Here is a 72,089-nt window from a genome sequence, read left to right on the forward strand (position 1 = left end):
CAACCTACAGAGGGCTGAATTCAAAGACACCATAATTTAATTGTAAAAAAAAACATGCTGCAGCAGGTTAGTCCAAAACTTTGAAAAAATTGTATTGTAGCAACTCAAAATGGTAGTAGTTTAAGTGGCTCCCACGTGTCTGAATGCATGCCTGAAAACATGAGGGCATGCTCCCAACAAGACCATGCATGGCATCTTAGGGTGTCTCCTCCCAGATATGGACCAAGGCATCACCTCATGCCTCCTGCCACCTCAGTAGTTACACTGACCCTGGACAAATGCTAAACTAGTAAAAAAAAAAAAAAAAGGGTCAGAAAAGATGTAAAAGACATAAAACAATTTTCTGTTTTCCTATTGTTGCCCCTCTAGTTCACGTGCTGTTAATTTCATCAACACCAAACTAGCTGAAACTGCTACTTGACTGACAAGATCAATATTCCACATGTTTAATTGACTTGATGCTATACTGTTAAAAGTGTTCCTCTATGTGTTTTTGACCAGTGTATCTAGCCAACTGTGCATTACATTTTCACATTTATGTGCTCTACTGTATAACTGGGATTAGTTTCTACATTTAGATTTACATTTAGTCATTTAGCAGACGCTTTTATCCAAAGAGACTTACAAGTGAGGAACAAGGCAAGCAAACAAAATCTAAGTCAAGAAGAAACAACATCAAAGAAAGTGCAAATTAATATGAAAAATGTGTACTGCATTAACTAACAACATCTATACATCCATCCAGTAGCCAAACCACTTGTCCTCTTAAGGGTAGTGGCAGTGTCGGATTCTATCCCAGCTGTCATTGGGCAAGTGGCAGGGTCTATCACTGGGCTAACATACAGAGTGAGACAAACATTCACACTCACATTCACACCCATGGGCAGTTTAGAGTCATCAATTAGACTAACATGCATGTTTTAGGACAGTGGGAAGAAGCTGGAGAGAACCCATGCAGACACAGGGGAACATGCAAACTCCACACAGAAAGATATCTGGTCGACCTGTGGATTTGAAACCAGGTCCTTCTTGCTGATACAATGACTAACTACATTAACTAACAGCAATAATAAATAAATGAATGAATATTATGGCCTCCTCGCATGTAATTGCACCTGTCCCCACAAACTAAATGCTATGATCACCGTATTTAAAAATGATTTAGTAGCTGTGGCACATTTTACTGAGAGGTCAGGTTGGGCCTTCCAGATGCAGTTAGTTAAAAAAGACTTATACAGTTAATGATTTACCTGTTGCATCAAGTGTTTCTAAAACTATTTAACATGAAAAATTATAATATGGGTAAATGTGCTATAGTGTAAATACATTTTATTTGAACTAATGCAACAATGAGTTATAGTGCTTAAAGCATGCAAAGTAAAAAACATAACTGTGAAAGTCATTTCAAGAGACGCATATATGACTTCCTGTTTCACATGATGAAACTGTGCTGGTGCTGATGTTCATGCTGCAAGTTTGCAAATGCATCCTTCCTTACAATCCAATAATCTAAATGTGTGTAATGGCCGCTGTGCAGAATGATCATAAAAACATAAATTTGCAAAGCTTATCATATTTAGATGTATTTCATGTTGAATTAATCCTCAAAAACAGAAGACACAGTTCCTACTTTTACTGTGGGATTATACAGAAGTCGATCGTATCAGTCCTCCTACACCACATGCACTGAAATGTCACACAATTGGTTTTTGTTCGGCTTTGCTCATCTGATATTTTTCACACTTCGTGTATCGTGATCGAGCTCATTTGGTGGAATGAGGAAGCTTCTTTTTTTTTTTTTTTTGATTTATTTCCACACCACTCAGAAATGATTAAAACAAGGACTGTTTGTGTAGGTTGCTCTCAAAGCCGTTTTGTTTTTTCAATTTCTGTTTTTCTAACCAGACTCTCTTAAAAAACACATTTTATAAAGGATTTATAAATTATACAAAGGCCTAAAGCATCGGAGTTAGAATCATCACTTGTGTCACAAAAGCTGTAGTGCATAGTTGTACTTCCCTTTGTGTTATAGTTTCAATATACTGTTTACATTTGTAAGTTGTTATTTGATTGCACCATTTAAAATAAAATTTAAACTCTTTTGTTATTGCATCAGAGGGTTTTATTCATGTTTGAACCTTAGACGTTTGGCAGCAAACATAACCAGTGAGTTGGAATAGCAATACAGGACCGCTACTGCTATAAAAGCTATGTGTGCTGTAGGTTTAGTAGCAGTACAGTATATAACGAGGAGATTTATTTACAAAAGATATGAGGGTTATATCTGATTATTCAATAACATTTACTGCAGCCTTCACAATCACATGGCTATGCATTGTTGAAAAAAATTCCAAAGTCTCAAAACATCAAGTCTCAAACAATGTGTATAATGTACATTTGGGCTACATGTATTACACATTTGATTATACTGTAAGTACATTACGATGTACATGTGTTTTGTTTCTTGTTTTCTTCTGGTACTGGAAGTGGGCACTTAAATCTCCTTAAATAAAGAGGCAGGTTAGTACAGAGGGGGTTTCCTTTTGTAGCCTATTTGTTCAAAACTACAAAGATGTTGTAAGGGCGCCCTCTGCTGCTGCTCTTTCATTTTTATAGACAGCTGCCTCCCATGTTTTGGTACCTCTGTAAAATTGCAGTTTATACTTTTATCATACCATTGTGCATACTTTTAAGTGGAAAAGGGATCTATTTATGACGCCTGTGTAAAATAGTTGAATTCCAGCCAATCTTGAGACTCCTCCTTGTTTTCTGTGCGTAGGAGTCGTGATAATTATTGCCAGTATTTGATGCTGATAAATCATTTTGGAGAATATAATTAAGAATAAGAATTAAGAATTGCTTTATAGCAATTTGATTACTGCTGTAAAGGTAAAAATTGAAAAAGTTAAAAAGCTAAACATCAGAAAGATGATATCAAGCTGCTATGGAGAAACGCTGGCCTCATAATGTAGTCGATTGTATTTCTTTCTTACAGTTACTTTAAAGTGGATTTTGTCTAAAGGCATAAATCAAATAAATGGTATTTAAGAACATTTTGATCCTCTATGGTCTGTCTTTGTGGCGTGTGTCTTCTTCCTTCTATCAAAACATTTTTTACCTTGTGCTGTGTGGTATGAGGGAATTCATGTATGATGTACAGACATCTATTTATAACACAGAGAGCATGTGTGCCCATACACAGAGGCAAAGTTATTGGCTGAGATCCTCAGATGACTCTTTGTGCTTGTGCAAATACCCACATATTTGCATCTGCTCTGTGAAAAACATACAAGCACTCAAAAATACAGATATGCATTTTTCCTACATTGGAAACCTTTTTACAATGTAGGTGCACACATGCACGCTCATATGTGTACAAGAAAAAGGTATTTGCATGCATACATACACTGATAAAAAAAAAAAAAAAGGATTACTTTTGGCTGCTGGCACCCACACAGGCACACTCATTTCATTTCAAGCAACTCAAACACATTTCCAAGTATTGTCAGCTAAAAGGGGACGCAAGGCGCTTTTCTGTGTGAGAGCTCTCCTGAGGGTAGAGCACACCCACAAAAAAGCAACAGTTCCTTGAAATGGTAAAAAGGTTTTAACACCTTTAAACAATGTGTAAACCGTGACCCAGGGAACTGTCTGTGAGCCTATGCCTGCAACAACGAGGTTGAAGCAGTTAAGAACAGGCAGGCAAATGATGGCAAAGCAATAAGTTAACAGAACCTGCCACCTCTGTTGTTTATTACCTCAGAAAGAAACGGAACAGCATTTCATGAGAATCAGAGGTGGGAGGAAGATAGCTTAGTTTGCATTTGCTTTTTAATGTGGTCATTTGCACCTAGCTCCATCGAGACTGAAAGTGCGTTACTGCAACCTCTGAAAGGAAGTAGGCGAGGCCTCTTTTGGCAGCTACAAAATAAACTTAGCAAGCGTTACTATCTTGACGTTGTACTGTATGTACAAAGGATTATGCACTGGTGAAGAGAAGAGAGAGAGAGAGAGGGAGAGACGCTTCCATGGACTTTACTGTACTATACTTCAGAACTCAACATTAAGAGGATATATTGGGATTGGTACTCGCTGGTGGACAAGCTTTGGAACTACTAGACTTTATCAAAATAAACCCAGAGGAAGTGATACTGAGGTGCTGAGGTGTCACACCCATTTTGCTTCTTGGATACTAGATCACTTAGATTCATTGCTGTGACAATGCCTGTGATCGTACTTGAGGCCAGAGACTTCACTAGTCCCCTTTTTTTGGTGAGGACATTGGAAGTCTTATCCAGTTGTACCACCTTTAGTCTTGTGGCCTCGCTGGAATCTTCAGAGTTGAACAAAAATTCTTCTCACAGCCAACACGTCAACACATTCAGGATCTTCTGCATGTTTACCTGGTGCTTCTTCTTCACCCTTACGCTCCTTATCCACATACTCAGTGTCATCCAGTTTCATAGTCTCCTCCCAATTTCTTGGAAAAACCTGACTGTGACGGTGGCCGTGTTAGGCGCACTGATGTGCCTGAGCACCTCCTTCATTTTTCCTTGGATGGTCATGAATCAGCTCAAAATGTCTCCACGTCCTGTGATAGCTACAGTGGCTGCCTGTCTCACCTTTCTAGCCTACAGCGCAGAGTCCTACATCCTTCGCACCCAAACCCATGAGCAGAGAGGCTACATGGGCAGCATGCCGGGTTTTCTCAAGATACTCCAACTGTGGGGAAGCTGTCAGACGATACCGCTCATTGTGGAGACGTCCCATCTACATCCTAAAGAAGCTCTCTGGCAGCAATGGGTATCCGGTGTGTCATACAGTGTTTGTATCTTTATGTCTCTCATCATTCTAGTGGTGATATTAGGTGACTTTGCTGGACGATGTCTCCTACCATTTGACAAATTTTTGGCTGGCTTCAGCATGACTGGGGTGTTGTTCTACATAGTGGCTACAGTGATTTGTTTTACCAAGATACTGCAGGCGAAGGGGCCCAGACAATCTCACAACAGTGTAGACCTGGTTATCGTGGAAACTGTGCTTGTCAGCGTTACACTGTTATCTTACACTGTGGACCTTGCCTTCTCCATTAAACTGTTGTGTGACAGGAGTCATACATGACAAAACATGCTGTGTTGAATGTACTCCATGTGAAGTTCATCTGTAACTATATCAATATATATCTGGAGAAACTGCCAGCTCTAATTGCTTTGGCAAGTATGTAAAGTCAAACTGAACTGAGGCTTATGTTGTTAATCATTGCTGTGTATTCAAATGATCTCTCTAGATTTCTGCTTGCTACCTTTTAATACACATGCAAGTTGTTTACATATTAAGCAAAAAAAGTAAAAAAAAAAAGTAAAAGATCACCACACTGTGATGATCTGGTGAGTTTTACAGATATTACTGGTTTTAATGCCATGTTAATGCTACATTTAAGGTTCAGTTCACTGTAACACAAAAACCACACAACCCTGGATTGTGTGAGTTATATGCATGCATCATCCTTAATGGAAAGAATTAATGTGCTGCAGTCACCAATAGTATTTTACAAAAACTTTAAAATATAAACAATTTTCCAACACATAATTTTTTATATGTTGCCTACAACAGACACAAATAGAAGAAAATGTACACTATGGTGCAGACGAATAATAAAAAGATTTGTCTCCTGACTGAACAACGACGAGCATTTCTATCAGTGGCGCAACCAGAAAATTTTCGTAGGGGTGGATGGATGGGGCCAGTGAAAATCTTTTGGCGGCACATGAAATCATTAAGTTATGTAAGTGTTTCGTAAACAGTTTAATTACACTAATATTGCATTATATAACTTACGTATAAGTTATGTTTTCGACTGCCAAAAGATAGATATGGACATGGAGCACTGAATAGAAAGGACTTACAGACAAATAGTACGTGCAGCTGTTATTTATAGATTCTAATAAACAACATGTTTAAAGGAAGGGAGGGATCAATGCAGTAAGAAAATAATAATAGAATTAATAATAATAATAATAAAAATACAATTATGTGCAACTTAAGGTGTTACGCAATATGTGGTATTTAAATTCATTCAATACTCAAAATCTTAATCCCAAAGCACTGTAATAATGTGAATATGTTTTTATTTAGATATTTTTCTGTGTTGTCTTCTTTTGAGCTCGTGCTTGTGTTTGTTTCCTCTGTTGCTGTGAACACAGGAATTCCCCCACTGTGATGATGATGATGATCACTGATTATTAAAGGTCTATCTCATCTTATCTTACAACGATTACATAGGGGGAGTTCACCTTAAATATCACAGTATATCAGTGTAGTGTCACAACATAGAAAATATACGTGTTTTGATTAAATAAAACCAACTATCCCCCTATCATAAATACATTTCTGGCTTTCGTAACAAGTCCAAGTGCTGAAAGATCTACTGTTAAACCAGTGAGTTGTTGCCTCCAAACGGGGATTCCCTGATCCAACATGGCGGCCGAGGTGACGCATTGGCACCAATGGACAGAATCTGGCGTTAGCCTGCCGTCGTGTTTGTAGCACACGGAGAGAAGGTACTGGCAACAGGAAAGCCAGAGGGGAAATTAGTATCAAACTTCATGAGGTGACTGAGTTAATGTTTACGTTGGCAAAATGTGGTTTCTCTTCAATTGAATTCAACTTACAGCTGCACTGTTTATTCCGCTTCTTCCTCTGCATGCCTTTTGGTGCATTACCGCCCCCACAGGTGGAGGTTGGAATTGCCGTTCCTCATTGTGATCGAGCACCTCAGTTAAAATTGGTAGGAACAGGGCTGTATATTTATTTTACTCGTGATTTATTTGTTTACTTATGATTTTGTTATTTTCTAATACGTTTTGCATTAGCGTCTTGATTGGAGATTACTGTATAGTTTGTATGAAATGAATATCATTTATTAAAGGGAGAGAAGCTTCTTTGGGGGGCCACGGCCCTCCTGCCCCCTCCTTGGGGGCGCCATTGATTCGTAGTCTAATGCTTCCCTACATACACTTAATCATCTACTGTAATACAGTGGCCATTTACTAACACTAGATGGCAACACTTTCATTAGCACCAGAACAGACTGGATATTTAGTTTTTAATGCAGAATATACCAAATGTTTTCCTAAAACACAAAATGTACGATTTTTAATCACACACATCCAGCTTTAACATGAATACTTCAGTAGGACACAATAACTGTTTACAGTTGTCCCTTGTTTACAGGGACAACCCACACACTACGCTGATTACGCTATATAAACAGGAAATTACACTTGAAAAACTTACTTTTAAAAATGATTGCAGATTGTTTTACACGGAAACAATTATTAAAAACCATTAAAATAGCTATTCAATTTATTAAAAGCCCCTAACCTCACGTGATTCATTTGACGATCTATAAATTGTATAATATAAAATGAAATGTGTTGTTTTTTTGTATTGTTCTTTTCTCTGGCACTGATAATCCAGAAAACTACATGCTACACTACATTTCCTTTATTTACATTTGACACTCACACACATCTGCACTGTGCATCTGTTTCTAGGCCTCTTGAGCTGCTCTATCGAAAAATCGATCGCCAACCGTCGACAGTGCAGCACAGCCAATCATCCTGCTGCTCGGTTTCGATTACTCTGGCCTTGGTGGACTCCAGCGTTTTTTTCTTTAAGGAACTGAGTGTCGTTAGCTTGTCAGTTGGCAACAGGCTGCGAGAGTCGACGGGCTGTTGGAGCAACTTGGTACGTGAAGGAGGAAACTGATAACACAAACTGTACCGCACCTACCGTCGAGAAAACTCTTTGTACTCTTTGGGGATTTGTAAAAAAAAAAAAAAATGAAGCACTTTTCACACGGTAAGCTGTATTTGGCTTCTCCTCGTTGTGAAACATGTTGCGGCTCTAGTGAGCTGACCTCGACCACGGACCGTCAAACCAGTTTGTCATATAATTAGAAGAAAACTAGACACTTTCTTTCTAACACTCACTCACTTACAGTTTACAATGAAGTCATATAGAAGCTAATAAGTGCTAAAAGGGTGGTTCAGTTAACGCTGTTATCTTACCTTACCTGCACCACAAGACAGGCTGGTTTCACTAGTCCTTGTTAAGTTTGCTATTAACGCTCGACAAGTCTTTATTAAGACCACGTTAGTGTTAATAGCCGATGTAACTCCTAAGAACCGCACTCATATGTTACCTATTAGTGCTTTTTATTGTTTGCCATATGGTTAAGTCACAGTCCACAACCATTGTACACAAAGGCTACCAATGTAATCACCAAGCAGCAAGTACACTCCCTTTTTATATTGTCAGTCATTATGTTTGTGTTTTCATATCAGTAATGTTTTTTCCCTATCTCTTGCTGATGAAGTGTTCCTCAGAAGCCCCCTGAGCATCACGGACATGTGAAACTTGACTCTGCATTAGGCAGATGCAAGTCCCAGGCTGGATTGAATGGCACTGAGGATACAAGGTAAGCACTTTACCAGTAAATTTGAACTCTTTATTGATCCATTTCCTGAGCTACAAATGACCTCAATGAGGGCAAAGTCCAGATAGAGACAGAGAAAGAGCGAGAGAGAGAGAGATTATGGGTAAACATAGCTCAGGAAAATGAAGAAATAGAAATTCACAGAAATTGCTGTGTGGGATTCAAAGCAAACCTTTTTATCAAATAGTGTTACAGAAAAAGCAATACCCTCCCATTTAATCTTTAACACAGACATACAGGAAATCACAAAATACTGTGTTTGTCATATTACGTGGGAATCATCAAGAACAGGTTTGCCATCTTTGTAAATCACCTGCAGGGATGATGGTACAAGAAATTTAACAGATTCATGAGCTCCCATTACAAACCTGACTGCTGAATGCCCTTTAGAAACACCACAGATCTCAAGGCCTTGAATTAGACAAGGGACTATTTTTGTAGTTCTCCGATCTACAAATGTAGGCCAAGGCTTCCCTCTGAAGTGTGGACCTGAATTTGCACTTTAGGGTCTCCAAATAAAGGTCCTGAAGTGTGGATGTGGATTAAGTCAATAGCAGCAAGTTGTCTTACAGGTTTCTTTGCCCACACTCACCTCAAGATATATTTGAAATTGTTGAATATTGTAACTTGTTATGCACGTTTGCAAAGCATAGTGATTCCTTCCCCTTTAATCAGTGTTTGACTGATGGTGGTCTTTATGTCTCTATGGTGCACAGGCTTTGACATCTTGGGGTCTGAGTTAATGATGATGATTTATTGAGAGCAAAATCTGCTGTAGGAATATGCATCCCCGTATCTCCAGGCCTTGGCCCAGGCCTTATATGCTAGTATGGTTTCTTCTGCTACGGGGTTTGTGAAATTAATTCCTTATGTTCCGTTATTCTTTAAAAATGCATCATAATAATGATGTCTCAGGTTCCACTCTCTTATGGTCCTAGTCCTTGCATACCTACAGTATTCTTGCAGACCTTTATTGTTTATCAGTACACAGTTTCCCTTTTGCTTAATTTCAACAGTTGTTGGCTATGAGAAGTAGCAAAATGTCAGTTGTGAGTTTGTGAATGCTTAAATTCTTTTTTGATCAGGATAATGTTTTTCAGCATAAATAATATTCTAAAAGCCCTTCTCAGCTTTTCTCAGAAAGAAACATTTATGATTATAACTTCGCTTTTACACTCAACCCGTAAACTGTAACGGAAATAACATGCTCATTGTTAAAAAATTGTGATTTAGTGCAAGATGGAATTGATTACTAATTCACCACTTTAATTATTATTTAGATATAATGTAGACGTATAAATATGCCACACCATAATGATAACTTAGACCATAAGGCCTTCTTCTACATACATTTAGCTACTGCATACATACATGTAACTGGCAATAGTTAGTAAATCCAATTTGTATGCCAACAAATTCATACGAATAAAAGAGTGGATGATCAAATGCAGAGAGCCATTGTGTGTACCAGGCCTTGTTGAAATATACGTTTTTATCACTATCCATAAATTCCGTGGAAAAACTGAACCCAATACTATCTGGCCTACTAATTAAACGTGGTAGAGCATATGCCCACAAACAGATCCATAAACTTTCACTGTGTGACATTCAGTCAAGCGTGAATGCATTTTTGATCTCTGAACATTAACTGTGTTCTGGATCGTTATTTGATTCTAATCAAATACAATCAAAACTCTCAAAATCACTGGTTTTATCCTTTAGCCGTACCTGGCATGTGTCAGAAGAACAAATACCGTGTGAGCTTAGCTGCCATGTTGGAAAGGTTGAGTGAGAAAGGAAGGTGTCATTTTGTTAGAGGAAGGAAAAACAAAAAACATGGGTCTAGCTCCTGTGAGAGACAGAAGGAGGTTTAGGGTTTGAGCAGCAGGTGTAGTGAAGGGAGATGTCACACTCTGGTGTTTCTCGGCAGCATATCAAAATGATTTGGAGAGAACCAGAACTTCATTTACTGTCTGGGAGTGTGTTAAAAATAAATGTGTGCTTTGCTCTGTGCTGAACATTAACTGTTCAGAATCTGAATGGATTTCACTTTTTCAAGAGCTTTCACTGACAGGTCAAACACTAACTGGTTTGACTTGTGCACGTGTTTTGTACACCTTTTTTTTTTTTTTTACACACTAAAACAAATAGGGGCAGTGCTTTTTTATCATTTCACCTGTGTTGTTTTTCTCAAATGGAGTGTGTCATACTCATCTTTCACTAAGACATGGGACATAGCAGGGCAGCTCATCATTCTCTGTATAGGAATTGGCTGATACTCCTGTTGACTGTACACCTGCTCACAGCCTTGACTCATTTTGTGGCCTTCCAAGTTCGCAACATGTCAAACCTATTTTTGTACAACTGAAATTTGGTAAAAGCTTTAACCACCTGTATATCTCTTGAGAACAGATCATTTTGGTAAACACAATAATTGCACTGCTTTGTACCTTCTTTCAGTGATCACACTTTAGGTAAAAACTTTTCCTTTTTTTTTTTAAACAGTAATCAATTATAGTGCAGTACAATCACCCTTTACAGTTTTATTTCAGCTGACCAAGAGAGCATGGCTACTTAATTAAAAAAAAAAAAAAAAGAGGACTTTTAGATATTGCTCAAGCATTATAAAATATTCTTTCCAGCATGATCTATTTTTATCTTTTATCATTGCCTACAAAATGAAAAAGTTCAGTTTGCCTTCTGTCATATACTTACTCTGCTCGGCTTGACTGTCATAGTTTTCAGGCTCTTTTCTCAGGGCTTATTTAGATTAAAGTTACTTCAAACTGAGCCTCATCTTCTAACAACATGATTCTTTGATTTAATTAATAAGTGCTGGTTATGGCCTTGCTTCAGGGTTCCCCCCCACTGCTCACTCAACCATCTTGTCATCCTCCCATAGACATGTTTCCTATGCAACATGGACACTGAGCATTTAGGTTAATAGAAGTTGTTTTTATGTATTTATCTATTTTTATTGAAATGATAGGCACATTAATGTTACAACTCCCAGCCTTAGTTCTAATCAGAACAATTTCAGTGGCTTTGTTGGACATGTGATTGTTTCAGAATTTCACATAGGGGTGTGTTTTTGTTAGTTTTAACTATTTGTAGACCTGTATAGGTTATTGTGATCACTAAGATAGTGCACACAGTCAGCATTTTTTGTTGAAGTGTTAACACATATAAAATTGTATTTGTTTGGACATAAACAGTCAAAGTTGAAGACTCTTTTAAGGCTTTTGTTATGTATCCAAGCACTGTTTCCCCTGAGCTTCCTACTCATTCATGCAGGTTTCAGACAACATGAATCTTGTTGCAGATGGCTGACTCACCTTTTCAGCCACTGAATTAAAGACCATTACTGGGACATCAGCCGAAAGTGTCAGTCTGTCAAACGCAAGAGATTGCTGGCCAGTCTCAGGTGCTGTCTTCATTGTGTGCTGACAGTACCATTCATCTCACTGTCGTCATAGTAATCACTTGTTACTGGAGGCAAAAGACAGAAGCGAGGTGGGAGGTGGAAATAGGCATAAATATAGCCTGTCTATAAATATTACTTCAGAGTTTTTGACTTGAAAGCGAGACATTATTCACAATTTTACAGTACGTCACAGGCAACATTTTGTGGGAGAGCAAAAACGCAGGAAAATTGTCTGCGCATCAGTGAGTTCAGTTTTAATTTGAGCCCTGAGGAATAGTACAGCCATTTTTTATAAGATTAAAGCCATTCCTTCAGAAAAGCAGTCTTTCGCCATGATCTGCAGATTAGCCTGGAATACAGTAACATAAAACAGGCCATTTTTGTTTCCCATGAGCAGCTCTCACCTTTCACAACAATGTAGCTTTGTCTTTGCAGTTTGGCTGAGAAATGTTTCTCCAATTCCTTTCACATCACATCAACACTGATAATTGTGAATGTACAATTACAGCATTCCACACTACATTAACTTTGTGCTGCCTAGGATTCATTGCTAAATGGGATTTCTGATTGTTTTGTTAACAATTTCAGAGATATATTTGTGAAATGCAGATAGTAAGCAGAACACAATGACGGTTTTATATGTCCCTAAACCAAGGTCCCTATGATTGCTCTACCTCCTGATCCAAAGCTACCCCAGTCTGTACTTATGAAGCAGTTTTTCATTAGTGTTGTACCACACAGGCCAGCTGTTGTGTACACACATTGACTGGTATAAAACTCTAGTTACCTGAGGCAGATATGGCAGATAGTCAAATGCGTGCTAAATGTCTTTAGAAATGGCAACAGGCCGCAACCCTGATTATACAGAGAAAAAGAATTTGCAATCACGTAAACAATGGTAGTCTATGTGATTGTTTTTCATTTTGTATTTGTGGAAATCACTTAATGTGGTATGTTGACATTTGGCCAGGACTGATAACTATTTGGGGAAACAGAAGAGCCTTTGTGGAAGCAAAGACAGAAAGTTGGTCTCTGGGATTTAACCAGATGTGGCTAGCTGCGCATCTGGCTATTCCAAAGGCTTGGAAACAGATCATGGCTTGGCTTCCTGGTTAGAAAGCTTAGTCGCACTGCTGTTCTGGAGGCTACAGTTAGCTTTCTTTAATGGGACAAGTACCATTTTCCAGTTGTTATTTTATTTGTGCAGGTGAAGCCACAAAAACAACTTTTCATTACAATCCCGTCATATTGGACCGCTAACATATCTTGGAATACCATGTACATGTCCCTTTCTGTGCACAGCTTTAAAGGCAGAACACAGCAGTTAGCAGAGCTGATAATAGCATAAAGTCTGGTAATTACCAGCTAACAGAACTGCTGGTCTCAAAGACAAGTTGTTGCTTAGTTGACATCCTTGATATCAGTAATTTTTTCAGTTAAATTGAAAAAATGCTTCTCTACATAACACAATGATGACATCAAACATGTAACGATTTTCCTATTTTACTTACTCTTGTAATATCATCCAGCACAGTAGCATAGTATGGGTTTTTCTTAACTTATAAGGAAATCTGGACATGTGGGTAACAGCTACAAGTCCTAACGGCTACAGTTATTCACTAGTAACTGAAGTGAGGCTATTACTTAAAATATAAATTAATTAACTTTCAGAGTAAGTAACTAAGACATTCCTTTAGTTTAACACTGAAAAAACATGTGCACCCTGTAACAGTCTGACTTAATTATTCTCTGTAACTGGTACTTGATCTGTGTCACAGTTTTGTCACTGCAGCAGCCAAGAAGTTCATTCAAAAATAATGAGGGCTTGTTGACAAGGTTAAGCAGTTAAGAGAAGATTGCATTATTTAACATGAACAATGTCTGGACCGGTGAACTGACATGGTTGGAAATGGGCTGAAACTTACAGCTTATCAGCAGTTAGAAGCACAGTGGTTCTTTATGTGCTCTGTAAGTAGAAGGAAGTAGTAGTGTATTATGTTGGCAGCTGTGTAAATCCAGGGTCACTGTGCTATAAAAACCTACTGTTACAGTCATTCTATCTGTCTTTGTGCCTCTGTTTCTATATACTTCTTACTTAATTGATTTTTACTTCCCTATTTTGGTGGATGCTTTGTCACATGCTCTTCATGAGATGATGTGACCTATAACAGCTTAGCCATTGCAGGGATTAATTGAGCAATCCAAATACCCTGATGGCCCTAGAAAACAAATGTTAACTCTTTCATATTTGTAACAGCTATGGTAACAAAAGTTAGTAGGTGTGTCTGTCAGAAACTTGTTCAGAACTCTAACAGAATATTTGGGGAAGGGGGGGATCTTAGATTTCTATCTAATCTGTAGTTAGGAAAAACAGCTGTCAACTAAATTATGTATTAAAATGTTTGTGTTTTGTAGACCTACTTTGCATTTTACATCTGTCACAGTAGTTGCTGTTTGATTAGTTGATTAATTGAATATCCAGCACTTTCTAACTCACTCTCTGAAATCTAAGATCGCCAGGTTTTCTTTAAGAATTTTTATTCTGCCTGTATTGTTCTTAATTTGTAAGTCACCTTAGATATAAACATCTGCCAAATGTAAAGAAGTACTACCAAAATGTACTATTTATGTCACTGTGTGATATGACTATATTTAAGATTTCAGCTGATGGTTGGATAAAAAAAACTTTATTTTGTTTACCAGCCTAAGACTACATGTGTAGGTTCATGCAGAAATATCTCATTACACAAAAATTATTGTCATCATTTTTTCCCAGCCATTGTTTTATGTTTTTTCGTCATTCCCGAGTATTGTCATAGGACAAAACCTTGAATTCAGAAAATATTTTTTTTATGGAGATCATAATTTCAGAATTGTACACCGCACACTGTTTAATAGTTTAATGAGTCCTACTGTCATGAGACCCATTCACACATTAACAGCTGTAAAATTTAATTTCAAGGAAGAAGAAGCAGCAACACAGATATTTTTACAACAATGAGAACTAGAGTATTGCTAGTATGGGTTTTTACTGAGATGAACTAAGATAAACGCAGCACACTGGTCCTCCGAAAACAATAACATAATCATACTTTGTCAATATATGTTGGTTTTAGTGCTCTAGTTGGTGGAAGAAGGCTGGGAAATGGTTGATACACATAATAATCTCACTGCCTAACAATTCAGTCCCTGCCGGTCTTACCAGTTTGCCAGCATTCTTGACAACAGTATTGGTTCTGTTGTCCTGCTATTGTTTCTTTGTCTCCAGAACCTGCACTCTGAAAGGACTGAAATGCATTTACCAGCTTACCACAGCCTCACACAGCAATACACACACATACTCACACACTCTCTCACACCTTAGTCTCAGTTAATGTTGTTCAGACTCATTCAGCACTACCGTACTGTTCATCTTACTTGTCTGCATTGTATACGGTATTCCTACAGCAATGAAGACAGCGGGAATGTGAACATATTAGAAAGATGGTGCCATTTTACATACCAGTTGTGATAGATTACAACATTTTAAGCTTGAGGTGCCTCAAGTATAATAAGATAAAGCTGAAACAGTAAATGGAACCCGTTTCACTAGAAATGTATGTTAAACTTTAATTTCTCCCACACAATAGAGCATATCCCTTATGTGCAGATATTATATATCTGTGAATTATGAATTGACTGGAGCTGTTGTAGATCTGTTAACAGCTACTGTAACTGCAATGTTGACTGGACATTTAATATGAACACTGGGTTGTGAGACACTTTGCAAGTCATCAGCTAAAGTGTTAGTGGAAGCACAGGGAAAGGCATTACTACTGCACCTAAACAGCAGGATTTGAAGTGAGACTTCTTCTAATCCCTTCCTAGGCAACCTGGATAAGGTATAGTGGTGTGGGATTTCATTATGTTTTCCACAGGGGAAAGTGTGAGGCATGTTTGCAAGTGTTTTTAAGATATTTATCTCTTGTAGTACCCTCTTAAATCGTGTGATGTCATTTGAAACAGTAGTTTATGACATTTGAGATGCTTTTAGAGGCTGGCATGTGGTGTTATTTTTGCAGAAAGAAATGGACAGAATGACTTGCAAAAACACACTTACTTTACTGAGCTGTAAGCCTGTTGAGCCAGTTTGGCTGATATTTTAGGCCCTCATGCATTTACAGTAGATGGCACAATGTGACACACAATGTAAGACACAAATGTGAGGACTACTTTTGCTTATGTAGCCAGAACATTTACTCCTTGAAACAAAGAATAAGAAAAGACAGACATATCTGTGAACCTCTGGAAACCTTTCCACAATCACTCTCACTCTCTACAATCATTGTCTGTTGTTGTAAACGGTCAAGGCTAGTTTTGTTTCCCAGGTTGCAGAATCTCTTCCCATAGTTTAGCATAGCAACAGCAGCTCTGTTTATTATGATAAATAAGCTGGACGAGCTGTTGACTGGCATTTGCTTTCCTGCAAGTTCAAGACTCTTTGGTGGTTTGTCATCCAGAGTGGATTTAGTTTAGACAGAATTAGGGAGTTCAGGAAAAGTGACCAATTGTTTTTGTCTTGGGGGGGAAAAAACATCACGAGCGTTGTACGTATATTGGTATACATAATGTTTTACTCACATTGTTGAGAAACCTGATTACACATTCTGTGTCCACTAGGACATTAAATTAAATTAATTTTACAGGGATAACTTAGTGTAGATATAGTGTAGTACATTGTATAATTTGTCATTTCTGAAGGTATGACTGTTAATAGCTCTTACAAATGTCCCTTGAGAACCCTTAAGAACCTATAGCTGCTAGATGGGGGTGCACTAATTTTACACAAATCCTACTGTTGCCAGGTCCTATAGATTCCTATAGTCCCCCCAAAATGTGACTTATTTTGATTTGGTTATTCCTGTACAGTCTAGTGGATAGTGAATCCAGTAAGTATTCCCCCTTGTGAGAAACAAATTAAATGCTGTGAGAAGGAAATAACAAAACCATGGGTCTCACTGTGTAGCATGAATTAGTGTGTCATCACTTGTGTTGCAAGGAAGATGCCTGAGTGACATGTCATATGGTATGAGAGAGGGTTACTTCCTTACTGGCAGTCACATCTGTGGTTGTAGGCTAGGCGATTGTGGGACACCGAGTCGTGCTATAAAAGTGTTCTTTTTTTTCTTTTTTTTTAAAGCCCAGTGTTTTTTGCCATAAACATTAGACATGACATTGCATTTATTCCAAGAAAATCTACTGAAACAAGAATTAAACTTGGTAAATGTTACTTCTTATTTCTTCTTTTAGCAGACACACTTATCCTCACTACATTTAGCTACTTCTGCTTTAGTTAGGAACTTTCTACATTATCACATTGAGAAATGTGGGAATGGATGTGAATTTATATAAATAAAATAGTGATTAAGGCAAGAAGTCATCCCACAAAGGCGATAACATGACATCCGGCTCCACTGTTGTTGAAATCCCTCTGTGGTTTACATGTTTGTTTTTCAAAGTATTAGCAGGAATATTATTGTTATATTGAAAGATTACAGAATTCAGGATCCTGTCTTGTTTGCAGTTTCTTGTATTTATTTTCTTTATTACTGTAAATTTTGGCTGTGTGTTCATGTTATCTCAATTTGTTGCTCTGAGTTTTCTAATATTGGAATGATGGAATATCAGGTGAAGTTGTAGCATGTATTACAGAAAGGTTGCTAAAGAATTTTATCATAACTGACAAATGAAACTCTAAAATGCTTAGAGGTTGTCTATGGCCTTTTTGAATGACTGTGGTAATATGTATGGATATCTGTAGTATTTGAAATAGCTCTGCTTGTCTTTTCTCATTATCAGTGTGTGACTTGATACAGCAGAAGTGAGCTGTGAACTTGTCCCTAATGAGTGCAAAACACAAGAGTTAATGAGTCTGGCTTGCTTCTCTAATTAGCTTCATCCGCATGGCAAGATATTGTTCTGCCCTGTCCTCCAAGTCACTTCATTGGCTAAGGGAAAGGATCTACAAGACAAACAGGGAACTACACACTTAGATCATCATGAATAAGCATGTACTTTAAGTACACCACATGTTTTATACTCTGTTTATTATAAAGGTTTTACTTTGCCATTTTCTCACTAATCCTATTGTGCTGTTGGCATGTATTGCTAGCTCTTTTGAGTCTTGTAGGCTAAAATAGAATCCATCTCCCACTGGTAATTCTCTAGAATGACCACATTGTGTTGCTGCTTATGGAAGGCTGGCTAGCTAGGCAGAGAGGTGGCTGGCAGATTGCCTGGCAGGGTAACAAGCTCACTCGTGACAATGAGTGGTCAAGTGAATCTGTATATGAGCCAGGATGACCTCATGCCACCTCTGTTATCCAGACAAGGCACAAGGAAGCCAGTGCCAAATGTCACTAAGGCATTACAATAATTCAATTTTCACTACCAAAAAATGCCTTGTGAATGCAACTTTGTGATTACATTGTATTGCCACATACTGTACTTTATGTCCTGGTTTCATTTTCACAGTGGTCACAAACGATCGAAGTATTAATCATTAATCATACTAATACTGAACACTTGGCTTTTGCAACATGCTACAAACCAAGTGGTGAATAGAAAAGTATGTACATAATGTAAAGTAAGATTTGAGTTGAGTTTGGGCTATGTAGTAACATTTTAGTCACACTCAGGTGATTATAAAGCAAACAGATCCTGAAATTTCAGAACATAATTCACAACCAGTAAGACACTATCATCCTGGCTCAGAGTTTTCATTTTGAAAACAGACATTTTTGAATTTACCTACTACAGTATTTCTGCGGTCCATAGTTTCATTTGAGGTATAAAACGACAGCAACTCTGCTAGCTGTCTCTGTTATAGTATATTTGTTTGCAGTCCCAGTGTTAGTATGGACTTTGATAAACATGTGTTGATTTTCCCAATAATTTGAAGAGTAGCTGTACTTTGCACTGTTTTTAAATGATCATTATCGAAAGTTATTGTCAATGAGGTTTCCAGACAGTATAGTTGTAAACAAGCTTGGTAAACTAGTGACTCATCGATTTCAGGCTGTTAGGCCACCCACCAGTCTGTGTCATTACACAATGTTACATGATTTTCTAGCCTCTGTTCATTATCTGGACTCTCTGTGGACATGTGCCCTCAAAGCCTGAATTGCAAGACAATTTTTAATTCATCCCACTACTACAATTAAGATATACTGTAAGCATTTGTAGAAATAGTTGGTGGCCAGTATTTTGGCAGTATATTTGGTAAAGCTACAGGCTCAGCGACATGACAAATCTATTTTGTGATTGTAAATATTCACAATCTAATATTCAGTGACTAGAGTTTTCATTTACAAAAGCAGATTCTCCTTACCACTGTACAAATCCTGTCCAAATATCAGGCAGCTGCATATGTCATACCTTGTTAGTCTTGTTTTAGTCTGGCTATACTGCATTCATTTTTGATTGCTCCTGATTGGGATTTGCAGAATATTTGGGTGCTGTGTGGGGTAGGTATATGTGAAAGTGTCAGTGTCAGAATGTGAGGGGGACTGGTGCATCTAATTACTAGGTGTGTGTGTGTGCTGATTTAAAATGACAAATTAGTGCTCAAGTGACGTCTGACGCAACCAAACTGGATGAACAATACTGCACTGCATTTGTGATCACATGTACTGTCATAAATACATCATGCATGTCATCCTCTGGTCGTTAGGTAGTTAGTCACTCAATGGATGACATGAACATGATGAACATGATGCTTGATACTTTCTTTATTATACTTAAGAAATTTATTTTATTTTTAGATGAGACAGTGCCAGTGGAAATACCAAAGTCCCGCAGACAGTGCAAAAAGCAGTGTATTACCTCTGGTGAGAGAGATTCCCTTAACATGCTAGCAAAGCACTTCACAAGGAAGATGTGAGAGTTCATTATCTCCGGATTTCTAGTTCAGCAATGTGCTCTCTGGCTTGCCGCCAGGGAACACTGCAGTTTATATGTATGAGAATTTGTGAGCTACTAGTTATTTGCTACTAGTTGGCAAATAACTAGTAGCACATTTTAAGTCTATACATTTCAAAATACAAAAAATTCCCAATAAGATTAATTGCTCAAACTGCTTTTGCTAACATTGACTTTGATTTATTTTTTATATATAAGAAACAAGTATGCCAAACCACCTGACAAAGTGAGATTCCTGAACAGTTAACATATGTAATCCAAAGTAAGCCTGCAAAATAATAATTTAAAACTATATTTCAGAATTTTGAGTTGTGTCCCAAAATGTCCTATGTCTGGCTTGTTTTAATTTAGAAACCATTATTATTTGCTGCTTTTGCTGTACTCTACAGTAAACTACAGTGATTTTTTTATTGCAATCATCAAGAAAATTTTTTCTCATACACTTTCAAATTATACGGCAAAAGTATTTATAGTATTTTGAACTAATTACATTTTTCACACCATGAAGAACACAATGCTCCAGAAATGTAGACTACTACAGTTACTACATGCACTTTCTCAGCATATTGAATTGAGCTTTTTTTATTATTATTGATTCATCTTGATTAATCTCTAATTGATTAAAATGTATCAATATATTATTTTATTGTGTAAAATATCCAAGTCAGCATCATTAAATGTTTTGCCCTGAACCCGAACCCAACAAGATATTTAATTTACTACAGAATCTGACCAACAATATCAACAAATGCTTACATTTGGGGTACTGTAATTAGGGTTAATATTATTAAAATAGAAGACTTTTTTCACGATCAGCCATTTAATAAACTCCAAATTTATTAATTTTTTCACGTTTATTTTGTTATTTTCTTTAAAGGCTGCAACTCAGTGGGAGTACTGCAATGACCAGTCAGCATTCCAGCCATGCAGAGAGTGCACACTCCACAGACAAACAGCCACCTGCTGTGGCCCCCAAACTTCATGTGCAGCGATCACTCTCAAAGGACACCATCACCATCCACTTCTCAGCTTTCGGGAAGGATGAAGAGGAGGAGGAGGAAGAAGAACTGTACAGTACAACAGTCTCCACTACCTCAGCCACTCAGGATGACTCAAATATTGTGACAGCCGTAGAGGCGAGCGAAGAAATGTTTGAAGGGGTGCCACTGGACTCTGCAGTTGAGGTAGCTGTCCTACCTGAATCATCCAGACTTTCTCCTATTTCTAGACGTCACACTAACGGTTCACCCACACAAACTCTGTCAGCATGTATTGCTGAGCAGAAAGGCTTAACTTCCAATTCTTCTCCTACTAAATCTTTGAGCTTTCCCTCCAGTGACAAACCTTTTTTAAGCTTGGTGAAGTCTTTTTCGTCTGATGCTGAGGCTCGTGATGGAAACACATCTATTCCTGGTCCATCAGTAAGACACAGGCATCTCATGAAGACTCTTGTCAAATCCTTTTCTTCAGATACCTCCCAAGACTCCTCCTCTTCCTCCTCTGCATCCTACCGTCTTCCAGAATCCCGTCTTAACTTGCAACTCTTCAAGCAATTTACACAGTCACGGATGCCGTCTGCTACAACGTTGTCAACTGGTGACTCTAAAACTGCCCCCTCCTCCCCGCTAACCTCACCAGATAACCGCAGCTTCTTTAAAGTCTCAGACGTTGAGGCACGTATTGAAGACACAAAACGACGTCTCTCTGAGGTCATCTCAGAACCGCTCCAACTTCTGAGTAAGATCATGGATGAAAAGAGTAGCAGCTTAGTTAGCAGCAGCATTTACCGGCCCAAGGCCCTCTCTGCCAGTGCCTCAGAACTCTCCATTGCTTCTATCAATGGTCACCTGGAGAGTAACAACAATTATTGCATTAAGGAGGAAGAAGGAGGTGAATGGGAGGCTGAGAGCCCCAACTGTATAGCCACTGTTTCACCAGATTCAGTTCCCTCTTCTGTTGACACTAAGAGCCCCAGCAAGTCAACTTCACTTTCCATGTCATTAGACAAGTGCTCTATGTCTGCTCTTGCTAAACAGGAGGATGAGGACTTTTGCATCCTATACAGTGATGACTTTGAAACTTGCACTGACACAGATGGTGATGGTGTTGATGGAACTGATGAGACTGGAACTGGTAGTCAAACTAAAATGCCACTAAGTGGTAGTACTGAACCATGCAGTGAAGATGAATCTGAAAGTATTGAGCTGACACCCAGTGTTCCACACTATACTCTTATAATCCTTACTGTAATGGTCTATGGGTATTTTGTATTACCTATGCCAAGTTACATTGGAGGAATGCTGCTTGGGATTGGACTGGGTTTCCTTTTAGCCATTGGTGTTGTGTGGTTGACAGGACCAAAACCTTCTGGTGGGCATATCAGATGCCATGGGAAGCTGTCAAAAATAACCAAGTTGGACATTAAAGAACCAGAAATCTATAAGGTCAGTGTATCTTCACTCAGTTTTTTTTATGTATTTTAATTTGAAAGTGCTGCTAAATAAATGAAATATAAATTTAAGAGGCATATCTCCTTGACAGTTTTCAGACTGAAATTACAAAGATGCAAATAGGTTAGATAAGTAACTTGGCTGAATATAGACACATTAAAAGAGTACTTCAGAAAGCAAATGACAACAAGCTGTTTGTGCTTTAACTTCAAAAGACAATGCTTAAAATACACAGGTGATATATCCTTTCTGTCATTGTTTTATTATATGCACAGTGTGTTGATCACAACACACCTCCTCCACCTCCCTGAATTGTTGTTGCTTCTTTGTCAGTGTACTGTAGCTGTTGTGGCTTTACATGTTCAAAACAATATAATACACATTTCATACATTTTCAAAGAGAACCATCTGCAGAACAATGAACAACATCCTATCCATTGTTGTTGACCGCTAACCTATGTTAAATTGTTACAGGGCTGGATGAACGAGATCTCAAACTATGATCCAGAGACGTACCATGCCACACTGACACACTCTGTGTATGTCCGACTGGAGGGCTCCATCATTCGTCTGTCTAAACCCAACCGCAACATTGCCCGGCGTGCCACCCACAGTGAACCAAAACCCGATGTCACCTACATCAGTCAGAAAATTTATGACCTCACCAACAGCAATGTATATTGTCACACCTTTTATTTCGCCCCAGACACGTTAAAATTGATTTATACAGTATATTGTCTGTCCTTACAGCTTTGGACATGTGCTACTTAATTGTTAAAATCAATAGGAATTACTTAATGAAATGGTAAATCCTTGATGCTAGAATAGAGAATAATAAAAAAAGTACACAATAGAGATTTGTGTCTTACAATAATTCTGAAAAAGGTAAGAATGTGTTAAAACCAAACTTTGAAACCAATATGATTTGTCCTAACTCTTTCCCTAGGTATATCTAGTGCCTCACAGCCTGGCCAGAAAGCGTGTATGGAACAAAAAATATCCTATCTGCATTGAACTTGGCAAGCAGGATGACTTCATGTCTAAGGCAGAGGGGGACAGGTGGGAAGCGAGTGAGGGCTTGAGCACAAGGGACAGAGGAGATGGCAGTGGGGGAGCACTGGAGAGAGGAGTTTCATCTTCACCCAGAGACATTGGTCAGACCCTTTATCTGTTTGGAAGGACTGGGAGGGAGAAAGAAGAGTGGTTCCAGCGGTTTCTTTCAGCAGCCAGACTGAAGGCAGACTTAAAGAAATCCTCCAGTTTTCCAGGAAGTAAGAGCTGTTGAGGGCAAAGATTTTTCTATTCTTTGTCATGTTTTATTTCCAAGATTAAAATTGTCCAGGTGTTTCATAAAATTTTATAACTATACATTGCTCACCAAGAAAATTATCGTTTTTAATCTAGTTTGAGTATGGTATTTTAGGAGCAGCACTCGGTGAATGTGACTGGACCATTCAATGTCTCCCTTTTTTCTGATGTTTGTTATGACCCACAGCTCAAAGCTCTCATAGTCGCAGCAGCAGCCGCAGCAGTCTGGATGAGGCACTAGCATCTCAGCCAAAGTCTAAGGACTTCACAGTCTACTCAGCAATGGTAGGCAGTGTTAAAACCAAACCGCAGTTGGACTACAGTGTCTACATGGCCTCCGTATTGCCCAAGCAGGCAGCAGTTAATCCTGTAGCTGCCAGCCCTTCTGTCCAGAGTCCTCAGAGCAGCCCTGGAGCTGACAAGAAGGTAGCATCTTCTATTTAAACTAGTGACCTATTTTTCTTTTTGATTTCCTCACTTAGGTAGCTAACTTGGAATATCATTTGCATTTAGGTTAAACCTACTTAGTTTAAACAACAACACGTAGCATTTTATAATCATGTACTGGTAAATTAGATTTATGTTTTATTGCATTATATTATTTTTTATTGTTTAAAACCTTTAGCTTCAGAACACCACTTCAGCTCAACTTCAGCCCAGGGAGGAGGAGGAAGAGGAGGAGGCTGTTGCCTGGGTGAATGCTGCTCTTGGACGAATCTTCTGGGACTTCCTGTCTGAACCGCATTGGGCTGATCTGGTCTCCAAGAAGATTCAGATGAAACTGAGCAAGATAAGGGTGAGTAGAACAATGCCGTTAATAACCTTTTCCTCTAGAATAGGGTGAAACTGAAACAGGCAGAAAAGAGAAGAGGGTAAAGTGGTGAAGTGGAAGTGAACTTGATGGACAAATCTCAGACTGGCCAATAAAAACAAAAGACTGAGATAGGAAAAGGAGCACAGACATTGGACACTGGAAGACTGGAAGAATGTGTGATGGAAAGATTTTTCCAAGTTTGAGGTATTCGGATCAAACAGTAGAACATTTGTTATGCTACAACAGTGCTTAATACCTTCAGGTGGAGGCAGCTTGATGGTCTGGGTGCCATGCCATACCTTCTGCTTGTAATAGAGTGGCCAACACAGTCTCTGGATCTGAACCCTATTGAGCTGTGGTGAGAGCAGCTTGACTTTATGGTATCGAGGAAGACTCCATTAAGCCAATTCAACTTGTGGGAGATGCTCCAAGAAGCATGGGTGGAAATCTGATCAGATTATCTTGGAACTGGGCTTTTTTTTTTGTTTTTTTATTGTTTTTGTTTGTTCTTTAGTTTTTTGATAAAGGCAATGTTTGAATAACACAGTCATCATTTTCATTGAAATCGTAATTTCTAAATCTGAAAATGTCGGCATGTCCTGGTCTTTTGCTATATTTTCTATTCAGACTCATTTTGCATGTGTTTCCTTGGAAAACAATAATATTTCTAAGTGGTCCCAAACTTTTGAGCAGCAGTGTATACTGTGGCAGTAGCTGCAGATAAAATTGTTATCTGAATACAATGGTACAAAAAAACACGTTCAGTTTAGTTCAGTTCAGCGACTGAGACACAAAGACGAGGAAGTGGTTGACGGTAGAATAAACAATATCATATGTGCCACGTGTGTCTGTATATGTTTTCATGATTGGTATACCTATTTTCCTATTTTCTGTTCAAGTCTGAATTCTACAGTATAGTATAAACCTTTTGAAACATATGGTTGACAAACTACAGTTTTTGTCCTTTATAACTGTTATTACTGTTGTTTTGTTTTTCTCACGTTATTTAGTACGGTGTCCTGTGCTCACTTGAATGCTTCTCTGTTCTTTCAGTTGCCTTACTTCATGAATGAGCTAACCCTGAAAGAACTGGACATGGGCTCTGTTACTCCGAGAATCCTTGGGGCATCCAAACCCTCTATTGACTTCAGAGGCAAGAAAGAAATTTATTTTAAACATTAATACACTTAAACACACGCACACACATGCACACACACAACACACACACGTGGTTGTTAACAAGAACTATAAGTTACAATACACCTTGTTCTGTGCACTGTTCTTTAGGGAATATCTATTTGTTGTACAGTCTTTATTTATCCACAGAGCACATTTGAGCATTTCACAATTACCCTTTACCTTTCTTGGCAGTCAGTTATATGGTCATACTGGTGATAATAAAGATCAACAGGTGGTAATACTTGCCTGTTACCTAACAGGATACACTTTGCTATTAGGTTTCTCATATGAAGTAATTATAATGGTGGATCTACACCAGGATAGTGGTTAATAGAGGTCATAAGCTTGCACTCTGGCACCTGTCTCAGTGTGTTAGCTAAATTGCATTTATACAGCAAAGAAATAATTAGCAAGCAGATGAACCTTATCTTAACCACCTCCTGCAGATGGCATTTAGTTTCAAGAGGACAGTCACTTCTTGGCATGACACCAGGACAGACAAAAAAATAAATTGCAGACATTGCTGTTTTGTATACTTATAGCAGATATATCTCAAACCAACTCTCCAGTCATGGCATTGCATGTAATTGCGAAAGCAGAACACAGCACACCCCCACAACTACACTTACACAGTGCAGCAGTGCACAGTGCATATTCCATTTGAATATACTTTTACATGAATTCAGCACTGTTTCTTCTTGTAACTTAAATTACACAAACTGAGGCAGAATTTAATGATACAAGATCTCTGTTTATGCAGCAACATCCTAAAAAGCAGTAGAAAAGTTACTGGTTATGGTGCTCCTACATTCCCTGAATGCTACATTTGAATATTAGATGACTTGATGATCAGAGGTATGGTCAGCTCCCGGAGGTTTACATTTTTACTGGTTCCTCTGTATATAGAAAGTTGCTAAAGCAACCACTGTCACTCATTTCCCACAGATGAACTGTTGCATATGTTATGCATACCCTTGCACGAACAGAAATTCTAGTTCTGTTCATACAAAGATGCACGGGATAAAGTGGCTAACCAAAACTTCACAGGAATATGTTTTGTTTTTTTCAGCTGTGACTTTGTCTAAGCTTCGACCACACAAGAATACAACTATATTTCACAATCAGAATTTCTGTCTGCACAAACTGCTTTAATGTCCTGCTTAGAACTTTTAGTGCAAAGGTTATTAGTGCACTTGGCACGAATGATGTTCTGTGATACTGTACCTCAGCAGTGTCTTAGTTATTAGCATATCCTTCCACTGTAGCTTCATCTATTTTACACTTAGTTTGGGTTACACAATCAAATACTTCGAACACTATTGCAATCCACTGCATTTGCACACACAGGAAGAAGTGCCATTTTGTCTTGTGACTGATTGCTGCTTCCATGCCCTAGTGAACTTGCTATGACTAAATAATATGTAGACAATACTAAGCCTGTGTCTGAGTTGTGACAGTTTGTCCATCCAGGAAACGAGAGCACTACTGATACCAGTCCTTACTCTCCACTGAAATCAACACTATTAAGGCTGAAATGCTGAATTAAAATTATTATAACAAGTAAACAATTTAACAACAATAACAGATGGCATGGTATGTACTTATGTAAGATTGTCAAAAACATAAGTTTTTTAAAATCCAACAGTACCTCTTGCTTTATATAGGCCTAATAAGCAGGAGACAGTTGTAGTCATAGGCAATAACAGTAGTCCATTCAGTGATGGATGCACAGGCAAAATGAGGTTTACTGTGCAGCACACTGTGGTACAGCGTGCGCTTCAGTATGTTTTACCCACTTAGCTTGTCAGGCTGTGGTACCCTTGAGGTTAGAGAGACAAGCTTGTTACTTGTAGGCTCTCAGCTGGTTAAATAAAGAACAAACCTTTCCCTTCCTTTATACAATAGCTGCTTCCAGAGTGTGTGACCAACAGTAACTCTGTTCAGAGTTCAGTAGTGAGGTAGCTGTTTACAAGACTGTTGCAGTATTACAAAAAGGCACGTGTTTGATTTAATATGAAGAAATCTTTTACCAAAGGTGTTGCATAAAACAGACTTGTTTATAAAGTGTAATGGAATAAGATTGGTTTGTGAACTCTTACCTAACTACAATATAATCTGGCCCTAAGCACTTTAGTGGGTCTTATGGTTATCTCTGGGCCGGATAAACTGAGACTTAACTGTGTGAGGGACCACGGATTTGTCCTGGTGTCAACTTTTTAAACTGACTCTGCTCTAGTTTTGATTAGAATGATTTTTTTATTTTATTTTTTAATGTCATGTGAGAGGAGATATGCATTATGTAAGATTAGGACTGAGCTTTCCATCCCCCAGTACCAAATTGCTTTTCTCATTCTTCCTTAAATTCTGTAACTAGTCTTTCTCTTTATCTGGTTTATATTCTTCTGTGTTGTCTATTTCCAGCTCTCTTGCTAGTTGTCCCCTTGCTTTTATTCCTTTTTATTTCATCTTCCCATTTGCGTCCTTACTCTTTAGTGTCTCTTCCTTCTTTCTGTGCTCCGACTCAATACCTTGTTTTTTATCACTGCAGTGCTCACATAACCCTATAATGAGGGCAGGAATTGATTGCAACTCCAGCTGAGATGGCAGCACCATTTATCCGATCAGTTCCAGGCAAAACACACCTCAATAGCCACTCTAGACGTAATCGGTGTGCATGGCACACTGTTTTGTATTTGAGTTTAATTGCACATCAGCCAGGAATCTGCAATATGCTGCCAGATGGTTTGGGTTGCAAATGAATGAATTCCTTTGTTTGTTTGTTTTTTCTGGATATATTTCTTGGAAGTAAGAGGTTAAAGAAATACTTTGTTTAGGATAACAAAAGGCATTTACAGATCCCCTTGTGTGTTTCTGCTCTTGTCAGCATCTACCTCGGCAGAGAAAATGGAAGCTTCATTCTTTTCTCTGCTGTTTGTTTCTATGATCAATAGCTTTTTACTTTCAAGTGATAGTTAAAAACTTCCAGTGGTGTTATAGTGACTGTATTCTCGTGTTTTTGCTTTTCACCCCGCTCCTTCCTGAAATAAGCATGCTGAGTGCAATGAATCAATAAACCTCTCCAGCTTTGTGTGCGTCTGCATGCTTGATCATTTGTTCTTGCTCGTTCTCTGTACTGTACAGTACTCTCTCTGCTCCTTACACCAAATAGAGAAGCATAGAGCGCAAGTGCCATGCATAAACCCTGACCCAGCCAGTTATCCACCATGTTTTCCAGGACAGACGCGTGAAGATAGGCCCACTGGCCTCAGCTCACCCTGCCTATGACTATTTTTACTTGGTGCTTTCTCAAACCATCTTTGACTTTCTAACCTTCTACTCTTTCTGTTGCTCCGAGTTCTTTTTTTTTCTGTTTTCATGTCATCGCTATTTTCACTCTCACTCTGATTCACTGTCTCAGTTGTTTTTCTCTTTGGAACACCAGACTCATTGCATTATCACGTCATTTAGCACAGCCAGCTGGTGTTCAGGCAGCAGAGCAGTGAGGAGAGGGCAGGCATCCAGCCTCATTGCTGTTTTCCCATCATTGTCCCTGGGCTATTGTCAGGGAAGCTATTTAGCTCTAATTAAAAGGCTGTGGTAGCTCGGCACCATGTGTTAGTATAGACTTAAGCATTGCATACATGTCTTGGTTGCAATGTGTTTCTATTAGAATCTCTTAATGGTTTTCATCTTACTAATTCCCCTTCACTTCATTCATCTTTCCTGCATCATACATCACCCTGTGCTGCCTCCCAGTGGTTTACAGTGAAACCACACCCAAGTCTGTGGTTAACTGTTGGTCTCTGAACACAAAAGCTTGTGATCCTGTGTTGTAAAAGACAGAGGGGGAAAAAAAGACGATGAAGTTATATAATTTATATTACAGCAGGCTTGGCAGAGCAGAGGAGAAGGGAATGAAGGGAAAGAGGGAGAGTCACGCTTATCCAACCAGGCCCCCCTGCTGATATCAAACGGGGGCTAGAGGGGAAAGATTGCATGCTCTCCAACTGTTTCGCCTCCGTTCAAAGAACCTTGTGATCTCTTCCCTCACTGCAGTCTTTTTCGTCTAAGCAGAGGGATGAAGAAAACAAAATCTGTCAGAGTCCCTGCATGTTTGATACTTCGGCAGGGCAAGAAGAGGGGTCACAGAAAGGGCAAGTAAAAGGTTAGGGAAGAAAGTGTTTCAGAAAGAAAACTAGAGACGAGGCAGCTAGGTTGTTCTCCATGTCTCTGCATAAAAACACATCTAGATTCAACTGGGCTTCTTTCAAGTGACGCTGAAAATTAGAATTGCAGAATACAGTTGTATTGTAGTAAAAGGTCAGCCAGTACCTTTTACCTAACACCACTTTGTGTCATGGCTGGGGTCGAATCAGTCAAATCATTTAGCAGTTAAGCATTTTTCTTCTGTCATTTTGTTTCTTAGATCAACATTTCTACTAACCACTTTGATTCTCCCAGGTCTATGGTTTGACCTGGAGATTTCTTACAGTGGTTCTTTCATGATGACCCTGGAAACCAAGATGAACCTCAGTCGTCTGGGCAAGGAGGGAGAAGGGCTCCGCTTAGGGGAATTTGGCAAAGACGGGTAAGACAGAAGTTTTTCCTTTTTACTTATTACTATGATGCATACTTGTCTGTGTCAGAAGTTACATTCTGTCTTCTTCTTCTTGATCTTTTGTGTTTTATATTTTTTCTATTCCTGTCACTGTTCTTCCCTTTCTGCACTCTGGATTCTGCCTTTATATGACTGTTAATTGGATATATTTCATCTCTTGGTGAGTGCTGCTTGATTTTTCAACAGTCATCTCTATCCAGAATATATCTTCAGCAAAGCAGACAAACACAATGTTAATGGAATACAGTAGGCATACATAAGTACAATACAGATGCATGGTTACCATCTTTTCTTTCCTAATGCTGATTCCATTACCTCCACCCCGGAGGGTTCGGAGATACTAATCTGAGAATTTAATACTAGTGTTCCTTTATTCCCAATATTAGCATCTGTTTATGGTACTTTATGGAACTGATTGGAGTTAGGCCGATACCTGATTCACTTTCCAATATGTGGTCATTAATTGTGCCATTCTGTCTAATAGTATTGGTGCATCCTTAAAATAAAATGTGCATACAGTATCTACTTTCAGCGGTAGACCAACAAAAGGAGAAGTGTGCTCATTTTCCATTCCTCTTACGGAAGCAGGTTTAGACTTAGTTTCATATCACATAACATCTGAAAGCTCAAAACAGTGAGAAAAACACACTGCACAACAGTTATTTCAGGCCAATTCTTAATGTGAGCAGCCATAGCTATACACACTTAAATGTGTATGTATCCCACTGATGATGTCTGGACGTCGTTTGCACATTGATGTATTTGTGGTACGGTACAGTACAGTAGAGCCCAGGTGCATGTGCATTAATAGATGTACATTTGTGTGTCTTCTTTTGGTAATTGATTTGTTGTTGTCCATGTGTTTCCAGATCCAGGCCACGAACGTACTGCTTAGCTGATAGTGATGAAGAGTCATCCAGTGCAGGCTCTTCAGATGAAGAAGACTCCTCTGAGCTCTCAAATGAGTCGGCTGGAGCAGAGGGGTGAGAGTGACTCTGTGTGAAATTACCCATTTGCATAATTGCAAGTTTATGGGATATTTATTAACTTTACTGTTGTGAAATACAATCTGGTTCATAATTATCCAGACAGTGACACAATTTTCATCATTGTGGCATTATTCCTTTCCTTGGTGCAAATCTGGGCAGATTAAGTAAAATACATGCTCAGTAGGACCCAGGTCAAGTCATTGACCTGGCCAATGTAGAACATTGCTCCTTCTTCTTTAAAAAAAGAAATCACAAAAAGTCTTATTCCATCTGCACCTTGAAGTACCTTACAGCACGCTTTGAAAAGCTACTTGTACCTCCTGGAAGGTATTCTTGTTATGCCTGTAAATACAAGAAATAACTCATGAAGTTTCTTGCTACACCCACTGAAAAAGACCCCATAGAAGGAACGCCTCACAGTGGAAAAGCATTGAAGAATTATTTGAATAGTGGGAGCTACTTTTGCATTGAGTCACAAAGGTTTTACAACACCTCACAAAACATTTGCATTTCCTCTGTTCCAAAGGCAAAGGCCAGTGTTAAAATACAAACATTTATGCTGCCTAGCAGCAAGTCTGTAACATTATAACTGGACAGATACAGTAACTGGCAGAGCTGGTTACCAGAGCTAGTACTCCAAGCTCTCTACACTATGTTATTAGGCCAAAATTAGCAGTTGCTCAGGCTCATGTTTTGACCATGGCTGTAGTACAATGCTCCCTGGGCCACATTAGGTTATTATGGGTATAGCCTTAACGACATGCTTCAGCCACCACAGCCTGGCAGTTTAGCTGTGCTCAGAGCCAGTAGATGAGTACTGTAGGTCCTGCCTTTTGAAAGAAACAATAAGCATTACATGCATAATTTCATTTGTATGTAGTGTTTCTCTAAACTGACACTAACACACTAACTAAAAATCTATCATTAGATTTCATGGAGATGCAGCTAATCTGAATGTAGTATGCAGCTTCATACTTAACCATCCTTTTGTTGAATCCAGTTTGGTTGGAGGACACAAGCCGAGCAAGATCATGCGCTTCGTGGACAAGATTACCAAATCCAAATATTTCCAGAAGGCCACAGAGACCGAGTTCATCAAAAAGAAGATGGAAGAAGTGTCCAATACACCCCTTCTACTCACAGTGGAGCTGCAGGAACTCCAAGGAACACTGGCTGTCAACGTTCCCCCTCCACCCACTGATAGGATATGGTATGCAAAGGAAATATCGTTTTTCTAGTATGTAATGTGAAGAATGCTGTGCAAAGTGAATAACATGGCTTTTAGAGTTAGAAATTCCCCAGAAATGGTGTTTCTACACGGCCTGCAGGTGACCTAATTGTTATAATATATATGTGTGTTTGTGTTTGTGTTTGTGTGTGTTTGTGTGTGTGTTTGTGTGTGTGTTTGTGTGTGTGTTGTGTGTGTGTGTGTGTGTGTGTGTGTGTGTGTGTGTGTGTGTGTGTGTTCAGCACTTGTTCAGCTGTTAAGTGGTTCATTGTGACTACTTTCTGTTGCAGGTACGGCTTTAGGTCACCGCCTCACCTGGAACTGAAGGCACGTCCTAAACTGGGGGAAAGAGAAGTCACTCTGGGTCATGTTACCGACTGGATAGAGAAAAAACTGGACCAGGAATTCCAGGTAACGAGACATTACATTTTTCTTTTTTATGTTTCAGAAATTTAGGAACTTAAAGGAATATTAAGGGAAGTAGGTCAGCCCCAAACCCATTACTATTATAATTTGTTAGCATTAATAGTACTTTTGTTTTAAATTGCATTTTGTGTTTGTGAAAAATAATTGCTGTCACTCATTCACTCTATTAGAAAGTCTTTGTGATGCCAAACATGGATGACGTGTGGCTGACTATTATGCATTCTGCCATGGACCCCCGCACAGCTGGTGGACCGTTGGTTAGTCCCCCCATGGACCAGGATAATTCTCAGCCAGAGAGGGACAGTACCACCCCACCATGAGAATTGTTTACAGTATTTCCTAGAGCTTAAAATGGGAACTGGAGCCAAAGTCCATAGGCCAGACTCTACTGCAAAACAAACACATTCCTGTACAGAGCAGGTCTTTTTCTTACCCTAGCTGAGACCATATGAAGGAACAAGGTAGAGTTGACCAAGAGAACACTGAAGACAAACTCCCACTTGCTGCTTGGTAATATGTATGGTGCCAGAGGAAAAGCGGATTTGTTTTTGAAGGATTCATATTAGACTAAGGACCCACTGACCAATGGCCATAAGTAAAGTGAGTCATGTTTGGCTTGATGAAGTTAATAAGGGTAATATATGGAGACACAAGTATGAACACATTGTTGATGTGGAAGCATTCACCAGATACCTTACGGCCTACACATGGCATGTTTTTGCTAAGGCTAGAGAGTGAGAAACAACATGTGAAGATTTACAGTATGATAAACTATTGAAATTACAAGTATTTCATAGTGAATGATACCTATGTGTAGATTCTCTACGATTTCCATCATAGAGAACCAAGTGCAAGCAGGTACTAAAAGTGTATTTGAAAAGCTCAGATACTTGATGCTATATTAATTTACCATGAAACGTAAAACCTTTATGTGGCTTTATGTGAGCAGTTTTGATAAGGTGTCAACTAACAGTATTCATTTTTGCTGTGACTACACCCTAAACCCCCCTTTTTCTTTGCCAAACCTTGTTTTTATGCCAATAATGCCGTTATCCATGTCTCTATGGAAATGATGATCAAGAGCATTCACTATGTAAATTCTATACTAATAACAAACAACAGTAAGTGCAATGATCGAAAGGCTACATAGGCTTTAGGCTTTGATCTTGTATACATATTAGATTAAAGTGTATGTCTGATGAGAAGTACGAGTCTATTGAATGTATGTATGGATGTTTTTGGTTCCTTTTTGTTAACAGTTTTTACCCAGTCACATTGATTGATTGGGGTATGCAAAATGTTGCACAAATACAAGTAAAAGTTTTGTCATTTTGTTTTCTTACGATGAACACTATCGTCTTTTTCCCAGATGTGTCATTTAGTTGTTCTGTTTGAGTAAGAGGTGATGTATTTACCTATACATCATTATTACTTGTTGGAAGTGAATTTCAGTGGCCAACTTTAATATGTGATGGACTATCCCACTCTACTGTATGTAAAAAGACACTTCAATGTAGTTAACACTTGGGTGAACTTAAAGGTACATACTATGTAGTAAAGCTATTGCCAATAATGTATAGCCTTCAGGTTCCCCTACAGAGAATATCTTTTTAACCATATTTCTAATCATAACCAAAGTCTCTTAGGCTCATAGTGCCAGATCTCTCTCTTCTCAAATGTACACATCCTATATTGATGTTACATAGTGACATAACAATTACCAATGTGCTACAATACCTGCATTAACATTTTTACAGGAATTCTTACCTTGTTTTTAGTTTTGCTTTCTTAGCGTACTAAAAGCACTGTAACACAAAGTAGATTTTTTTTTCCTCTGTGTGATTGTCTTTTTCCTTATACTTGCTGCTTTTTGTTAAATATTTGTTTTTGAAAGACTCAATCAAGGTTATGGTTGTATTTTTTGAATAAACATAATGAAATAAGATTTTTGAGGATATATGAAGATCATATCATGATTTGTATCTGTGAAATGACTTTTTAAAGATTTACATATAATTTTAAGGCCAAATTCAGTGATTATGTCTATCTGCCTTATTTATAGAGCAAAATAAATCTCTGTGAAATGAAAAGCTTTGTATTTTCTTCTTATATTTTGTATTGTGACATGACGTAGCAGCCTGACATTCAGAAATGTTTACCAACACTGGATCAATACAAATAAATGGGTAAAAGCATTAAAAGGTAGTGTACTAAAAAAAGTAATATGCACAGCAAATACATAGTATAGCTGTCAAAAGATTGTAGTTAACAGTAGTGTGAAGTTTTTGTATGTACTGTAATTAGTTTGCAATAGGCTACTGTGTACATGCCTTCCTGCCAAGCACACACTTACAGTCCCAGCTGGTACACTGGTGTGGCTGCTACGTGCTGTGATGGTATTATTGCCTTGTTTTACAGGTTAAAGACACATGATCAGCGCTGTGCATCTGTGCATCTGTGCATCTGTGCATCGACATATACACCATAGTTAATGATCCCTGTGCGCTGCGCTGCCTCCCCCAGCACAAGTTTGCGGTCGCCTAGCAACGTAGGTACGCTGTTGTATCGGTGACACTGCTGCGGTGGTAAGTGGCCTACGACTTAAATGAGGAATATTATTATTAACAGCTTCTTCGGACATACCCTGTATTTATTTGATTTGATCAGTAGCAAAGGCTCGCTGTCAACGATTATAATTGTGCGGTTTTTTTCTCAACCTCTTCGCTAACAGAGCTCCGATAACTTCATCTTGCTAACTAACTAGCTGGCTTGCTAACTGTAGTCAAATGCCATAAATACATACACGAGTTATCAATAAGCTATAGTTAGGAAATGTTGTCGTTAAATGTTGTTTTGTGTTTTCTGTCTATCCACGAAAGGGAGCTAAATTAAAACAACAATATCGCAACACCATACAATTAACTTACAATATGCATTTCTATTACGCGTAACATTCAATTTAGCTAGCTAATATAAAACTCCGTCTTAAGCTAGCATGCTAATAGACAGCTTGTTCGTCGTAACCAACAGGTCCAATGCAGAGCGCTGGAGGTGAGGGAGCCCGAGAGGATGAGAGCTTTAGCCAAGATGAGAAAGACACCAAGTCACAGGAAGGGCCTGACAAAACAACAGAAGACTGTGAAGCGACTGCCCCGTCTGCCCAAGAGGTCTGAGGAATCATGAAGCCTCAAGCAACTTTATTTACTTCTTCTTCATCAGCTCCTTGTGAAGATGTTTGTTTTTGGCTCGGTGCTGTGGTGTTGCACATGTAGTCTTTAGCTACTGTGAGATGCACAGGATACAATTAACAAGAAGGTTGAGCCCAATATATTATTGCATATAATCTTAACAATGCTGGACAACAATTATCACATAGTGTAAAATGTGTAAATGTGTTTAACATCACGCTTTAGACTTGAACATGCTTTTTTCTGTGCTCACAGGATCAGTCAGTACCAAATCCTGATAACTTGGCCCATCAGCTTTACCCTCACCTTACTGGCGAAGAAGAAGACTTCCCAGTAGCCACATATTCAGGTCAGTCATGTCATTAGAGTTACACAACATTATTTATCATCCTGAGGAAAATTTTATTCAAAAATGTAACACAAAAATTTGTAAGTAAGAAGGGTGAAACAGTTTTAATATAGCAACAAAAGTATTGGCTAGTATACTCAAAAAAACTGTGACATGTTTATATGTCTGTCACAGACATATAAAAATGCTTCCATGGGCCGTACACATCTAAAAGTTCAATATTGTTTGGTAGTTGTTAAATATTATTATTAATGGTTGAGCAGTTAAAGAAAGTTTCATTTTCTTTGTCTCAATACAAGAAAATGTTGGGCACCTTCCCAACCTCAATGCATCAGAGGACATGGAGGATCAGGATCCACTGGAGGAAGATGAGGAAGAGGAGTTCATTGTTCTCGACCCTGACCATGTCTGTAACTTTTTCTTTAATATTTTTATTTATTATTATTAATAAATGTTATCTAACTGCTCCTCAAAGAGAATAATGGTATAACTCATTTGTATGCCTAGTGTATTAGTGTAATAGAAACCTTGGGAACACTCAACCCTAGCCTCTGTGCATATTTATATATCTGTAGCATATTACTTTCATAAACAGTATATTCAACATCTTGTACACTCACTGAAATGTAATTTTGATCCGTTGGCAGCCGCTGGTCAGAAGGCAACAAGCTGCCCTCAGTAGTCAGCTCAGCAAGCAGCTGGAGAGGATCAACCTGGGACTGAAGGAAAAGGTTGGGTTCTTTTTTCTTAACAACGCACACACACACACACACACATATATACGTGTGTGTGTATATATATATATATATATATATATATATATATATATATATATATATATATATATATATATATATATATATATATACCTATATAAAGGCTAGCTATATAATGGTATAAATGTGTCCAGGAGGTGGTGCTGTTGACCTGCATAAGAATTACATAGAATTTTATCGTTTCTATTTTTGTCATGCTTCCTATGTTTATCATACAGTATATATTTTAAATCCTGGCATAAGAATAATAAAAATAGAAAGCTGGTTTAGCCACTAAACCTTTTAAACTGGATCAGTTCATGTTGTGCAATGAATATGTACAAGACAAAAGAAAACCAGAGTTAATCAAAGACTACGTCAGACTGAATTAACTGAACTGATTCCTGTCTGTACTTTGTTTCACACTGCCCTAGTTGGCAATGGAGAAAGCGGATTCCAGCCACATGCTGGAGATAGATTTAGAGATGTTCAGGACTCAGGAACATCTGGCCAGACTTTATACCAGGCTCGAGGACTACCATCAAACCAAGGCACAGGTTGAAGTCAAACATCGACAGGCACAGGATGATCTGGAGACAATGAAGAACCAGTTTTCTAATATAACGAGCCAGGACAGCAAAGCTAAAGCTAATGGTAAGACTGTATTGCGGTTTGGTTATTGATTTAATGCATGATAATGCAATATATGTAAAATAAAGTTAGGTTAGGTTTGGTTGGAATTTTTGATAGCTCATTATGTTGTAATTACTATTTTATGTAATAATTAGAAATCACTATTTGAATTAATTAACAGCTTGCATTTATGTGTGCAGCTATGCCTAGACAAGAAATGATAGACGCCCGAGAGCATAAAATAGGGTCCTAGGTGTGATAGAACCAAATACTCTCCCAGTTTGGAGTTGGGGTCTATTGAAGTTTCACGGGATCAGCTTATGAAGCTAACACAAACCTCTGGCATAACTGTGGTTGCAGGTTGGTTTTGATTGGTTTTGCAAAAGAAACACATGTAGTGCAGCAACTATTAGAGGGAAGGGGACTCTAGTAGTTGAAACATTAGTTAAACAGATTAAAAACGTGATCAATGTTATTTTACAGTAGGCTTGTTATTAAATTCAACTAGTTTGGTCATTTTTTGCTTGAGTAATATTATTGCATCAGCATTAGTTCACATTTCCACAATACAGATGTGAGGCATTAGATGTGTGTCCTCCCCATAGTTTCACAACTACAAGCAGAAGTCGACAACCTGATGCTGCACCTCGTCTTCACACAAGGAGTTAGTGAAGATCTGCGTTCAAATGTCAAAACAATGAAGAATGCCAAACGCAAAGCGGGAGCAGAGAAGAGCCAGGCTGAAGAGCAGAAATTGAAGCAGGTGGGCAGGTCAAATTCAAGCTCAAGAAAAACATCAGACCTTTCAAAGATTTGACTGTATTAAGTAGAATAATTGATTAATTAATTCCTAATGTTCCATGTCATCAGGATTTGTATGTGGAGCGTCTTACAAAAGACATGGAGAGGCTGTCGCAGCAGATAACCATGTATGAGGCCCAGGCCAGAGCTCAAGCAGAGGAGACAAAGGCAGCCAAAGAGGCCCTCTCTGAGGTAACTATAGTCTACTATAGGACGGTGTGAAAGTGCCTTTAATTACTAAACAAGTACTGTTGACAATACAAATAATACTAAAAGTATTTAATAGGAACTTATAAAGATAAATGCTATATTAATATATTGTTTCACTACTTTGGGTGGCAAGGCCAGTTGTAGAGATCCTACTGACAAATTATTTGCTATCATTAGAGGTAGCATTTGAGTTATAGTTCTGGATAATTAATGAATGTAAGTTCAACATTCAAGCTTGTTTTCACTCTGTATAACCTCTATCATCTCCTAACATATATCTGACTCATCACATTATGTTTTTTTTTTTTCAGCTAACGATGCTATTTGGTGTTAGTCAGGCAATGTACAGATAGTTTGTCAGACTTTGGTGGTCCATAAAATCGAAACAGCCGTTGACTCCACTGTTTATGTAAAGTTAGTTATAAGTGGAAATCATTAAAAAAGAGAGAAATAACAAGTGCCTTTGTTCCCATTCACTGGTTTCCTACAGAGCTGTTGAATTTGCATTCATTCATACACCTTTTAATTACATTGTATATTCTGTTGCTGGCCATGTCAGAGTGTTGGTGAAGTTTCTACATGTATACAACATTTGTCCCGACACGCATCCAGCCATGTATCTTTGTGTGCAGGCTGAGATGGAAATGGAGTCTCTGTTGATGGCACGTAAACAGCTGCTGCAGCAGTGGAACAGCAGCCTGGTGGGCATGAGGAGACGAGATGAGGCCTTCAGCGCAATGCAGGAGGCCATGCGGTGAGAATGAGTGCAAGGAAAGGCTGAATGTTAAAATGCTACTGATGCTACATGTGTGATAAATTGCACATGTGTATTGTAGCTTACAATTTTCTGGATAAGAAGTGAAATGAAAACACATTATATAATTATTTAGGGTTGTGCTTGTTTGCAACAAAGAGATTTACATTAACACCATCATATATAGAAAATTCAACAAAATTTTTCTGACTTACATTAACATTTGTCATTTGGGAGATGCTTTTATCCACATCGATGTGCTGTACAATAATCTGAAAAACCTGGGATTTAAATGAACAGGGGTCAGATCTTGAAATGAAATAAAAGTATACACTGAATTATTTCTCTTGTCACTGTTTCCCTCAGCGAGGTCGAGCACCAGCTGATCTTACTTGACAGAGAGATTGAAGGCTACAAGAAATCCACAACAGAAGAACAAGAGCAAAATGAGACACTGACTATGCAGCTAAATTGGTCCCAGATGGACTGTGCCACCTCTAAAAAGCTGATGAGTCAGAAGCAGGCCCAGCAAGAAGCCTTGCAAGCCCACTACAGCACCTGTCTTCGCACTCTGAGGGAGACAGAGCACACTCTGGCCAGGCTTACAAAGGTAGACGCAAGCCAAAGTCTTTGTGTTTTTCACACAGTTTTTGTAGTTTTGCTTTCCTTCCACTCTCTGGAATTGTTTTACTATTCATGTCTTTTATCATTCTAGGAAACCATTACCCATCAGGCTGAGGTGAACAATCAGAGGAGGCAGTTGGAGAAAGAGAGTGCAGTGCGTCTAGAGTTGGAAGACAAGATCTTGTCTCACATGCAGCAGAAGCTCACCCATAACAAAGCTGCCAAATACTCCCAGCGGCTTACCAGCAGAATAGCTACTCTCAAAAAAGAAAAGGTAAAGAGGGGATTTATATTGCCTATAATGCAACTCAACAGAAGCTTTCATTAGATCCCATCCACTTACTAGACATGCACTACTTTCAAGCCACACTAGTGCTGGAGATGAAATATTACACAAGCCACACAAACAACACATGTACAATATTGTCTTTTCCCTCTTTCTACCATTTAGATCTCTCAGCTGTGGCAGCTTGAGAACGAGGGGGTGGCCGTGGGACTGGAGAGCAGCAAGGTCGGCCAACATCTGGACAGCCTGGCCCTCACACAAGAGGCCCTTGATGAGGAGATCACAAAGTACAACAAGTTACTGTCATCCAACCAGGCTAAGATCTCTTCCTTCATTACAGTCATTGGGCAGAAGCAGGCCACCATCGCCAAGTACAACAGAAAGATCTCTCAAATTGCAGCCAGCACTGGGGTAAGATGTTCTGGGGAAGAAGCAATGATTGTCTCTGTGTCCATTAAAAAAAGAAAAAAGTGCTTTGAATTGTGTATATAATAGTCAAATTTCACAAAAGATGATGTGATTCCTGAATTTATGTGCCTTTTATTCCTTAGCATGAAGACCTGAGTCCTCTGCAAATCCAGATAGAGGCACTGTTGGCTGAGATTGAGGAGTTGGCATCAAATATCAGAAATGACCAGCAGCACTGGATGAAACAACAGGGGACTCTAATAGGACTGACCCAGGAGATAGAGGCCAACAGCAAAAACATCCTCAAACTGCAGACAGAGTACACTGCCATGCAGCAAAAGAAAATTCGCTTGGAGAGTATGTAATGTAGCAATAAGAAAACATACACTTGCACAAAAAGATATACAGACCGTCAGAGAAAATCAGTTGTAAGTTGGGTACTATTGATTCTGAGAAGTAAGAAGAAGAAGGAAGTTATAAGGATTTGGATGTAATAAAAAAACATTCTAAACAAACCTGTACACTTTTACTAGCACTCACATGAACACCATCTCCTATCCCACCAGGTCAGATTGAAGCTGAACACCGAGAGCAGGCAGATCTGGAGAAGAATGCGAAGATGCTGAGGGGAGACTTGGTGAAGCTCAACACCCTGCTGAGCAAGAACGGACAGCTCAGCCAGACACTAGAGCAGGAGAACACACTGATGCAGACAGACTTCCTTTACAGACTTAAGGCACGGCATCACTGTTAGATTAATGTTTTCTCATATTCTGTTGTTTTGATAGTAAATGATTTTTATATGTCATGTCATGTTTCTAGGAGGCAGAGCGGGAGTGTATAGAAATGCAGATGAAATATGAGAGGACACAGGAGGAAAAAGAGAGACTCCTCAACAGTCTGGTAGAAGCTGAGTCAGTCACATATTTATGTTTTGCTTCTTCAAAACAAATGAATACAGTACATCTTTTTTTTTTATTTCCTGATGATTTATTTTATCCCAATGAGATATTTAACAAAAAATATACCCTGCTCTACATTTGAGAAAATGTGGAATACAGATACCTTCTACAATGAAATCACTCTGTAATTGGCAGCCTGTATCAGCCTGGTTTTGTTATTTTTCTCCTCTACATTAACAGCTCATGCTTTATGTGATGGATGCTTTTTTTCATTTTACACCTGTCCTTTATTGCGTGCTTGTGTTTGCCTGTGTGGCCTGCAGGAGGCAGATCATGCTGTGGGAGAAGAAGACCCAGCTCATAAAAGAGACTCGTTCAGCCGTGGACTCAGAAGTGGGCCAGGGAGACATCCAACTGATGAAAGCTGAGATACACCGTATGGAGGTAAACACATTGCACACTAGGTGAATAAACAAAGAGACAGTAAACGGTAACAATGAGGTGGCATCATATTGACAGCTGATGGAAAGATATTGGTATCGAAATAAAACCTCTAGGCTTTATGTCACACATTGGCTTGGACCTTACAGTATGTCTGCCATACAACCTCTGTGTTTTTGTGTTTTCATTAATCTTCAACATAAAGCTGAAACAACAGTAAGAAGAGGACAGAAGTGGGGTCATGATTGATTGATGAGGGCAACAATAAAGTCAGTGTTACTACCAAAAAAATAAAACTGAATTGTGTAATTATTGTAGCCACATCATATAGTTTCCTTGTTGTCCTATAGCAAATAGGATGTAGGAATCCTTGTTATATTTAAAATTGGTACTCTTATTTAAAAGCATACCTTTTTGCTGATTACAAAATCAAAGCAAACATGTCAGATATTTTTTCTTTCCATTTCTTATTTTTATGAGCTGCCGTATTCAACAATACTTTAACTTTAAATACTTTTAACTTCCTTTAACACAAAACAGGAGCCACAACAATGGCATACTGTAGTTTGTGGTTTGGGTGAATTTCTCTTTGCTTGTTCTTAATGTTTTAGGACTGTCAATATGTGTATGTCTGTCTGTGCAGGTGCGACTGAACCAGCTGATGAAACAGCAGGAGAAGTTGCTGAGGGAGAGTGAAGCAACAGTGGCGAGGAGGGAAACCATTGTCCTCCGCAGAGAGGCGATGGTCCATGGCTCCCATAAACAATCCACAAAGGGTGATCTGAATAGCATCATACAGGGCCTGCAGCGCAAGATTCAGGACACACACAAGGTAGGAGAAGTGAAATTTTCATGTCTGCTTGGGTGATTGGAGCATGTTGTCTAATATATCTTACATACAGTGTACCTGTCTGTCAGCATGTGGCAGAGTGTGAGCAGGTGATCAGGGAACTACAGGAGAGTCAGGTGAGTCTGAGTGACAGGCTTGCACAGCAGAAGCAGCAGCTGATAGGACTGTGTGGCACCAGCTACATTCTCGATCCTGACTTTGGCAATCTCCAGGATACTAAAGACAGGGTAAGGAGGACATACATACCTACATACATTCAGTACATTGTACCATGTACATACACTGCAGCTCTATCTAAAAATGCTAATGGAGTTGTTTATTAATTTGGTTTGTTTCTACATTGTACGTGACTGAATCTTCATTGTGTTGAAATCAGATACAGTACACTTACTACATTGTTTAGATACTTAAGTAATAGGACGTAGCTGGTATGTGTCAATCAAGTCAGTTTCCATTCAGAACTGAGATATGCACCATCAGTATTCTACCGGGAACTACCGAGTAACTCTAATAAAGGTGTGGTGACTGTTTATTAAACCATGTTTGTTGGTCAGGTAGTCTTGGCTGTGGATTTAGTCATTCAAGCATCACAGTTTTCATTCATGGAAAACACTCCCACTAACCAACTATACCAGATATAAGTACTCATTGTAGTTAGTATTGTACATTTTCTAACAACTAACACCATTAACAATATTTATATAGGTCATTGTAATACACATCACTTGTTTATCTTTCCTATATCATCTTTCTAGAACTTATCCCACCTGGTGACCCTGCAGAGCCGAATAAAGAAGCTGCAGGGGGTATGTGAGGGCAGCTATCAAGCCTCATCCATCAGGGAGTCTGTAGAAGCCGCTCTGCAAAGCCAGATGGAGCGTGTGCATGCTGCCAGCACCATCTTTCACCGTGTGTGTGAGGAGTTTCCCCAGCACCAAGGGGCTCTCCGCAGGGTGTCTCTAGCACTGGCAGCTCACACACAAGCCCTAGATCAGGACATGTCATGAGAGGGAGAGGAGGATATAGCCATACACTGAGTATAGGCAGTTGAAAAGTGTGTAAAAATAAGGGATAGGAAGCTAAGAGGGACTGATTAGATAAGTGAGGACTTATGATGATAGGTTTCTTATTTTGGTGTTTGCATTCTTTTATGCTTTAAATGATTGACTGTGAAGTGTCATAAAATAAAGTAGTGAAAAAGTAGTATGAAATCATACATAGTGTTTGCCTTTTTTTAATTCAGATGCTAGTTTGAAAAGTAACTGATTTGTTAAGTATTGGTCGATATAAATATTGAAGTGGTCAAAAATCTACATAAAGAGTTGCTAGTGTCAACTGTAGTTCCTGTATGTGATGAGCTCACATACTGCCTGTCATTTGTGCAGTCTGAAAAAAATACACACTGCATAGATGCTTAATTTCCTTATTGCCTAATTCTTTCCATTTTAAACACCATTATCACAGAGAACACATGCAGGCTGAGTAATTATGCCAACAGTACTGGGCATATAGTGTAAATGACTCACTGTGTTTCCTGCTCAAATTGCCAATTGTGTTCTTTTAAACTACTGAACTACTTGCCTTGTAAAAACTGTATTCTGTTTAGTTTAAAAATATTCATTGTTGTCCATAACCTATGTTAAACTATAAATCTCAACTAAATACTGTTTTTTTGTCACCCTGCGAAAACGAATTTCTCATCGACCCTTGCTTTGCTGTGAAACCTTTTACAGTTCATAACATTGATTATGTAATATTACCTCACAAGTTTAGCACTGAATTTCTAAACATGTGTCATAGGGTATTGTATCTTACTTCCTCCCAATGTTTAATGATCACAAAATTGTGTGATCAATAGTTTCTTTGTGGCCTCAGTACCACACCTTGTAAATATCCAAAAGTTCAATCTGGAATCTGTAAGATATTTGCTATACTGTTCTTCATTTTATGGTACTGTGAGCTGCACCCTCATGTAAAGGGGTGAGGTTTTTAGTGTAGTGGTAAGATCACTGACCTCTATATGGGAGACTGGGCCTTAAATCCTGGCTATTGCCTACATCCAGTAGGGGCCCTATAGGCAAGACCTACATTCGTCGCTTACCTCACTTGTAAGTTGCTTTGGATAAAAACATCTGCCAAATGACTAAATGTAAGTAATGTACTGTTGAAATTCATTGATCAGTCCTGTCCTGGCTGATAATGGCAGTCTGCCATTTCTCACACTGAATTCAATAAGATAAGACACTTGTTGACAGCTGTACAAAAATAACCCCAACAGCTGCAGTCATTCTGTCATTGCAGCACATCAGCTGTATGTGACAGTGATTGTAAGTGATTGCAACACAACATCTCCTCCTGTGAGGATTGCCACCAAGCCTTGCCTAAGAAAAGTTGTGGAACCAGCTCAGATTGCATGCTCTTTGAATATCACCCTCTACTATTTGTGTTAGGACTTTCCACAGCACCCAGAGGCACCCTATAGACTGTCACCAAACCTGACAGTTTACATGCACAGACCTCAGAGCAAACAAGTAGCTAAAAGTAAAAAGCTCAGATTCCTCTTACTCAAACAATAACTCATGCTCCTCTTGCCTCGCCTATCTAATCTAAATCTAAACTCTAGAAACACCACACTAATACCTCCTGAGCAGGTACATTTAGTGTACAGGCTTACTTACCTCTCCTTGACTTACAGTTAACAGGTTAACAGCACCTTACGAAAGTTTTTTTTTTCTTTCATATAGTTGGTTTCATGTAGGAAAGTGTTGTATGTATATCACCTTAATGCTTTTGCAACAGTATTAGATAACGTCGTGTCGGACCAGCTCTCATTAATTTAAACTGTGTCATGACTTCAGGCCAGGGCTAATTACTATATGGGTTCAGTTGTAATGAGCAGATTAACATAATTACAGGGTTGTTTTCCACTCACTTGCATAATTACGGCACCTGAGCATTGCAGTCTGACCGACATACTAAAAACATGTAACTGGTGATAGTTTTATAGAGTTAACTGTGTTGAATTACTAAGCTGTCATTTTTTCTTTTTATCTCCTTCAGTCACACTGAAAGGTCAAAATCCACCATCCAAGGCTTTGGTGTTTGTGAAACATGTAACATAGAGTGTTCATGTTCTTCACACGCTTGTTCTACTGTGGTTTCTTCCTGTTCTTCAAAAGCATGCTTTGGTTAATTGATGATTCTAAATGGACTTGGGGGGGCAACCATAGCTTAGTTGTTAGGGCAGTCAGCGGTTATCTACCAACCCCAAGGTTTATGGTTCACTTCCTGGCTCTCAGCCCAACCACTGGTCACATGCCAAAGTGTCCCTGGACAAGACAATAAACCCTGAACCCTTAGCGCCTCAAGGGGGCACAAAGAATTTCCCTAAGGGAAAAAGTATCAATTATCTTAGTATGTCCACCACCACAGCTTCCTTTGATCAGTTGTGGGACTCCATCACTGACTATGTCCTTTTTTCAGTTAAAAAGATTATTTCACTCCCTATATTTCACTTACAGTAGGTTCAGTCAAAAGCTTTTATTTGTTTGCATAAACCCTTTATTGTACAGTAAAATCCATATATGATGTAAAGTTAGCTAACAGTAATGTGAGAAAGTCTAAGCATGTGCTTACAACCCACTGCTGATAGGCCTCAGACTTTATTTCCTTCTTTGACAGAGGACTTTGCACTTCACTGTTCACTGTTTGCCTCTGTCAGTGATGTGGTATGTGTGTTTACTTAACTGTGATTAGACATTATTAGTGACCTCATGCATTGTCTAATGTGTATATGTTATTGAGAGGCTTTGTTCATTTATGCCACACGCTGTGGTTCAACTTCAATCAACAAACAAATCTGACTTTATTCAGTTAAAAAAAAGTGAGGGAGAGGTTTATGACGTGATTACATATTGAATTGGCTGTGGGAAACAAACACAATCACAAAGGCACCAAGAGGGTAAATGGAAGAGACGTGTATAGCTCACATGGTTTTTGAGTGTTTTTGTGTCATATGTGATTGCGTGTTAAAGCCTCTCAGCTCTGTTCGCACCAGAGTGTTTGTGCCAGTTCATGGAGTCCTCTGCTGCATCTCAGAGGGCTTGTCTTACAGGTTTTGCTACACGCCCACACATAAACACACACACACACACACACACACACACACACAAACGTGGGGCGTGGAAAGAGCCTGGCCTTTTAATAACTGTTCTGTTCATTCTAGTCAGTCTGCTGTTCCCTTTCAGGAATGAGTCTGTGACAAGTGTCTTTGCAGCTTAGGGTGTAATCTGCTCCAGCTGTGCCCATAATCGCAGCCACTCTTTCCAACGCACACCACACACTCAGGATGGCAGGGGAGTGTGTTTCCGAGGGTCGAGACCTGAAGGAAATGGGCGAAGAGGAACTGTGGGAACTGATTAATGACAACCGCCACCGGATCTCCTTAGGTGTTCGGCCATACATCTTGATCCCATACCTGAGGCAGGCCAGGGTTCTCACCGAGATGGATGAGGACGAGATTATCTCCTGTCACAACCTCACCAACCGCTGCATGAGAACCAGTGAGATTTATGATTTGGCTTGTGGCTTCTTGGTTTTTAAGAAAGTTAGAGGCTGGCTGTGATTTCATTAAGAGCTATAGCCTTCCTCAGTTTGTAGACGTCAGGTGGATTCTGTTTTGTCTGTCTTTTACTGCGCCTGATTTGTTTACCCTGACTATTGATGCAGAGACAGAGGAAATTCCAGCAACACCTGTGATACTGAGAACAAATATTTTGTAGTATAACCAACTCGCTTTGCCACCCCTGAGAGCTTTTGAAACATTTTGTTGTGATTACTGTATTGAACTATTGCTGGCTTTATTCCTCTGTAAGATAAATCACAATGTAGTACTTGCTAGTGATGAAATAAGCGAAGCTAAAGGAAACACACTTACTCTGTAACTGCTGTTGGTTTGATGAATAACTTCATAAGTTTCATGGCTGTTAGAGTTGGAGAATGTACTACATTATCTCTACTATTTACAGGCTACATGCTGGATCTGCTGAGGACCCAGGGGAGGAATGGTGCTGTGGCCTTGTTAGAAGGTCTCATGATCCACTATCCAGGCTTATACACACAAGTCACAGGGCGCAAACCCAGCACTGAGCCCTCCCGATTCAGTGGTCAGTGTCTTTAACCTTCTTTTAGTTTGTTTTTCACTTGCTGTATGTCTTACTAACAATGGTCTCCTCACAGGGCTGATAAAGTACTCAGAGCTGACAGAGTATCTGGTGAGAGCAGTAACAGGGATGCAGAAGGAGCTCCAGGAGGCTCGTAATGAGGCTGGCAAAATGAGTACCCGCTGCGCCTCTCTGGAGTCAGAGATTAGCCAGATAATGGAGCAGGATGAGAAGTCCAGACACCTTCAGGCTGAAAATGAACGCATGCGGAGGCACCTGTGTACGTTGCAACGTGAAGTCACCAAGCTCAAGGATGAGAAATGCGACTTGTATATGCGCTACACAGCAGCCATTGAGGAGAAGTCAGCTGTGAACAAGCGACTTCACGACCTCAACCTGCAGGTCAGTGGTGCTCACTAAAGTCACATTCCTGTCTTAAGAAACTCATAAATGCACCTTATATAAGTCTCTTTTCCCTGAAACACCCAGATAAGCTGTAATCTCAAGGGAAAGGACTCATGATGTCAGCTTTAAAGAAGTGAAATCTGAACATTGTAGCTGAATGTAAAGTTACACCTGTAGAGAGGCACAATGAACGCAGCCCAAGAAACAGTTACATAATGTCTTTATACTGGTATAAAGAGAGTTTTAAAATAAATACTAAGTTCTAAAGAAGCAACAGTAAATGTAAATGACTGGATAGAAAATAATCAGACTTTAATACATACAGTGTGTTGCTTCTTTAAATTCTGATTGGTGCACAGAAACATGTGACAACATACTTTTTCAAAGGTACACCACCCACTTCAAACCAGTGAGTTTGAAGAGCAGAGGAAAATGGGAAAGTGCTGTGTTCACCATGACATCACTCAGGGGAAAAGGGATAAGGATTAGCTGGTCCAGAAATATAAACATACAAGTTATTTATAGAGCAATAAAGTTAAATACATTTCTCTTATATTGAGTAGCAAACTGAAAACCTAAAACCTGAAACCCTTAATCAGATAAAACTGTCACATTGGGCTCTGGAATATAATAAGGAATATTTAAAATGACTTTATGCATTTTATAGACAAAGATACACATGTATTAATCAATAAATAATTGTCTTTTGTTGTGGCAGGTGTACCAGCTGCAAACTGAGGTACAGAAAGCCCAGTTGGAGAATGAGTCCCAGATGCGGCGTTCCCTCAGGAGTGCCCCTTCTGCTGAGACACCACAACTGCCAGGAGAAGTCAGGAGTCTGTGCTACGAGCTAGTGAAGGCAGAAAAACTAGACCCAGTGAGAATAAATACAACAAATATGAATCAATAATTCTGTTATTAGGGATGTTTCAGTTGTACTCTTTATCAATAACAACATGCCTCCTCGTGTTTGTATCTAATTTTTAGTTTCGTTTGTCTTTGTCAGGCGCATCAGGACATTTTGGCCCACGACCTGGCTGAGGCCATCGACAGCCAGATGGAGCTTGCAGAGCAGCTCAGATGTTACAGAGAGGAGAACGAACTGCTGCTCAAAGAAAAACAAGGGGTATGTGTGTTTCTTTTAGTCGTCATTCATCGGGAAGTGACATGCAAATTTAGGAAATATTCTGATGCTATTTTATTTATTCCACTGTGGCACATTACCATGACATTTTATATACGTATTTGTCCAAAAGTCTGTTTCAGTTTTTCCATGTTTAGCTTAGCAAGCCATTTATCTTGTTGTAACGTGTGTTTGTGTACAGCTCCTGGATCAGAAGGAGTGCCTGAGCCTTCAAGTGCAGCAGTTGACCCTGGACTGCAACATGCATGAGCAGAAAGACATTGTGATCCAGAGCCAGATGAGAGAGCTGCAGACAGAGAGAGACCAGGTAAGAGACTGACATTATTTAGTCTTCCCAGCTGTGTTTATTGTTAGACTTCATGTTGTTTCCTGTTGAAATGTTAAGCAGCCAGGTGTTAATAGTGATGTTTAGGGAAAAGCTTACTAAACTTTTAAACGTGTTGTGCAACATTTCACCTGCCGATTTAGTCGTGATTCACCTTTTACTTTGTAAGACAATTGAATGGGTAAAACGTCACTGAGGCTTTTTCTCTTAAGAAGTATGTAATGAAGAATCCACCACACCCTAACAACCATCAGATGGCCACAAACAGGTCCCTGATTGTTATAAGATATTTCTGTTAAATGCAAAAATCTAGGTTAAGTAAGATAAGCCTTCTGCTTTGCCCTTTACAGTGATGTTTAAAAATGATGTCCAGTTTGCAAACCTGTCTATGTGTGTATTAGTAAAGCCTAACATGAACCAACCTGTCACCTACAATTATCTTTCTAGGTCAGAATCAACTCATGGTCCCTGTCCAAAGAGGCACAGTGCATCTGTTAGTTTAAAGATCCTATTATTATTATTGACCCCCATCCAAACTCCACCTGCTCATAAAGCATTGCTTTCAGTATTATTGTGTTCTTTCCATCTTCCACATTATGCCTGGTTGCGCCTGGCTGTGCCCTATAACGCCAACACTTGTGGTCACAAAAATTGCAAAGAGATAATTGTACACACCCATGATACCTTGCCCAGAGTGTTCACACATGCATTTCAATGGTTCCTGTTTTAGTAAAACAGGGCCCAAGGTGTGTCTGTGTGCCATGTGTGTTTGAAATATGCATGGTTTAGTAAATATGGGTTGCTCGCATGCTTCTAGGCGTACCTGTCCAGAGATGAGGCTCAGACAATGATTGCCCGCACCCTGGCTGAGAAAGACATCCTGAGGTGTCAACTGATGGAGCTCCAGGAGAAGGTCTTCAGCCTGCAGGCCAACCGCAGGCCGCAAGAACAACGACAGAGCTCTGAGGTAATTACTGGCAAACAAGTACCAGCACACATTTAAACATAAGACATACAGAAATACAAATGTTGATATGATGCTCTTTGTTTGTGTGAAAGGAGACGGATGTCAGCTGGGATAGTTCGACGTCCAGCTGTGAAGAAGCTTTGTTTCCAAATAGACGCAGGCTTTGCCGAATGGATGCACTTAATCCCATGTTACTAAGTACTTGCAATTCAGAGGTGTGTGTATGTGTGAGATAAGCCACAACTAATATTATTTTCAAAATACAAAATCATTGTATCAGGACTGGTCCAGCACATAACCCATCATTTTATGGATAAAACAAGAAAAAAATAATGTTAGTTGATGAGCTTTATACTGTAGGTTCTGGTAGTCGTTACCTAGATGGAGCAAAGCTAGCAGTTTGCCCTTGTTTCCAGTCATTGTACCCAGCTATGCAAACAGCTGCCGCTAGTTCAGTACACACGAGCGATATCAATGTTATTCAGTCAATTGTTTTTTATGACAGTGAAAAATACTGATACATTGTGAGGTTTGGCATAGCGTGTTATGTTATAATTTATATATATATATTAAAGTTTGTGTGTGGGTGTATATCCAGAGTGAAGATTTTGCAGCATGCAGCGTTCGATCCCGAAATGCAGAGCCCCCAAGTCTAGACTCCTTCCGCAAAAGGGAGGAAGATCTACATGAAGACAGCAGGTGTGTGTTTCTGCACTCATGTACTGTACATGTCTCTGTGCTTTTGTTCATGCTGTTATATATATATAATATATATATATATATATATATATATATATATATATATATATATATATATATATATTCAGTCCTCTCTTTGCATCTGCGGTTTCAGGTGACTAGTTTTTCAACGAGAATAAGGAGGTCTTAACTACATGTCACATGATATGCTAAGCTAAGCAAGACACAGATGAGTGTTCTCTGTAAGTAGAGTGTGCTGAGGAGCTAGATAGCGGGGCCCCTCTATGAATAGATTTATAGGTTTTTGTACAGCACCACATTCCAACACCACATTACAAGTCTTTAACGCTCAAGGGAACTTCTGTACTTTATGTTCAAAGTGTTGACTAAAGATGCGACTATTTTTAAAACCCAAACGAGTCTGATTATCTCACACTGCTGTCATTGTGTGTGTAGATAGGTGCTCATGTTGCTGTTGTCTGTTTTTTCTTCCTCTTGTAGCTTTGAACAAGCAGAGACAGACTCTCTATTGGACGACTTTGTGTTCCTCCCCAGTGGTATGTGTAGAAATCTTTTGAAATTTCTTAGTTTAACTAAGTGCTTATGTTTCTGTGTGAAATGGGTTGTGTTGATTTTCTGTTGTTTGGCAGTACTTTCATTAGCTATTGTTCAACATTGGACCTTTGCCAGGCCTGTGAGGTGACTCAATAACTCTGGCACATGGGAAAACAAGGAAACAACCTTGGTGCTAAATCATTAAATAGCTTCTCTTTTTGTTTAGTGGCCAGTGAAGACAAGCAGAAACCCAGGCTTTCCTCTTCTAGTGACCCCAGGTGACCAACATTCTTACAAATAAAATCCATGAACATTAGAGTAGAAACAGTCGCAGGGCCAAGAAGCATGTAAAGAGTTAATAACTAAAAGAAGAGGGTCAGAGAAGTGAATAATGAGTAATCAGCAATAGTCAACTAAAGCCTGTGTACTAACTGATAGACTTTTTCTATTCCAGTTTGTCAGGAACTTCAGTCCCTCCTTTTCTGATGCGTTCCCGTCCTAAAGCTATTCGCATCAACGGCCGTGTTCTCAGCATCTCCTTCCAGGGGGAGACTCTGCTCAGCCAGCTGACAGTGGTGGGGGGAAATAAAACAGGGGTGTTTGTGCACAAGGTGACTGAAGGGAGCCCTGCCCATACTGTTGGCATCAGCCCAGGGGCACAGATAGTGGAGGTGAGTGCAAGTGAATGTATTGGAAGAGTTGGTGTATTTATTGTGCTTGTTGTGAAGGTGTTGCTCATCTTACTGTTGGTCCGCAGGTGAAGTACGAACTGAACCAGAAGGCTCTGAGGATGGTGCTGGAAGATTCCACTTTAGAGGAAGCTATGTGGGCTCTCAGTCAGGTTACAGGCCTCTGTCACCTCTCCCTGCGGCGCAGGGAAGATGGTAGGACCAGTTCTTTTTTCTTGTAACCAAGATAGTTTGTCTCATAATGAATAATTTCTGTGCTGCTTAGTGAAGTAAAAGTAGATTTTCTTCACAAATTCCACTCTACTACCAATGTGAAAATATAATTTCCCGCCTCACTCCAGCTTAGTGACACTGGGACTATTTGTACTCCTGCTGTAATTACAGCATAATGAAATCATAGTAATGGGAAATCAACAACAAAGAAGACATTTACACAGTCCACAAAAAAGCTTTTACTCACAGACACAAACACATGTTTGTATTGTATATATGTACACATGAAGGAGTGCTCTCGTGAACCGTGTTGTATTATACTTTATAACAAATTATACACTGTGTCCTGCATGAGCTGGAAATAAAGTGTATGGCTTTAGTTTATATGAGGCATCAGGACACAGGTATTCTCTCACAGGCTCACATGTATTTATGTTGGTGTCTTTGTTTTGCGGCCTGCAAAGAAGTAATCTGCACAGCAGCATTCTTTAAAGTACACAAGAGTACACAAACCTGCAATTTAATAGCTTTCATTAAACAGTTTTTATGCAGCCAAGGGTGACAGATAAAGAGGCAGCTTTGTAGAAAAGGTGCCAGTAAATGCTTGTGTTACACTGTAAATGGTATGTTAAGGTTTACTCTGTTGGGTGGATTGTGGTAGATATTGTCCACAAATGTGTACTGTGAACTGTAATTTAACAAAGTATGATTACACTGAATATGTAATTGACCTGATCCAAAAATCAGCACTGTAAAGCACTGCATCACAGTAAATGATCTCATGCTAGAGTGTGCATGTAGAGCATTTATTAACCTGCAGCAAGGTTTGTTTTTCCATCCATAGTTTCAGACTTGCTATTGTATCTGTCAACACTGTAAATAAAACTAGACGACTAGACTGGCTGGACTAGTTACACATTTCAGCTGCTGCAGTGATTAGTCACACTCACAGCTTGATCTAACATAAGACATCAGTTACGGTAACAACTCAGTGTTTCATTAGGCCTGACAATATAAAAGACAAAAGTGGCTTAAAATGGCTGTTAGGATAAAAATGGGAATACAGCATGACATACTGTAATATCCCATGTACACTTTCTTTCATATTTTAAACAATGTTTGTTTTAAATTCTTTCAAAGACTGCAGTGGGTTTATTGACTCTGTTCACACACACTAACTGTGAATAGTACTGTTAAAATACAAAATGCCTGGTCTTGTCCTTTAATATTAGTTAGGTAAAGTGTGCTCCTCTGCCTGTTACTCAGACTATGCAGCACTGCTGAAGCAACTGCAGAGCAATGAGACGTCATCTGGAGATTCCTTCTACGTACGTGTCAACATATCTCTCCCCACGGGCCCCAACGGAACTCTGGCTGTGTCCTGCAACGACATTTTGCATGTGACCAACACGCGGCACGCTGACTCAGAGGACTCATGGTATGCCAGCCAGGTTCATCCCTGTCAGCCACTGGACCTCCAGAGTGGAACTGTGCCCAACTATTTCAGGTTGGTACACGAAGGATGAATATACATGTGAGGAGCAGGATCAGTTTGGTTTGTTGTCAGGCAGCATAGATGGAAAGAATTTACCTCTCAGAGCTTTAACTGTACATTTTGAATACATTTCTGATGTTACAGGGCACAGCGACTCCTGATTCGAGCAATTGAAGACATGAGCTTTGAAGCAAAGTCTGAGAAGGTAAAATTAATCTACGAGCTACCACCCATTGACTCCATCCAAAACATTAACTGCGCTAACTCCTTCCTTCTCTGTCACCAGGATGGGCATTTGGTGGCTCAGAATAAACAGAAGGCAGTAAGAATTGTCAGCACTGGGCGCCAAGGAAGGAACCCACTTTGGGTCAGTGTGGAGGATGAAAAGGAGATGAACACAGACACAGGTATAACCTGCTAAATGTCGTCAAAAATACAATAGGTTACTTTACTGTCACAGCGAATCAAGTGAGGATAGCTGGAAGATTATATATGGAAATTGTTTATTCTCCCACTGTTTATATATATTTTTTGTAGGTGGTACATGTGGACGTAGAAGTTGTGTAACCCTTATGCCTTACACCCTGGTCACCCCGCACTACCCACCTGTCTGCAGACCCATCCTGTTGCTCCCCACCGTCTTAGGACGCATGCTGAACAAGAAGCTGGCCAGCTGGCAGGGTTTTCAGCTCTGTGACCCTGGTAAGCAGTACTGTGTTGCTGTATGCCAAAATAAAGCCCCGTTCATTCACAGGAAGTCCATTTTTCTATATACAGTACATACAGACACATCTAAGTGTCCTGATAAGTCTGTTTGTCTTGACAGATCACATGTTTTATTGGTGATTGCTTATGTATCTCTTCCTCTAGTTCCGATTTTTAGCTGTAATCAAAGTTTGTTTTGCTGCCTTAGTACACAGACAGTATTCAAAATTTTATGGGTTTGTCTGTTGCTGTAAACCAGGAAGGAAATAAACTTTGTGAATAAATAGCAATAAAATGATAGAGAGCGTAATGACAGTAAATGCTGTGACGATAAGGTAAAATGAAGGTTTAATGGTCTTTGTGGGAAACTTTAATCATCAGACAGGACAGATCCACAGACAATTACAAGAAAAAACAGGACATGCTGAAGAACATCTAATGATATATGTTAACTTTAAATGTATGAACAGTGTATTTTGACTGAGCTTGAAAGAAAAAAAACTTGAATGAAATGAGCCTATTTGTAATCTCCTCTTCTGCTCTTCCTGTCTGTTTCTGCCTCTGCTTTGATTCCTGCTCTGTAGAGGTACTGAGCCCCTGTGAGCACGCAGCCCGGCTGCAGAGGTCTGACATACTGGAGGAGAGTGAGCAGGGAACAAAAAGCTGCTACACCCTGCAGGGTGTGGAGAAAATCATGAAGAAGGTCAGAGCCTGTACTGTGACTTCTTTTAGTTGTTTGCCACACCTGCAGTGAAGCTCAGTGTCTGATGGTTGTTTTATCCAGAATCTCCACAATTGTGTGATTGTTGATGAAAATGTCTACGGACATTCACAACAGCCAATTAAAATGAAAAAAGTTAGAACCAAGTTTTGGCAATGGTAAACATTCACTACACATTAAAATCAGAGGTGACTTGCTCGTCCTGCAGGGTATTCACTGTGTGCTGCCGTTGGGCCTGGACTGTGTGCGGCGGCTGCACCGGGCTGACATCTTCCCCATCATCATCTTCGTCGGTCAGTCTGCACGGAGTGCACGCAAACTCAGGTAAACTTCCTTCTTCTTCATTCCTTACTAACATCGGCAGAGCTCGGCTCTTTACCCCTGACTGTTATCACATTTAGATAATCGCTGGCAGCTACAGGAACATGTGCTTACGTGAAACTGATTTCCCCAAAGCTGCCATAGATTCAACAGATACAGTTTCACTTACAGACACTCGCACACAGTCTGTGGTTCACCTCTGCGATAAAGGACAGTGTGGACAGGATCATGACTGTCATGTCAGAAATTCTTTGTGTTTGTCTTCCTGTAAACAATGACAGAAAGAAGCTGTGAAAATAAATGACAAACCAAATGTTCAGTAGATGCTCTTCTCTTCCACTTGGTAATCAGACACTTCACTTTTTGTACACTTTGTCTTAGAGACCTAATTTTAAATGGATAGTAGTCAGTGATATGTAGTAGGATGCCTCCTTGTTGCTTCTCGTTTCCAAGAGATTAGTCTACAACTTACCGGAGTCCACCCGTGCCACATTGAACTGAAAGGTTTGGAAACACACACACCTGTGTACTGTACATATATAACGCCCTGCAATTTACACTGCATGTCAGAACAAAAACCAGTAAGTCCAAGAAAGGCTTTGTAGAGCTCCACAATAACAATATTTCACGGTAATGAATAGAACAGGCCAAGTGTCAAACCAGTTCAAACTATATGAAGAGCTAAACCTGTTTTCGATGACGTAGAACTGACATCAAATCCAGACATTTAGAGCAGTGAAGAGAAGTGAGCAATCAAACTGTAGCTGTAATAACTCATACTAATTAAATTCCATCCATATAGTTACACCCATCGTATAGTGTCATATAGTTAATATTTCCTTCACCCATCCATCATTTCAGGTCAAAACTGCAGCGCCACAGCCAGCGGGAGGAGCAGCTGCTGGCGTGCTCGAGGAGTGAGGAGCCTCTTTTGGACAAGCTGCCATGTCTGTACCGCAGCGTGGCTCCAGACTCCTGGTGTGACCAGACTTCCCTGCTGACCAATCTGCGCACCATCATCTGGGAGGAGCAGAAGAAGATCGTCTGGGTGGAGCCTGACCTGTGGTGAAAGAGAAAAGAATATGCGAAATCACAGAGGGGATAAAAATGCTTTTTTGTTATTAGCAAAGTATATTTGGAATATATTTATAGTAAATAGATCTTTACAAGAAATATTTTTGTAAACGCAAGTATGTATCTGTGATACAAATGGGTGAAGGATTCTCATGTGATACACACATGAAAATATATTTATAGCGTGTATTAAGCTGTATTATTGACTTTACTTAGAAACATTTTCTACCATGTGTTGCCTCCCTTTTTGAGGCATTGTATCAAACAAACAGAGGTGTGTGGTGTTTATCCTGAAAACATACTGTACTGGCTGTATGATCTGTATCTCTACAATATGTTGTAGGTTATTTCCCACTGTGAGGGGTTTTCTTTTAATGTTCTGCATCTGCTCTAATGCTACAGTTCACCATCATTTGAATAGTTCTTTTAATTGGTATTATATTTAATTGACTGTCCGTCCCTCCACAGCACAGTAGCTTTACAATATTTAGTACTAGTGACTCAACTGCACAACAACTGATTATAGTTGGTTCGACCTTATGCAACTTTATGCTTTATGTCAGATGTTACTTTAATTTTTCTTTGAAGGAGCCTCTGTCTCTGTCTCCTCTCTTCTCGACTGTGTCCTTCTCATTTTTATAGTGCTATCCAAAATCCATAATCATCCAGTCCTGTCGACTTTACTCATGAGATTTGTCTGTGAAGTGTCTGTGATGTTTGTTGGCAGATTCTGTAGTGGAGCTCCTGTTTCTACCTCACTGTCCATATTAATAAAACTGCAGCAGTATTTAATGATTTGTGCTCATTGAAATGTTCATGTAGCATCTGTTGTTAACCACAAATACACATCTATTTTAATCCAATTCAATATAAATGAGTGTGTTTTACTTTCAAACTACTTAATATGACTTTAAATCTTTTGAACTCTAATCATGAGCTGACTGAATGTGCTGCTGGGAGTTGGTTCGACTCAGGCAATGTTGCTACTTTTAAGATGAACATTTAGCTCTATTATTAGACAGAGCATTGGGATGTTGTGTCTTGATGGGTTATATTTATGTTACTTAGTAACTTAGTAACTTGCATTATTACCTTGGTTATTGTATCGATAAGATGCATTTTATTAGAAGGGCTGGGACCCAGAGAGCAGAACCTAATGTACATCTTTATTAAATAAGTGTGAAATAGTGTGAATAATTATCAAACAGTACTCTCTCTAAATATATATAAAAATATAAAACCCAAATTGAATGAATTAAACACATCTGAGAAGCAATGTGTCTACACATTTAAAAGATAACAGTATGCACGTGTTATTCTTTAAATGATACTTGAATGTTTGCAGCAGTCTGAGGAGTCACAGCTCAAAGCAGCTCTCTGGCCCTGAGAATGTCTCCCCCCAGAAAACAGAGGAAACCAAAACAGAGGAGCAAAGGTAACGTGCCTACGCTGCTGAGCATCATGTGTGTGATCTATTCTTTTAGAGACGTTGTGTCTGACTGTAACACATCATCTGTGTATGAATTTGAAGCTTACAGACCAGTGGCACGTGAGGAGGGCAAGAATGTGTGGAGCCCTGGAAAGACAGTGGCCTCGAAGATCATCGTGCCCAACACATCTTCATTTGAACATCCCAGTTCAGCCTCACATGGAAACGCTGAACAAATGGGCGTCTTCCTGGTGCTGGACGTGTGGGAGTTGGAGCAGGAGGAAGTCTCTGATGCTCCCTTTCATCCAAAAAGAAAAAAAAAGAAAAGCAAAAGAAACTGGAAGAAAAACAATGGAGCAGATCAAAAAAGACAAGTGATGCAAACACAAAACCCTCTGCTGTTGGAAGCTGAACGTCAAACTCCGCGTCCAGAAAGAAGAAGAGCAGAAGAAGAGCAGAGACACAGCTTTCCATCACAACAACAGTGACACGACAAGAACTCTTTTTATTCTTCTGCAACATATTTGTTTGTAACATTTATTTTTATTGTTATCTGCAATAATAAAAATAATAAAACTTTAAATAAGTTAATAGAAGTAAACATTTTGTGTTGGACCAACATCAAACCTTCCTTTGTTTGTTTCCTCAACCTTTTACAGTGTAGTCAGATGTACCCTTTTGTTGTGTCTTTATATTTTGCGATGATGTAATCATATTACTAAGCTAAAAACGATCCATAATGATTAATAACCACAAGTATGTGTTATTGTAAAGTGGCACCACATGATGGGAATGATTCACCTTGCGGTTCATGTTTACTGATACAAAGCACAGCCGTGACCTCCAGCTGCCACAGGGTGGCGGCACAGAGCAGTGTATGTGGATTGGAGGGAGTGGTTGGGAGAGAGGACAACATGGTTCCTGCTCAGACCGGGAAGCTCGGGGAGAGGAGAGAGGGCACACTTTGATTTCTGACCACAAGCTCTTAGCACCACTGTCCTCCATCAGTCTCAATGTTCCTTTGGCTGTTTCCCAGCTCTTGATTTTACTGGCCGTGTGTCCTGGCAAGGAGAGAACTAGGAAAATCAATGCTCCCTCCGCTCCTACTGCCCCTATGTTGTTGTGTTGTTTATCTGGTGGTGATTATTGACTGTAAGACTTCCACTTAATCAATCTCCTCTCCTGGAGGACATTTTTGGCTCATCTGGGTCTAAAACCCCAAACCCTGCCTCCTGTTGCCGGGAAACCGCTGGAGTGATTTGTGTGTTGTCACAGTGCATTATAGACAGTGACATTAGGGGGTGGGGGGGGGTTCAAGAGTATCAATGATCACATGCACATATACTTTGACTCTCTGTCTCACACACTGCCATGGTTTCCCCGCCTTTCTCTCTCTCCCTCCTTCCGAGGGGTTAGCTTGAGTTTCAGCTTTCGGGATTAAAGGAATGAAGAATGTGTTTGGCAGCAAATCTGTTGAGGAGAATTATTTGATCTTTAATTGATTGAGCTTGGACGTCAGAGCAGGAGGCTTGTTACTTGCAATTACCCTAAATCACAGTGTGTGCGTGTGTGTGTGTGTGTGTGTGTGTGTGTGTGTGTGTGTGTGAGAGAGAGAGTGTGATTTACTGCCAGGAGTCGTGTCTGTGAGTACTGTAAGTGTGAAGAATTTCATACTATGTTCAGAAACACCTTTTGCTGCCAAATTCCTCTCCCCTTGATGTGAGAATAAAACTGTCACATTAATTCAAAACAATTGTGAGCTCGGCTCCGCTCTACATTCGCTTTGAACCGGTAACATGATATGCAATACATCTGATTTTGAGTTTTCCTTGACATTTTACTACATTTTACTATTGTAATATTAAAAAAAAGCAAACACATAGCCCCCTCATGTTATACTGACGTTCTTTTGTCCACATTATTTATTTCAGTGAGGACAGACTGAATATTAGAAACACATCTCAACAACAATAAAATATGTTTATATAAATAACAACAACACAGCGCACTTTAATTTCCCAGTAACATAAAACTGAGCATCAATTGAAGCAAAATCCCAAATCAAAAGCTGAACACCGTGAGTATTTGTTCAATTATAGGGACAATAACCTAAGTGCATTTACACATTTTCATGCCTTTGCTTTTATTACTGAATAAGTAGTTCTCAGTCGTTCTCCCTGCTTGTTGCCATTGGTTAGCAATAAACACCTTTTACTTCCTCCAACCCACGGCCATGATCCAACCACACAGGTGTTTTTACTTATTTCGCCTCACTAAAGCTTTTCTCAGGGCTGTGTGGGCGTCTACAGAGACATGTCCATAGCTGTGACTGTTGTCACGTCATATTTGCTGCCTAGAGTTAGAATGAAGAGTGATCTTTACTGTCATTAAACACAGTACAGTGAAGTAGATCAGTTACCATTTGCCATTTTATTTTTCCATCTTAATTGTGCTTTGTTTTTTTCACAGGAGACGTCTTAGTGTCTCACTAATGCTGCAGTACACCTGTCCGCGTTAACACAAAATGATGCCGATCCATCAGTGTCTGAATGATCGCTACAGCATAAACAGAGAATTGAACGGTCGGGTGTTTCTGGACAAAGTGTCTCCTCTTAACGTCATCACAGCTCTTAGGACAGGACAAGGTATGATTTATTATTTTAATGGTAGGCTGCGTGGAGTTTGGTGACCTCTTCTAACACACACAACTGTGTCTGTGTCACATCAAAGTTCCTTTAATCACCTGTCTCCACCTTGTAAATGTAATTCTTGTCCACATCTAAGTCATAATTACAACTGGGAAACTCAGACATGTACTGGATTTCCAACTTGACACTTAATAGTACTAAAGCGTCTGGAAATAAAACACAACACACCCACCTTTTTCATCTGCATTCAACTGTCTTCCCAAACCTTTCCATCAGTGTTGAATTACAGGAGAGCCAGGGAAGGTTATTTGAATCATTTCTAAAACACTGGTCTGGTGTTGTTTGACTCAGTTCCCTCTGCGGCCTCTTATCAACCAGACAATAACTGCTCCTTCTGCTTCTTTTTAATCTTATTCTTCCACTGCTTTCATGTTTTGGTGACGAGCTCCTAAGAAGAGTAAAAACTGTATTTTTTATTTCCAATCCAAAATGGGATTCTCGAGCAGTTTGAAACAAGCTGTGTGTGAATCCAGCAGCTGAGGGGTGTGTTTAAGAGGCTGCTCACTCTGCTCCTCAGTCTCGTTCGTCTTCTTCCTCCATCCCTCCTCCTGAGAGCAGGCTCTTCTCACATTCTCCACTTCCTGCTCTCCCCTCTTCCAGATTTCCTCCATGTGAGCTATGTCAGAGTCTGTTTCACCTGCATCCCTCTATTTTCCAGTAGGCCAATCGGCACTTTCAGAGCTTTACTTTCCTCCCTGAGAGACTTTTACTGACTATATTAGTAATTGAAAAACATGTAGTTTGTGATTAAAAACATAACGTCTAGTACACTCATTCATACAATGCATGGCCAGAAGTAAAACTTGTGTCAATGCTCTACAATGAATTAATTGCCCATTAAAGCTGCATCATGTGGTTATTTTAACCACCTGGGGGCAGCACAATCTGTAAAAACAACATTCACACACTATCATCCTCAAAGAAGAGAATTTTCTGGGTCTGTAGCTGCGACATATTACACTTTATTTATTTTTGACTATTACTTAGTCAGAAAGTTGAATAGGTTTCTTGTGTGTCGTTACTGTAACACGGAAATAGAAATGTCTTTCTTTGTCTCCTTACAGCGTGCTGACCCTCTGATGACCCGGCACTGTGTGAATCATCTCACACAGGAGCGGCTGCAAATCCATGTGGGAGTCTCTGCCTGCTGACATGTGTCTGTCTAGCAGACACGCTCACACCTTGAGGGTGGCCGTGCCTTTCTGTGTACCAGCATGGATTAAGCCCTCATGGGAAGTCTGCTCAGTCAACAGTTTCTTAGTACAACAGTATGAACAGCTAATCCAGCATCCAGTTTCGTCAGTGGTTTCTCTTTGAACCCTGAGGACATGCATGTCGTTGCACAGACCAGTATTTTGCATAAGGTCTTATTCCGTGTTATGTTTATGCTTTTGTTAGGGTTAGAGAGGTTATTATCCAATGTGACAATAGAGAGACCATTAATTCAAAGACGTGAGTCTAAAGCCCTTCAAGTATTGATTTGGACAAAACAGGACTGAGGTAAAGGGTTTATTCTACAGGTGAACTCTTCACAAGTATAATGTAGAGCGCCATGTAACACAATGTTATCTGTATTAGAATAATAGAGACAAGTTACAACAAGTATCCACATTAAGTCTAAACCCCAAGGGTAATACCAAGAGACGTGCACTAAATCAAAATACATGCAGTTGGGAGTTATCCATGGACAGGTAAATGTGCCAAAAGCTTTCCTATAGAAGGACAGTATTCATGTTATATAAGGTTTTGACCTATCACTAGATCATTGGTTTCAGGGAGTGTTATCATAAATCAGCTGGGCTCCTTCACAGACATAACTTGAAAATAATCTCCAGTACCTTTAAAATGAGCACAGCCAATATCCTAACAGATAGAGTATGAGCAGATAAAGATTGGTTGAGGCTGAAATGTGCAGGAATGTGAGAGCAGACAGGTGTCAGTGCTTGAACAACAATGTACGGTCAACAGAAATGTCTTTTTTAAGAGGTTTCACCTTCATTCCTTGTAAATTAATTACTGTATGTTCAATTCACTCAATGCAAGCGAGGGTGTGCTCCCACTGATTGTGATACGATCTGCCGTCTTTTATGCGGTTGCTGGTTTCCCGAGAATTTTAGGGGTGATCTTTTCAGGATTTCTTCCTGTAATTTCGATGCCATAGCTCATCCAAGTGATTATTAGTCTCTCCCACTAACAGCTTTAATTCCTCTGGATCAAATTTCCTCTTGGGTGTAAGTTGGTCACTTTCCAAGCGTTCTTAGTAAATCGCCTGTGAAATGCCCACAAACGAAACTTTTTCAAGATTTCAAGAAAATGTAGTACTTTCCATTTAAGGTCTTAGTAAATCAGGGCCACAGTGTGAAAGTAGCTTCCAGCTCACTGGTTTTATTTGCATGAATTTTATTCTATAAGTTGGACCTGTCATGACAAGCCTCTCAGCTTTTTCAGCTGTTCTCAGAAACAAAAAGTATTAAAAGTCCAAACATGCTATCTAATACCCCGGCTCACAGATGAATAAACATGATTCATTTAGAAACATGAAGGATGTCAGCTTTAAAACACTGAACCATGAACACAAAGCTCATAAATCATCTTAGTGCAGAGTGTTTAATTAAAATGAACGTGAGAAGAGGCAGAAACAGGGTGTTTGGCGTCTCTTCCCCATTGTCACATAATATTCATCACAAACTTGTCTGCACACATTGTTGTACAGAACCACAGAACAGCATTAAAAATGTAGGAGATCATACTGACCTTTTTGTAGAAAAAGAAAAACAGCTACGTAAAGCATTTAGTAAAGTTTTTGAAACATTAGGATTGATGTGCTGTGAATTTTCCAATAAACGCAGTAGAACCTTGCTGACAGGTCATGGACTCTGAGGTTTCTATGGTTGTTCTCAATGAAGACATGAAAGATCAGAATGTTTTGTGTGTTATTATTTTATGCACATTATATTTGTTAGTCCTCTTGACTTAGATGAAGATCAGATCACATTTTATGACAAATGAATGCAGAAAACCATGAAATTCCTTTTTCTTGCTACTGTACTTCCACTCCCTGCTTCCAGGTCACTCAGCCTGCCCCCTGCCCGCTTTTTCCCCCACTCCATTCTCTGGCTGACAGTGAGGGCTGAGGCAGGCTGGACGCCTGTGAGTGGCTCCATTGTATCCAGAGGTCAGAGAGAGTCAGAGAGACACAATGCCAGGGTCACAGTCACTGCGGTGATGGTCTGACCACTCGGCAACACCGTCCTCCTGATCCAGAAGAACCACAGTTAGGAAAAGAAGGATTCAGAGAGAGAGAGAGGAGCGGGTAGAGAGGGCAAAGGAGGAAGAAGTTAACATTTTTCAGCACAACATGGGCTATTTTCTAGTTCTTTCCTGTTTTTATGCTTCTTTTAATTGGAAAGCTCATGGAATGTAATGTGCTCTACAAATACACACCTTGCCAGTAATGTCACATTATCTTATGAAAAGTTATAAGAACAACAATTAATTAATTTTCATCATTTAACCTACAACTATGTGCGATTGTTTGCTGTCTGCTAAGTTGTATTTTTCTGTATTTTCTATGTCAAATAAAATCATACGTTATATCACACACAGACTAGAAAGGTCTTTTCATATTTACTATTAATAAGAGCAATAAAGTAAATCACTCTGTACTGATATGTGCATCCTTTTTTAAATATTAGCCCCTGAGAAAAGAACACAGAAAAGTGAATGTATCCCATGTGCAAAAACATGACATCATCAACCTGCATGAAGAGCAAAAAATCCACACGTGTACTGGACAATAACATGCACAGACCTCTTACAAGCAGTCTTACATACAAGTGTTGGATATAAGCTGTAGTGAGAATCAAATAAGGAACAGGATTGAGGAAATATGTATGTAAATATATGAGACATAGTGTCACGGCTGTGTTCAGTGATGACATCGTGTAGTTTACTGTCCACCTCCACTCAAGCACTAATGTGCTGGTCTTAAGCTCGCTCCAGTCTATAGTCGTAGCCTCGGCTGGAATAATAACCATTTATGAGCTGACCTGCTGTCACCCAGCCAGAAGACAATCAATACCCTTTGGTAATGATGTCATTTACTCACAGTGAACCTGGAATAATGACGAGACTGGAGGTCTCCTGTTATTACCTCATTTCAGGAGTTTTGTCTCAGTGCGGGAATCAACCGTTGTGCACATCGTCTTTGTAGGAGTCTGTTACAGAATGAAGTTGAATTGAATTACAGACAAAGACTTCTGTGTAGCATGTGAAGCATCTAATTAATGAGCAAGCAGAGCCTGGTTTTACCCACCTCTGTCTCGCCTACTGTCTGCTATGATACTGTAGTCTCCCTCTGAAAGGAAGAGGTGTAGCTCATGTATAAGTGAGTTTTTTAATTTGTTGTCAGTGATATGAATTGTATTTCATGTGTTTCATGTGTTTTATTAAATAAAATTAACATAAAGTAAGATGTGACCAACTTTATTAATACACAGTTTTCTACTAAATAGCAAAATTGAAGAAGAAATTCTTTTAGAATCTTAACAATATTTTAGCAGGATAAAGTCTGGTTATAGATACTGTGAAATCTAACCTGTACCAGGAATCTACAATGTTTTCATGAGTCCTTTCAAACATCCTGTTACATTTTTAATCTGAAGGTTCCAGCTCCAATTGTAGCAGAAGCAGTCTTTTTTTTTCCTTTACCTGTTTGAAGAAGTGTAGCCAGGGTGGTGAAAATACTATATACTGTGTGTGTGTGTGTGTGTGTGTGTGTGTGTGTGTGTACAGGTGTGTGTGTGTGTGTGTGTGTGTGTGTGTGTACAGGTGTGTGTGTGTGTGTGTGTGTACAGGTGTGCCCATGTGTTGTAAATTCATGCTGAGGTGAGGTCTGAGCCTCAGGTTGATCCACGGTCGAGCTGACAAGACACACAGGGAGTCAGAATTCGCCCCCAGCCAACTGCCCCCCACACACACATCACACACACACACACACACACACACACACACACACACACACACACACACACGCTTCCCCTGCTCCTTCTTATTCTACCTCCACAGCCTTCCCCTGCATCCTCCTTCCCTCCCCTCCTCCTCCTCCCCCTCCTCCCTCCAGGATGTGAGTAAAGGCTGAAGTGGATGTCGAGGGGAATTAGATGCTAGCAGACAATTTGATTTCTTCGTCTTCAAGGCTTCCTTCTCCTCCACACACGCAGACGGCAGAGAGAGGGTTTGACGCTCACAGACAGCAGACAGGCAGGTCTGAGAAGACGAGGAGGCAGACAGAAACAGACAGAGAGAGCAGGAGATGAAGGACAGAGTGATGGAAAGACATGGAAGGTGCAAAATAGAAAGAGAATTAAAGAGGGCAGTAAGAAATAACGAGGCAGGCAATTGAGATTGACACAAAAAAGAGATAAGAATGAAAAGAAGAAATCAGAGAGAGAAAAAAATGAAGCAGGTGAAACGTTAAGAGTGTCTGTGGGAGAAAAACACAGGAAGACAATAGTAGAGGCCATTCAGGCAGCCATTTAATAGTCCACCCACTCGCTGCTGTCCAAATGGGCAGATTGACGCCTGTTAGCTTCTTTAATAGCTCCTGTAATGGACCACAGTTTAGGTGGGTGGCGGGAAGAGGAGCCATCCTGTCCAAAGTAACTCAATTCCTCTGTTCTGTTCTCTTGTTTCAGCCCCTTTCAGCACATCAGGGGCGGAGAGCTGATCTTGTGCTTTTACCTCGCTGTGATCTTGTGCACTGATAGATTTACTAACCCGCAGAGGACTCTGGCAAGGTGAATTACGGCCAAAGTGGCCGACCTCGTGCTAACGTAATGTCCATTTGAGTGGTGGATGTGTGTCTGCGGGCAGCGTACAGCACATTATTTTCATTATGAACACAACACGCATTCTGCACTGGAGGTTTGTCTTCAGCGTGTGTGGATATGCACTGTTGAGCATCTCTGTTTTTGTGGTGGACACATGAGGCTGTGTGTTCACTTGTGGCCGTCTGTGTGTGTGCTACATGGAAATTTCAAAATGTTGCATAACCATACATAAGTTTATTGATACTGTTGTTTTAAATGTAATGTAGTGCATATTAAAATTCCCCCCTCCCTTGGAAATTGTTCGACTTCTTAAACCAGTAACAGTTATACAGTTACGTTCTTCACACACAATCAGTCCATTTCCTACAGTCTGAAATAAATCAAAAAGCAGACATCAATCAGAGAGATGTCAAAGGCAGATGGTTTCCTAACTGAGTGAGAAGCACAGGTCCTTTGGATGAAAATCATTTGTATGATGAAGAAAAGCTGCTCAGCAAGTGAAGAATGCTCTTCGGGATGTAGGCAGGGATGTTTGCTTGTCAGTGATCAAGAGGAGACTTCATGGCTCCAACCCCGGAGGAGTCGCCACAAGTTGCAAACACCTGGTGAGCTGCAAGAACCAGCAGGGCCCGGCTGCAGTTCACAGAAACAGATGAAAAGAAAGTGGCGCAGCTCTGAAGTAAAGGTCTGAGGACCTCTATCAAAGTGATGGAAAGAGGAACGTGTGGAGAACAAGAGAGAAGCCTGTGACCCACAGCACCACCTAATCTGTCAGACACGGTGGTGGACGACATACAACGAAAGCAGCCACAGAGTTTCTGAGTGTGATGACGTGGAATAACCTCAACTGTCCTTGTCAATCCCCTCATCCTCTCAGTCTGACTGTGAAGGTTTTCCACTTGCTGAAAGGTCACAGAAGTCTGAAGTCTGACAGAAGTTGGTGCAATATCATGAAAGTTTTTTTGTTAAGTGCACATTAACAGTCACTTCACCTGTAAACCAACAGAGCCGCACATTATGACACAATCTCCGCCCAAAGGCAACACTCCACCTTGTGTTCACTGGTGCGTTTAGGCAACACACCGGCTTTGCCATGTGGTTCGCCTTTGGTTTTCATTCCCTGATGTTTGGACAATCTCTCCCTCAGCTGCAGAGTTACTGTGGCTGTCGGGCTCAAGGCAGGGGAGGAAACTGTGTATCCGCTCCAGTTGTGAGCTGCCAGACCCTGAACGCATCCAGAGGAACTTGTTAACTGTTCACCGTTGGTGCCCCCCAGCCCAGCGGCCATGCTTTGCATATCCACCACCACCACCAACAACCTCCAGCTGTGGGTTGCCAGGTCCTCTGTCTCCCTACATGCAAGGGAGATGCCAGATCGCAGTAAGCCCACGCAGGGTGGGGGAGGTCTGAGGCGCTGGCTGTGGCCCGGTGCCATGCTGGGCCTGGTTATTATCTCCAGATGACATCAGCATGAGCAGCAGATGCCTTTTTGGCCACAGGGGCCGAACAGAAAGAGAGAGAGAGAGAGAGAGACAGACAGAGCGAGAGAGGAAAAGAAAGAGGGAGAACTGTGTGTATGTGTGTGTCCGTGTGTGTACGGCCGCCTGCATGCTGTTCACGGTGGGATCAGGCTATTTATTACCTCCCCACTTATCGGGCCATCTCCCTCTCTCACAGCTGGGAGGGAGAGTGTGTTTCAGTCCAAAATGACCGTTTCTCCTCGCAGTGATAATGTAATCATGCAAAGACACACACACGCACACGGAGATGAAGCATTTAATGATAGCAATCGTTATCTTTTTGCTGTGGCGGTGATGCTAACACACACACACACACGTGAAAAATGACATGATAATTAGCCTCATGAATACGTATGATGATACTAATTGATAGTAACAATCACAGCAATAGCAATGAAAGAAAAGTGCTTGGAATTCATTTTACATGACAGTCATCTCAGTAACAGTATGAATATGAATGTGATTTACGCTGAAGCATAATACGAGGAGATACCACAGTTAATGATGGTGACCAGGTTTGTTATGTAGGTCACTGGGTGTGTATGTGTGGCCACCTGTGTGTGGGAGTCTTGCTGCAAGCTGCTGTTTTATTTATGCCTGTGTTTTCTTTGAGGGACAGGCTGAAGAGGCAGGAGATTAAACTCATGGAAGCAAATCAAAGCAGAGGCAGACAATTTAAATTAAAGAGCCTGCACCTCACCAGGTTTAGCAAGTGTGCGGCAGTGTGTGTGTGCGCACGTACATACTGTATGTGTGTGTGTGTGTGTGTGTGTGGCAGCAGGCAGTGCAGCCGTTCCCTGTCTATCACCTCAGTTATTTTACAGTCCTCCTTCCCTGCAGCTTATTATATACAGTCTATCCCTGCTCAGCTCTGACCAATTTAATGGAGGGAAAAAGATGGGCATCAGGAAATTATATTTCTAATCAGACAACGGCAAAGGGCCCCTTTTATTAAAGTGGGGGTGCTTTCTCTTTCTGTCTCCCTGCCGGTGCTCAGAGCAGTCTACAAGGCTGATAATGGCCTCGGCACGGCCTGGTGTCATCATATTAAAGCATTGAAACCCCATGCACAGGCGCGCTCACACACACACACACACACACACACACACACACCTCTCTCTCTGACCATTTCCCTCATATTCTTCCTGCTTCCCTCTTTTCTAGTGGAAATGGACGCTTTTGTTGTTCTTTCTTTTATTGCCAGATACCAATGTGTATTCTACCTTTGAAAGAAAAAAAAAAATAGTGAATTCCCCCGAGTTCTAGGGGCCAAGCTATCGCAGCTCATAAAAGCAGCCACGGATTTGTAAAGCGGTAATGTGCACTGTGGCAGGTGGACGCTGCGGCACAGGCAAAACGTGTGCAGCGCCTGCAGAACGTGGTGGTGATATGTTGAGAGAAAAGCATTTAGAAATGTGTTGTATAGAATTAGCTTTTCTTTTTTTTTACGTATAAAATGAGCTGCAGTTTTACAGACACAGAATGGGAATAATTGATTTTTAATCTGCAGTTGTCAGGTTCGTGGTTACATCTGGGTAAAGGGTTTATTGGCAAAAAATGGAAATGTGAGGATTCTTCTAAAGAGCCGGACAAAAAACTATGAGCTCACAAAATTTCTTTTCCTTTTTTGTCTCTAAATAAATGGAATACAAATGACTGGAAGCGTCTGAAGCTGTTACTGATGAAGAGCTGCGCAGACTTCTCTGTGAGTTTGATCTAATCTGAAAGTGATTAAAATCGGTTGAAGGTCAGTCGTCTTCCTGACGAGACAGAAGCTTCGTCAAATGGGAAACGTTTACTCTCAGGCCATAAAAGACAGCTGGAGTCTTTTTTGCAAAAACCTCCTGCTTAAGCTTTGAGTGCTGTGGGGAAAAAGGATTAAATCCAACAAGAATACTGTGATTAGCGGCTGCTAAGACAAGACCTTCATTCTGCATCTTAAAATATTTCTGCTAACCAAACCACCCTTCAGTTGTGCCTGGTGGTGGATTATGCGCTCGTAGATAATACAGAAATCCTCTTTAGCCCAAATTAGTGCCACAGACAATTCTTTAATATTTCAGTAGAGTCTCACTGCAACATGTGAAACATAACTCAAGCCACATTGTTTAATGACAGCTGAGGTGATTTCAGTCGAGTTTCGCAGTGGCTGCGCCTTGTTGGTTGGAAAGCTTGTAATAAAACGGGAATTTCCACTGTACTTTGCAGGGTAAACTCCCCCAGCTGATAGACTGGTGTTGTAATCACCTAGAAATGCCCTGTTATGAGGAAGTATTTGACATTACAGTGACTTTACTGAACTGCCTGTTTGTACAAAACAGTCCTGTGAAAGCATATTCACTTCTTTATTTTTAAAAAGCTCTCACAACGTTCTTCATTGTGGCTACACACACAAAATGACCACAAACGATAAGACAATGAACAGAGAGATAAAGAATTACCACAGAATATCCACAAATAACTGACAAATGACCAAAAAGACACAAATGACGACCTAAAACAGACAGAAAATGAAAGCAGACACCTGTCCACAAACAAGCCCAAACACACAAAGTGTCCATTAACAGCTGAAAATGACCAAAAAAGAGACGCGATGATCTAAATTCAATACAAAGTGAATCCAGAGAGATTCAAACAGCACAGAAAAAATGTTATGACTACCGAAAGAAAAAGAAACAGAATGTCTAGAAGCACCACAACAAATAAAAAATATTAATCCATGAGTGTGGTGTTGTTAGTGGTATGTCATGTGTCATACACTCCTTCAGTAGAGTAGTGTTAGACGTGTGTGTGTGTGTGTGTGTGTGTATCTGTCGTGTGCGTACATACACACATATGCAGGCCCACATGCAGTGTCTGGAAGCAAAGCTGGTTTCAGTCAAAGCTGCGAATACATATGGTGTCTGAACAGTGAGAGACTAAACAGTTGCTCTGGGTTGCATCAGTTGTGTTATTCTAACTCTGCGCCATATCATCACAGTGGAGCTAAATCAAACTCAAGTCCTAATTACAGGCCACTGGTGGCTGTGT

The 72,089-nt window shown here is 39.8% G+C and overlaps 4 protein-coding genes across 5 annotated transcripts; all 4 read left to right on the forward strand.

Annotated features, from left to right (window-relative positions):
- The first annotated feature begins 3,854 nt into the window (after positions 1-3,854).
- On the forward strand, positions 3,855-5,358 carry LOC113161415 (myeloid-associated differentiation marker homolog). Its single transcript, XM_026358988.1, has one exon. It carries the CDS (start codon positions 4,222-4,224, stop codon positions 5,119-5,121), a length of 900 nt encoding a protein of 299 aa, XP_026214773.1. The 5' UTR covers positions 3,855-4,221; the 3' UTR covers positions 5,122-5,358.
- Positions 5,359-7,604: 2,246 nt separating this feature from the next.
- On the forward strand, positions 7,605-34,985 carry LOC113161414 (testis-expressed protein 2-like). 2 transcript variants are annotated; one of them, XM_033326555.1, is made up of 13 exons: positions 7,605-7,749; positions 8,381-8,482; positions 20,761-22,327; positions 22,808-23,008; positions 23,280-23,604; positions 23,829-24,067; positions 24,267-24,437; positions 25,509-25,608; positions 30,096-30,222; positions 31,122-31,235; positions 32,242-32,451; positions 32,760-32,880; positions 33,066-33,215. In XM_033326555.1, exons 3-13 carry the CDS (start codon positions 20,786-20,788, stop codon positions 33,213-33,215), a joined length of 3,300 nt encoding a protein of 1,099 aa, XP_033182446.1. In that variant the 5' UTR covers positions 7,605-7,749; positions 8,381-8,482; positions 20,761-20,785. The 2 variants fall into 2 exon arrangements, with proteins under 2 accessions (XP_033182446.1, XP_026214772.1); XM_026358987.2 differs by having other exon boundaries at positions 7,682-7,863; positions 33,066-34,985.
- A 944-nt stretch (positions 34,986-35,929) lies between these two features.
- ccdc40 (coiled-coil domain containing 40) lies at positions 35,930-44,924 on the forward strand. The gene is made up of 18 exons (XM_026360018.1): positions 35,930-36,062; positions 36,339-36,432; positions 36,732-36,838; positions 37,080-37,163; positions 37,622-37,841; positions 38,426-38,583; positions 38,691-38,813; positions 39,464-39,585; positions 39,952-40,195; positions 40,301-40,483; positions 40,661-40,906; positions 41,047-41,260; positions 41,470-41,639; positions 41,726-41,817; positions 42,129-42,249; positions 42,890-43,078; positions 43,165-43,323; positions 43,852-44,924. The coding sequence occupies exons 1-18, from the start codon at positions 35,931-35,933 to the stop codon at positions 44,101-44,103; spliced, it is 2,910 nt and encodes a 969-aa protein (XP_026215803.1). The 5' UTR covers position 35,930; the 3' UTR covers positions 44,104-44,924.
- A 2,404-nt stretch (positions 44,925-47,328) lies between these two features.
- card14 (caspase recruitment domain family, member 14) lies at positions 47,329-58,434 on the forward strand. Its single transcript, XM_026360017.1, has 20 exons — positions 47,329-47,658; positions 48,124-48,261; positions 48,335-48,660; positions 49,382-49,540; positions 49,670-49,789; positions 49,989-50,114; positions 50,950-51,099; positions 51,192-51,314; positions 51,698-51,798; positions 52,300-52,355; positions 52,580-52,631; positions 52,808-53,024; positions 53,111-53,237; positions 54,522-54,762; positions 54,895-54,955; positions 55,037-55,157; positions 55,288-55,452; positions 56,040-56,158; positions 56,385-56,500; positions 57,359-58,434. The coding sequence occupies exons 1-20, from the start codon at positions 47,445-47,447 to the stop codon at positions 57,564-57,566; spliced, it is 2,940 nt and encodes a 979-aa protein (XP_026215802.1). The 5' UTR covers positions 47,329-47,444; the 3' UTR covers positions 57,567-58,434.
- Positions 58,435-72,089: the final 13,655 nt, after the last annotated feature.

This window comes from Anabas testudineus, chromosome 1, assembly GCF_900324465.2.
Source record: "Anabas testudineus chromosome 1, fAnaTes1.2, whole genome shotgun sequence".
NCBI lineage: Eukaryota > Metazoa > Chordata > Actinopteri > Anabantiformes > Anabantidae > Anabas > Anabas testudineus.

Bases quoted from the DNA above. Each gene is read 5' to 3' on its own strand.
- LOC113161415 (XM_026358988.1), top strand. From the start codon at position 4,222: ATGCCTGTGATCGTACTTGAGGCCAGAGACTTCACTAGTCCCCTTTTT.
- LOC113161414 (XM_033326555.1), top strand. From the start codon at position 20,786: ATGACCAGTCAGCATTCCAGCCATGCAGAGAGTGCACACTCCACAGAC. The intron at 25,609-30,095 runs GCAAGAAAGAAA...TGATTCTCCCAG, and splicing joins ACCCTCTATTGACTTCAGAG to GTCTATGGTTTGACCTGGAG. The intron at 31,236-32,241 runs GTGAGAGTGACT...TGTTGAATCCAG, and splicing joins GAGTCGGCTGGAGCAGAGGG to TTTGGTTGGAGGACACAAGC.
- ccdc40 (XM_026360018.1), top strand. From the start codon at position 35,931: ATGCAGAGCGCTGGAGGTGAGGGAGCCCGAGAGGATGAGAGCTTTAGC. The intron at 36,063-36,338 runs GTCTGAGGAATC...CTGTGCTCACAG, and splicing joins CTGCCCCGTCTGCCCAAGAG to GATCAGTCAGTACCAAATCC. The intron at 37,164-37,621 runs GTTGGGTTCTTT...ACACTGCCCTAG, and splicing joins ACCTGGGACTGAAGGAAAAG to TTGGCAATGGAGAAAGCGGA.
- card14 (XM_026360017.1), top strand. From the start codon at position 47,445: ATGGCAGGGGAGTGTGTTTCCGAGGGTCGAGACCTGAAGGAAATGGGC. The intron at 51,315-51,697 runs GTGTGTGTATGT...GTGTATATCCAG, and splicing joins TAAGTACTTGCAATTCAGAG to AGTGAAGATTTTGCAGCATG. The intron at 56,159-56,384 runs GTCAGAGCCTGT...CTCGTCCTGCAG, and splicing joins TGGAGAAAATCATGAAGAAG to GGTATTCACTGTGTGCTGCC.